Genomic DNA, 60,948 nt, shown 5'->3' on the forward strand with positions numbered 1-60,948 from the left:
AACCAACACCTTGAAACGCACCTGAAAAACCACAGGCAGCCAGTGCAGCTCGCGCAGGAGTGGTGTTATATGGGAGTATCTTGTCCCTCCCATGATGGCCCGCGCGGCCGCATTCTGAACTAGCTGTAGTCTTCGGGTGCATCTCAAGGGGAGCCCCATGTAGAGAGCATTGCAGTAGTCCAGGCGAGACGTCACCAGCGCATGAGTGACCGTGCGTAAGGCGTCCCGATCCAATAGGGGGCGCAATTGGCGCACCAGGCGAACCTGGTGGAATGCCCCCCTTGCCACGGCTGCCACATGGTCATCCATCAACAGCCGGGCATCAAGGAGGACGCCCAAATTGCACGCCCGTTCCACGGGGGGCAGTTGTTCGCCCCCTATGGCCAGCGATGGGGTCCACTGGTTGAACCGGGGCGCCGGTAGCCACAGCCACTCAGTCTTGGAGGGGTTGAGTCTGAGTCTGTTGTCCCCCATCCAGACCCGAACGGCTTCCAAGCACCGGGACATCATTTTGACGGCCTCGTTGGGGTGGTTTGGGGTGGAAATGTACAGCTGTGTGTCATCAGCGTACAGATTGTATCCAACCCCAAAACCACGGATGATCTCACCCAGCGGCTTCATGTATGTGTTGAACAGGAGGGGCGAGAGGACCGACCCCTGCGGCACCCCACAAGTGAGTGGCCTCAGGGTCGACCTCTGCTCCCCTGCCAACACACATTGCGTCCGGCCGGAGAGGTAGGAGCAGAACCACCGCAAAACGGTGCCCCCTACTCCCATCCCCTCCAGCCGGCACAATAGGATACCATGGTCGATGGTATCGAAGGCCGCTGATAGGTCTAATAGGACCAGGATAGAGGAACAACCCCTATCTCTGGCCCTCCAGAGATCATCCACCAACGCGACCAAGGCCGTCTCTGTGCTGTGACCGGGCCGGAAGCCGGATTGGCGGGTCTAGATAGTCGATTTCCTCCAGGTGACGTGGGAACTGTTGTGCCACTACACTCTCTACAACCTTCGCTAAAAAGGGAAGGTTGGAGACGGGACGATAATTAGCTAGCTCCACCGGGTCCAGGGAAGGCCTCTTGAGTAGAGGCCTCACCACCGCCTCTTTCAAGGCGACCGGCAAGGACCCCTCCTCCAATGAAGCGTTCACAAGACCCAGGAGCCAGCCTCGTGTAACCTCCCAGGATGCCAGTACAAGCCAGGAGGGACACGGGTCCAATAAACATGTAGTGGCTCGCAGTCGCCCACGTAACCTGTCCAAATCCTCAGGGGCAACAGAGTCAAACTCCTCCCAGCGTGGTGCCTCAAGACTTGCTTCCGACGCCTCCCCTGGGCCACTGAAGGGGGCCCATCCACTCCGGATCTGAGCGATTTTGTCCTGCAGATATTCCCCAAACTCCTCTGCTCTACCCTGCAAAGGGGCTTCCCGCGGCCTCTGTGATAAGAGGGAGCGGGTCACCCGAAACAGGGCGGCAGGGCGGTTATCTGCGGACGCAATAAGAGTGGCACAGTGTCTACGTTTGGCCGCTCTCAGTGCCACAAGGTAGGTCCGTAAATAGGATCTTACCTGTGTTCGGTCAGATTCGGAGCGTGAGGACCTCCACCTGCTTTCTAGGCGTCTCTTGTGGCGTTTCATCACCCTCAGCTCCTCGGAAAACCAAGGAGCCAGGGTGGTTCGTTGCCGCAGGAGAGGCCGCAAAGGCACTACCCGGTCCAAGGCCCCAGCAGCCGCCCTATTCCAAGCGGCCACTAGGTCCTCCGTCCGGGAGTGGGTCAGGGCTACAGGAAGTGGCCCAAGCTCCGTCTGGAACCTGTCCGGTTCCATCAGTCGCCTGGGGCGGAACCATCTGGGACAGTCAGGTTCCGCCTCCCCGCGGTGGGGGGTAGCGCCGGGGAAGTCGAGCCGGAGAAATGAGTGATCTGACCATGACAGGGGTGTAATAACCAAATCCCCTATTCCCAGATCACTCGTCCACTGTCCAGAGACAAAAACAAGGTCCAGTGTGTGCCCACCTTCGTGTGTGGGGCCCTGAATTAATTGGGTCAGGTCCATGGCTGTCATGGAAGCCATGAACTCCCTAGCCACCTCGGATGCTTCACCCGTCGACGGCAGGTTGAAATCCCCCATAACCACAAGTTTGGGGGTATCAACCGCTGTCTCCGCGATCAGCTCGAGGAGCTCAGGCAGGGCCGCTGATGCATAGCGAGGAGCCAAGTATACAATCAGCAAGCCCAACTGCCTCCCAGGGCCCCATTTCACACCAAGGGACTCACAACCGGATATCTGCGGCACAGTGAACTCCCTCGATTCCAGACTCTCCCGTATAATTACCGCCACCCCACCACCCTTACCCAGGGCCCGCGGCTGATGGAATGCACGGTAGCCTGGTGGGCACATCTCCATGAGAGGTAAGCCACCCTCGTGGCCCAACCAGGTCTCCGTTATCCCTGCAAGGTCCGGCTCCCCCTCTGAGATCAACTCATTAATGAGGGGGGCCTTGTTAACAACGGACCTTGCATTGCAGAGCATCAGCCTCAGGCCCTGGCTCTGTAGGCCCTGGCCACCTAGGCTGCGGGGGTTGGTACGAGCGACCGGGCATGTCTAGCAGCCACGGTCTCCCAACCGACTGTGAGATTTTCTTCCGTCCTCGCGCCCACCCCTCCCCACGACCGTTGGAATAAAACAACCCTCTATAGGAATGTCATTTTCCCTTCCCCCCCACTCCGCTCACTTCCCCCTTGACCTCACCTGTTCGCCTGGCAAAAGTTCCCCTTCTGGCCTGATTATCCCTCCCACCCACCCTGGTGCCCCCTAAAATGGATAAAAAACATCTGGTTAAAAACCCCCTAAGTCTTCGCTTCCTCCACCTCTCGGGGTTAACAAACCCGTCATTAAGGTGGGCCCTTGACAGGGCAAAGGGCCATGTCTGCGAGAGGGGGGACTCATTACAATAAGTATAATTCAGAGTTAATGATATTTACTAGAAAAGTGATCTCCAACTTTGTAGTAGTAGATTATTTGAAAATTTAAAAACATAGTTTCAACATTCTTAGGAATGCCTAAGTGTAAGAACAAATGGGGTTTGTGGGTGAATAACAACATGGTATATGAATGTGGAGGGACGCAGAGTCTGGCCCATTTGTTGGTCTACAGTAGAATACACTAAAAGGGATAAGTTTCTGGCCAATGTTAAAGCCAAAAAGGTTGGTTCATTTTGGTAGTTGGAACTTTGATCTGGACACAAAATAAATAAATTAAAGCATTCTTATGCATTGACAAAGATTCTGGAGAGAAAACCCATTACACGTACAAAGTACCAGTTTTCTAAAATGTTAATTAGCCCTTCCAAACCCCTACATTGGTGCTCGTGGGCACCAGGCTGAAGGCCATGGCACTTAATATTGAATAGCACTCTAGTATCGCAATTTAATTTGTTAAATCACATGAAGTTTTGAAATGAATTATAGACAAGGAAACACTATGAAAAAAAACATGAGGTTACTATCTGCATGTCCCGGATGTTGAAATTGTTAATGGAGTTATCTTCATTCATGAATGGATTTAGCTCAGTGATCATCTAGTTATCAATCAGGGACATGGCTTTCCCACTCAGCTTCATACCACACCCTCCCTCTCTTCATTAGTGCTCTGGCTATGTTTTAATAGCTGGTATTTGTGATGGGGGCATCTGATCCAATGCTTGAGTTAAATATAGCCCTGTCTAGTGTAAGGAGAAGATTTAATGGGAAATGGTTAGCATTCTTTCTCCCTAAAGAACAGAGGGAGAGGGAGAGAGAGACGAGAGAGACATGCACACATAAACATCTCGAATCAGTGAGAGGCTGAAGGAGGAAAGGCAAGCAGAAAAGACAGTGGTCAAGAAATCATACAGCTCGCAGCCAGAATGGTTATCCTCAGCTGGATTGCTCTGGGATTTTATCTTCAGCTCTTTTTCTGTTGGGCTTTGTCTCAAACCTCTTTTGTCGACAGTGTCTTCTCCATTTCAGCAGGTAAATGACAACCTTGCTTTGCTTCTTGGTGAGTTACGTATCTTCTCTTAGGTGATTTTTTTGAAAGATGTTTTTGTTTCTAATCTCTCTAATCACGAAGGCTTTGAGAAACTTGATTGCAAATGTAAATTAAGCTGTAGCTCCCCTAAATATATCTATCTTCTTTCAGGATCTAAGAGTGAACATCTCTTTAACAGTAAACCAATCATATTCCCAGGAAATATGCTATCTCCTCCTATATAGGTCTAGTGATTTATTTTGACAGTTGATGTTCCCTTGAAGATGTTATTTAACTTGGACATCAGGGAAGAGGAATTAATTATATTGTATTATCCATTTTGCTAATATATCCCTGACTTCATCCTGCATTGTTGGACATAATCAGGATAAACATCTTATGAAAAATAATACTCAAACTATCAAAAACTCAGATAACTTTGATAGCTGTAAAAAAACACTGCATGGAAAAAAACTGACCATCACCCAGTGTGTATTGTCTGAGTGGAGGGAGTCTTATTTACCACTCTAATCCTAGGCTTTCCTTCAGCTGTATGCAGTGGAAAGAAGATAGGGAATAGGGAATATCTTCTTTTCAATTTCATTCTCAGGGGGAAAAGGTTTCTTTATCAGTAGGAATAATAGAAGTCCCAACCACTGGGATGGGAAGCAACAATTTAAAAATGTAAGTTTACTTTTGAATTCATGCTAACTAAAACCATCACTTGTCTGAATATTAGTTATTACAATGTGTCATTTTAAACTTCACAGCTTTCTCCAAAGGGATGTTAACTTCCTAAAATTATTAAAGGCTTTGGAAGGATGCAATCTGAAGAAATTATTTTAAGAATTAGGCTGGATATAACTATTCTGTAATATTTCTTTAAAATATTGACTTCAGATGTAGGTTTTTGGTAACTGATGAAACTTTAGTATAACTTCATGGCTCAACTACACATTTATGCCAATGCTTCACTATATAAGAGTTATGAAATAGTTATTAAAAATAAAAAAATGATGGAAGACATTTTAAATTTTCAGGAATTATATTTAAATAAAAATATTGTTTAAAACCATGCCATCCTTCCCTTACCTTTGTTCATTCATAATGTTTATTTAAACAAACAAACAAACAAACAAACAATATTGTACTCATAAATAGAACTAGCACTAATATAGTGTCTAGAACAGTGCTTGCTGAGATACTCTTTTAAAGTTCACAAATTCATTTTGTGCAGGGATCAAATGCCAATTTGCAGAGGTCAAAGGAAGGACTAGAAGGGCAATAAAATCTTATTCTTGTTATTTTACATGTCTGCTTTTTCTTTTCTCTCTTAAGTCTTTTTAAAAATACATTAAAACAAACATAAAAAGGACCTACAGTTTGGATAACCATCATCTGCTGACTTCTTGCAAAAGTTTATTCACCTTTTTTGTGTACTTGATGCTTCAAAGCATCTATGCTGAATACACATAGCAAATGTCTAATAGAGATGTTGCACAGCAGCAGGGGGAATCCCACTCTCTTATCTCTATTTAGTACAAGTAAAGGTGTCCTTTCAGGAGATGCTAATTTAAAATGTACAAATGAACAAACAAACTAGCTGAAGTATCTAAACAGGATTACTAAGCAGAGTAGCAAACAAATGAAGCAAAATAATTGACTATCACCATGAGATCACGATTGAGATAAATAGACAACGTGGTTTTACCATGGGTTCATTTCCCCCAACCCAACATCTCCAAGATTAGGCGCCATCTTGTTTCCAGAAATAGTGGTTGATCCTCTTGGCTCTGTCTAGCCGGATTTCTTGATGCTGAAACATCACTTCTAAAGGAAATGCCTCAAGGTTTTAGGTTACATGAGGTAACATGTGGCCATGTGTCTTCATTTCCATCTGGCTCTGCTATAGCAGTTGAGTTACTAACAAACAACAAATCTGCAGGGGTGAAAATGTTTATGGATGGGTTTTTTTTAAAATGCATTTTCTTCAGTGCATTTTATTAGTTCTGGCAATTGAGCTGATTTCTTATTGGCTTTGCTGCAGTTTTAATGGAAACCCGCCAAATCTGCTTTTTCATAGAGCTTGGAGACATTAGTGGGAACTTTTACATAATTTTGCTCTTAGCACCTCATTTGTCTTCCCATTCTACAATGGTTATATCTCCATAGTTTCTCCTGTGGTTTTTCTGTTCCTTTAAGGAGGAAGGGAGCTCAGCATTGTGAAGGCTTGTCAGCTCTGCAGTCCCTTCTTTCAATGACAAAGTTCAGATATGTGAAATGTCAAAACAGAGACTGGATGTGGCGGTTCTGTTCTCCTAGTGAGATGGAGAGGGCTTTGATTGTATGAAGTCATCTTCTCTACCCTTTGAAATTGATGGTGGTATGGATAGTTGCCTTGAAACCTGAGAAGTGTTTCTGAGAATGGGGGAGGCAATTGGGAGTGGAAGAAACCTGTACTTTATTTTAGTCTTTCATAACACACCTACATTGGGCTGCAACAGCTTGCCTGCTATGCAGATTATTGAGTCTCAGATCTTGCAAGAACACCATGAATTCCCTGTTGCTGAGGAATATTCATAGAGTGCAATGCTCTTTCCATCAGTATTTCTGGGCCCAGCATTCTTTGTAAGCAGAATGATTTGTTGGCTTGTTTTTTGAAATCAGCTGAGTCATTTCTACAGTAAGACAGAATGAGACAAACATATCTGGGAATAAATTCTGGATGCCAGGGAAGGATAACACAATATTACTTAATTTTGTTGTTTTGAAATTAGATGTCATGAAAGATTTTTATGACATTTTTGGTCTCAAAATAATTTGCTAGGCATTAATACTAAACAGAGTTCAAGACACTGCAATACTCATTATATTTCTCTACCTCTGCTCCTTGAACCCTGGAACATTTCACATATAAAGATTGCAGCAGCAATTTCATGTTTCAGAGTTTCCAATATAATGTGCATTACTTTTACAGTTTAGCAAATTAAATCAGTTTAGTTGACTCTGCAGTTAAGGTCAGCTTTTTTACTTGCTGCTTTAAGCAAATAGCCACAATAAATCTCTGATTGTTTAGCAGATACTGAATTTAAGAGCTTTTCTTTTATTGAACCAGTAGGAAAAAACTCAAAGAAAATTTAAAAAATGCACATTTGCAAGCAGGCTAGGTGGGGTTGTACTTGAAGAGTACCTAATCCAGCATTATAGCAATGTGAACAACAATGAGCATGTTTTAGTGTGCCCATTAAACCTTGCTGCTTCATGGGCTGTGCCAATTACTGGTTTGCTTCCAAATATGATTCAAGATGTTGGTTGTTTTCTGTAATGCTCTGAATGGCATAGGGACTACTAGTTTCCCATAGTGGCTTCGGTTGATTTCATTTCATCACGATAGCTGGTAATTATTTTTATCAAACTTTTAAATCAGAAAGCAGATACTTTGAAGATTATGTAAGCAGTACAAATGTCAACCCATATTGTAAGCCACAGCAGTAAAAAAACCAAACATGTCAGGGCTATTTGTATGTTGTATAAATGTGTACATTCATAGTAGAATTAGTAATTTAGGATTCTAGGTTATTATGTTATATTCTGTCAATATCAGAAAAAGATTCAATCCACAATTATTGCTTATTGGTGATTCTATGATGATTTAATTATTTTATTTATTATTTATGTCTTTGGGTTTTTTTTAAAATTTGTGTAGGTGCCCATCTCAAACTGGGTGACACTGGGTGACAAACATTCATAAAAACAAATAAAACACAATACAAAAAGAAATTTAATACAAATATTAGCCAATAGATATTCCGATCTGTTAGTGTCAATGCAACAGAAAATGGAGCCCTCTTGGGACCTCAATACTAATAACCAGATCTTCTTAGCCTTCCAAAAATCCTCAGGGTCAGAGATATCCCAATCTCAGGAGAGACAATGTTCCAGAGGACAGGTGGTGCAGCAGAAAGGGCACATTTGCTGGGGCACATCACCTGCCCCAATCTCTCTTCTTTAAATTATAAAATTTATTACAGTATTTCAAAACCTGGTAAGTCAACCTTTTTGTATCTCAAGTCTTGCTTCTCTAGATCCTGTCCTGAGAGCACTGTGAGAATGGGTGACAATTTCAAAATTGTGATGACAGTCTTGTTCAAGAACTGTTTACTTCAAGGTCAGTTTTAAAATAAGGGATAGTGCAAAAGGAAAGCAATGAAACTAGTGATTAAAGGGCTACTTAGCCACAGAGTTCACAAGGTATTTTGGAGTCTTTCTCCTCTGCCTCTCATTTTCTCTACTTTTGTTATTCTCTTCGGCACAATTTTCTTCTCTACTATTGCATTTCTATTTTAATTTTCCCTCCCCTCCCTCCCTCCCTCCCTCCCTCCCATCCTTCCTTCCTGCAATGTTCAGAATTCAAAATATTTTTGAAAACAATAGACTAGGGTGATATAAAAAACAACAATGAATTATATAATAGAATAAATTCAGTTTGGTCTTGCTACCATTGGCTCTCAATTTTTCCCCATCCAATTAAATTTTATATGAGAGCCAGTTTCATGTAATGGTTAAGGCACCAGGATAAAAACCAGTAGAGTGTGAATTTTAGTCCTGAAAGATTGATAGGTGGATGGATGAGTGGATGAATGAATGATGCATGGATGCATGCATGGATAATAAAGATATTAAATAGACAGGTCAGTGATGGCTAACTGTTTTGTCCTCGTGTGCCAAAAGCATGCACACCACAGCACACACATACATTCCCACACCCATAATGCAATATGCATGCAACACCCTCCCCATGTGCATGCACATGCAACCCTCTCAAGCCCTGTTTTGGGCCTAACAGGTCTCCCTGCAGCCTCATGGGACCAAAAATGGGGCATGGTGTGTGTGTGCTGCATCCCTGTACTTCCCCTGATCCCCACGCATGCATGCATGACTCTCCACACATGCACATATGACACTGCCCCCTGACGCATTTGCGCAAGGACCCAAAAAAATCAGCTGGCCAGTGGGAGGCATAGGTGCATGCGCAGTGGACCTGAGCTGGAGAGAGGGCTCATGTGCCCCAGAGACGGCTCTGCGCGCCATAGGTTTGCCATCACGGAGATAGGTGATAGATAACAGTTGTAAAATCAAACTCTTCCCACAAACTTAACTCCTGAGGGGTTTTCCTGGTGACAATACAGATGTGATTTGAATCCTTTTGTTAGATTCGTAGTGAGGAGACTGAGGCAGCGGTCAGTTCAACGTAGGTTTATTAAGGAACAGGCTAACTGACAACGGACAAAACGCGAGCCGGCTGACAGCTATTTATACTTACAGCTGTCAGCCGGTAGAACCAATAGGAAACCTTGAATTCTCCCGCCGGCTGGAGCGCGCGCCTTGGCCAATCAGAGGGCTTCCTCCGAACGCCCTCTGCTGGCCAGGCTCCTCAGTACTCAACACCCCTTTCCCCCGGATTGCGCATGCGTAATCTTCCAAATATCTTGGTCGTCTGCGCACGCGCTGGGAACGCCTTGGCATAGTTGGTGTGGCGTTCGAGGAGGAAGGAGTGTCGGCCCCGCCCGTGTGACGAGGCTCCGGAGGAGTGGCCGCGACAGGCCCAACCCTAGGAGATGGATGCGTCAGAACAGGTAAGGAACCAAACGCACCGGGGGCAACCTGTGACTGCTCGGAGCTAGAGTTTTTTGTACGGTTGGGCCGGCAGGCGGCGTTGTTAGGGCCTGGCTGTTTCTGTCCGCTGGCTGCAATTCCGGGAACTTCTGCCGGTCGTCGCCGCAACAGGTCTACATGGCGCCTCCAAGATCTCCCATCGTTGAGGAGGACCCTGTAAGAGCAGGGCCCTGTTACATCTGAGATCTTTCCAGGCACCCATTTGGGTTCCCCCGCATAATTCCGTGCGAAAACTTCCTCCCCCACTAGAAAGGATCTCGGGGAGGTGGAAGGGTGAAAGGGGGGGGAAGAACAGAGAGGATGCAGGCGGTCTAAAGTAGACCTGAGGCGACGACCCATGAGTAGCTCGGAGGGGGCTTTGCCCGTGGAGGAACAAGGGGTGGTGTGTTGGGTACGGAGGTACGTGTGAATGCGGTCAGGCCAGGGCAGTGCTGCCATACGGGCAAAGGCATCTTTTGCAGAACGGACCGCACGTTCCGCCAGGCCATTGCTGGCCGGGTGATATGGTGAAATTGGGGCATGGCGGATGCCCAGGGAGGTGAGAAAGGATAAGAATTCGGAGGAGGCGAATTGGGGCCCGTTATCGGAAACGATAACATCGGGCAGCCCATGGGTTGTAAAAAGTGAATTGAGAACGCGGATAGTGGCCGCGGAGGTGGTGGAGGTCATGGGGAATAGCTCAACCCATTTTGACCATGCATCTACCACGACTAGGAAGGAATGGCCATCAAGGGGACCCATGAAGTCGACGTGCAGTCGACTCCATGGGCCGAAAGGTTGTTCCCACTCGCGGGGAGGTGCGGTGGGGGGGGCAGCCTGCACTCGCTGGCAGGCAGAACAACCTTGAACGTAGGAAGAGATGTCCGCATCCATAGACGGCCACCAGACATATCCGCGGCCAAGGGCCTTCATTCGGACAATGCCTGGGTGGCCGTCATGGAGGCGAGACAGCACAGAGGCGCGCAAGGAAGAGGGAATAACGACGCGGGAGCCCCAGAGGAGGCAATCCTGCATCACTGAAAGCTCACAGCGGCGGCGGAAAAAAGGCAAGAGGAGGGGGTCCGTAGAGTAAGCCGCCCATCCTCGAGTTACGGCGGCCATAACTCGGATAATGACAGGATCGGTTGCAGACGCCGCAGCTATGTCCGAGACGGACATAGGAAGGGACAAGTCACCGATTAGGGAGACCTGAACCGTAGGAGCCGGGTCACTAATGGGCAGTGGCAAGGGGCAGCGGCTTAAAGCGTCCGCGTGGGCTATATGACCGCCAGGGCGATAGGCAAGATTATAGGAATAGGCAGAGAGGAATTCAAGCCACCGTAACATGCGCGGGGAGAGGATGGGAGGAGTGGGTCGATCCCCGGCAATGATACCCAGAAGGGGCTTGTGATCAGTAATGAGGGAGAAGTGACGACCGTATAGGTAGTGATGGAAGCGCTTTACTCCCGCAACGGCAGCCAGCGCCTCCTTATCAAGCTGGCTGTAATTGCGCTCAGGTCTTGATAAGGTGCGGGAGTAAAACGCTATGGGCTGCTCCGAGCCATCAGGAAAGGAATGGCTAAGAACAGCGCCCACCCCAAAAGGAGAGGCGTCACAAACTAAAGTCAGTGGAAGGGACTCGTCATACTGGGCGAGGACTGGAGGAGTAGTAAGGGATTGCTTGACAGCCGCGAGCGCTTGCGCTTCGCGGCTGCTCCAGCTCCAAGGGACTTTGGTGTCCAGGAGGCGGTGAAGGGGCTCGGCCAGGGAAGCTTTGTGGGGAATGAAAGAAGCATAAAAATTAAGAAGCCCCAGGAAAGCTTGTAGCTCAGCTTTAGATTGGGGTGGGGGGGCAGCTAGGATGGCGTTAAGTTTTTGTGGATCGGGGTGGATGCCCGCGGCATCGATGCGGTAACCTAGGAAGGTTACAGCAGAGACCCCCAGTTGGCATTTTTCGGGCTTTAAGTGGAGTCCCGCAGCGCGGAAACGCTGTAGGACAGTGCGCAGCGTCTGCACGAGGCTCGCAGTGTCGGAAGCTGCAATTAAGACATCATCGAAGTATGGGGTGACCCCGGGAATGGCATGGAGTAGGCGCTCCATTAATCCTTGGAAAATTCCTGGGGCCACGCTGACTCCGAATTGCAGCCTCCGACATTTGAAAGCCCCGCGGTGGGTTACTATGGTTTGCGCAAGCGCGGTGGGTTCGTCAACGGGCAGCTGCTGATACGCCTGCGCGAGGTCTAATTTAGCGAAAATGCGCCCGTTGCCTAGTGTGTGCAGAACATGCTGCACCACGGGCACAGGATAGGGGTGCGCTTGCAGGGCTTTATTTAATGTAGATTTAAAGTCCGCGCAGATCCTCACGGATCCGTCGGACTTAAGGGGAACTACTATTGGAGTTTCCCATGGAGAAAAATCCACGGGTTCCAATATGCCTTGGCGGATAAGTTTATCTAGTTCCGCGTCTACCTTGGCTTTAAGAGCCAGCGGCAGACGGCGAGCCTTCAAGCGTATGGGGGCTATAGTAGGGTCGAGGTTCAGGGAAATGGGGGAACCTGTATAGCAACCCAGGGAGGGGCTGAAAACGTCAGCGAATTCAGTTAGGAGAGCGGAGAGAGAATTAGAAGAGGGAAGATGAGAGGGAAGTAAGGAATGCACCCCCGCTATAGAGAGCCCTAGTGCCCTAAACCAATCTAGGCCTAGCAAAGAGGATAGAGGGTTTTTTACTATGAGGAGCGGAAGCCTGGCGTGGCGGGAACCATAGTTAACATTAAATCTGCCCCAACCCATCAATTCAATGGGGTTTCCCTGATAGTCTCGTAGTCGACAGTCTGGGGAAAATAGGCTTGAGCGCCGGATTTTAGGTAGTAAATTGTGAAGTGTGTCCCAAGACATGATAGATTTAGCTGAGCCCGTGTCCACCTCCATGGAAGTGGTTACCCCCTCTAAGGTTATTGGGAGGTACAGCTTACCTCGGCCCTCCGCAGAGGAAGAGGCCGAGTCCACCAGCCATTCAGGAAAAGCAGTGGCCGGGTCGCCAACGGTGAGGGAATTTTGGCGACGGCCAGGTAAATTGGCTGGAGAACGGGAATTTTCAGGAGGTTGGTGCGGAAACCGTCTGTCAGGAGGCACGGAGCGGCAGACGGCGGCCAGGTGGCCTTTTCGGCCGCAGTTGTGGCAAAGCGACTGACGGAACCGACATTGAGATCGTTGGTGGCGGCCGCCACAACTCAGGCACTGACGTCCGTCTCTTGTGGCGAGTGACTGTAGGCGGTCGACGGCCTGATCGACCTCATTCTGGAAGGTAGATGCTGAGGATTGCGCGTAGGAGGCGGTGGAAGCCGAGTACGGAGAAGGCGGTACACCAACAGCATGAGGGTGCTGGCTGAGGTGGCTGAAATCCGGGGTGGATTGGTCAGCCATCTCATAGGCTCTGGCATCATCGACCGCGATTTTTAGTGTTAGTTCCGGTCGTGCGAGGATGCGGCGATGTAATTTTACGTCGCGGAGGCCATAGATAAACTGCTCCAACAGCGCTTCTTCTAAATCGCTGAACTCGCACAGACTCGCCTCAGCCCGCAGAGCAGCAACGTACTGGGCAATGGTTTGGCCGTCTTTTTGTATGCACCGTCGAAAGTACTGTCGCCGGGCGAAACGAGATGGTGCGGGCTCGTAGTGATGTTTGAGGCGAGCCATCAGGTCTTCCCACGGCAGCGAGTTTGCTGGTTCTGGGGCAGCGAGAGCCCTAGCAGTGGCGAACATCTCCGCGCCACAATAATTTAGGAAGATGCCGCGTTTTCTTTCCTGAGAGAGATTAATGAGGTCATGGGCTATGAGGAAGCAGTCAAACCTCTCTAGAAACGCTTCCCAAGCCTCAGCCTCTGGCCTGAAAGGCGAAAAAGCGGCGGAGGTAGCCATTGGTGGCACGATGAAGGGGTCCGTGTCGCCCGTCCTCGTCGCCAGTGTTAGATTCGTAGTGAGGAGACTGAGGCAGCGGTCAGTTCAACGTAGGTTTATTAAGGAACAGGCTAACTGACAACGGACAAAACGCGAGCCGGCTGACAGCTATTTATACTTACAGCTGTCAGCCGGTAGAACCAATAGGAAACCTTGAATTCTCCCGCCGGCTGGAGCGCGCGCCTTGGCCAATCAGAGGGCTTCCTCCGAACGCCCTCTGCTGGCCAGGCTCCTCAGTACTCAACACCTTTCTTTTTAGAAGAAGGCAACTGTAGAAAATGAACAGAAGAACAGAAAAAGCCTTCTTCCTATCTAATGCCAAATGAAATCTTAGCTTATCTGTCTAGCTTCAGAAGTAGAAACTGTTCATTCAAACTGTCCATTTTGTCAAAGACAAAATATTGAAGACAGAAAAGTTGCAATAGAGATTATGACTGCGGTATAATAGCTGGTAAAACAATGCTGGGGATGTTCCAAGGGAGAGACTACTTTGAATCAGGGAACTTCGGGTTTGATTCTGAGCCATAATAAAGCTAGGAAACACATAGATGGTGCCAAAAGAATGAGTATGCCCCACAGAATGAATCACGGACCTATTATTCAATGGCCTTTTAATAGAAACCCTCTTGTTTGTCTTGTGACCCACTGAAGTACAATGTGCTCACTCACTTACATTCTCCTGTGAGAATCCAGAATCTCCTAAGCTGCGTCACTTATTGCATGAGTCTTTCAGATAGAATGACTGCGTAGGATTTTTCATGGCTATATTATTTATCATGCATAATCCTTATAGGAAAGGAGACATCAGAAGTTAATTTCTGAAAACGGAAAGAAGGATAGACAGATTGCAAGACTATATGGCAACAGTGCAACTTTTCCCAGTGTGGATGCCCTGTAGACATATGGTCATTACCCCCCAAATCCCAAGTCAGTCTAGCATGGTAATTATGAGATTCTCACACTGGAAACATCCAGATTGGAGAAAACAACTCTATGTTTATATGAGCATGGCATATCTACATTTATTGATAAATGTTAAGTGTGGAGGAGGTGCACTACCATGTTCCCCCCAAAATAAGACAGGATCTTATTTTTTGACCCCCCCCCAAAAAAATAAGCACTTAGCCTTATTTTGGGGGAGGTCTTATTATTTTTAAAGTACAGGAGGCGGTGAGCATGGTCACCTCATGGCTGCTGCTGTGTTGCAATATTTTTGGGGAGGTCTTATTTTGGGGGGAGGTCTTATTTTAGCACATGCACTCAAGTCTGATGGGGCTTATTATTCGGGGAGATTTTATTTTTGGGGAAACAGGGTAAATACATTCATTCCAAGGGCCACAAATTACAACTCTAGAAGGGCAGACTATTTTCAGAATTATAATAAATCTCCACCATAATATTAAAAGTAATGGTTACAAATGGCTACAGCTGGGCTTAAATCAAAAGAATATGTTAATGGAAGTGGAGCAGATAATTGTTTTAAAGCTATTGGCAATGTTTACTATGAAAGGAAATTGAATTAATGGGACTCCTTTGGAAGGCACAAAAATATAGCGAAGTATGTGTGGCTTAACTTGTATTTTACTTTTCAAAATAAAATAACCATTAGTTCTAAATTAGCAAAAGGACCAGTATCATAGGTTTTTGCTAAATGTCTATAGATACATTACCTTATTTTACTGTTTTTCCCTAATTATAATAATACACTATACCTAGAATAGCTAGGACATCTCTCCCAGGATGGGCTTTGTTATACTGAGGTGCTGACAATATCATGGAAGGTGCTTCCAAACAGGGTTTCAACATCACTTCCAGATCAACAGATTCCAGGTCGACCACACCCTTGTGGAGCAGTGGAACTGACTAATTTTGATGTCAGATGTGCCTCAGAAGCAATAACTAAAAACCAGTTTTGAAACTGAAGTGTTGTCTCTGAAAACTTATTTCACTAATAAGTTTTAGAATTATAGTGGAAAAAACGATAGGTTTACAAGAAATATATGACTGGGACAAGTAAGGACAATTACATTTTAAATGCAACAGCATGTATCCCATGTGTGTGTGTGTGCCTCAAAAGACAGGCAGAAGAAAGTTACCTCAGATTAGTCTAAATCTCTTAGACAAAGAGCAAACCAAAGGAATTCAGAGTAAATCTTCAACACTCTGTCTACATACTTCTGCTTCTTGGATCAGTAAGTCATGAGGTGCTAAAAAGTCAGGGCCGTTAGATTGGGATAATCAGCATTTTAACATGATAAAATAGCGTTAATGGTTGTTTCTTTCTGGCTATTTCTCTCCTCATAGCTGACTAGCTGCTATTTGCTTACTAATCTTGTTAAACAGAGTAAGGGTAGACATTGTCAGTCATTCTCACAATAATTGGCCTTTATTTTTTGAAATCAGTGATGGAAAGGAATCAAACAAATAAGACAGAGAATTGAGGGGAGGTGGAGCAAAATAGCAAAAAGGTGGCTACTTGTGGTGGTTTTTGCCCTCCCATATTAATCTGCTGCTGATTGGGTCATCCAGAACAACTCTGCATCTTGTGGGTAGTTCTGATGAAAACAGCTGTTCTGTTTTTGATTGATCCCAATGCTTTGAATACCAAAATTGGTAACCGAGCAGAAGTGTCCAGACAGACAAAAAAATGAGAGATTTAAATGGTGCAGCAAAAATATTTTAAGTAGAGATCTTGGTGGGTGAGGGGAATGACAAACTGGCTTCTACTTAAAGCCACAAAGACATTGGGACCATTATTGCCTCATTCCTATATCTCATTATCTCTGTCATATCTATCTCTATATAATTTCAACACAGCTTTAATTATTTTAATAATGTGCACAAGTGTGCGCAAATACAATAAATTATATTACATTTGTGTTTCATGATACAGTTTTGTGAGAGTATAAATGGAGCTTATCAAAGACCACAATTAATCTCTCCAACAGCCCTCCCTTGTCTGGACCAGAAGAAACGGATCAATACTAACCGAGGATGCTCTTTGATCGCTCTTGCACTTCCTCCTCCGCCCCCTCCTCCTCCACCACCACCACCATTATTTCCTCCACCACACTTCACACACGGGTGGGATTCTGTAAGTATAGATTTAAGCATATATATTTTCTTACATTTTGTTAGAAACCAGCCGATCATCTAGCATAGGGTACTATGCAATTCTAATTAAAGTAGATTAAGATCATAATCTGGTAGGTACTGTACTTATCTGAGAGACGATTGATGGAATTTAACTAGATTTTCTTCTAAGCAAGCAGGCAATAAGATTGCATTATGATTCTTTTTCAAAAGCATTATATATCTTAAGTACAGTTTAGAGCAATAATATAATACAATTGAAATTAATAATTTTGATATTAGAAGATTTAATTGTAGAACTGTGAATAAAATACATACAGATTTTAAAATTAAGTGATGACTTGGCAAAAGTTTCTTGTAATTGATAAAGTTATATCAGCTGTCCAATATAAGTATTTGCAAGAGTTGCAATTATCTTTGCATCGTGTGCTCTGGTTCTGGTCCTATACGAAATTCATGCCATCCTGGCCTATGTTTCCCCTTGATTTTATTTGTATTTGGAGATTAATCAATATGGCTTCAGCCTCTGCATCTTGGGATTTCAAGCCAACAGAATATTTATTTTTGCAACCGACCTACTTATCCATTGCCACATATTTAGAATAACCTGCATGTCTTATGAAGTAATGGAAAGCAATATATTGCTTCCACACATTAAAGAGCACGAGAAGACAAACATTCACAATGAGAGGCATTATGTTGTTTCCCTTAATTTTCAAAGTGTCTGGACAATTGTTATCAATCAACTGTTTTCATCTAATTGTAAGCCAAATTGTTTGTGCAACAAATTTTCATCTGGCTTCAAGTCCTATAAGCCAGGGGTCCCTAACCTGTAGGCTCTGACTGCAGCTGGGTTGTGCAAATGGGCCACCATTCACAAGGAACCATCCCCCCTCTCCCCCTCACCATGTCATGTTGCCAAGCTGGAAAGACTGGTCACTGCTTGCTGCTATAAATTCCAAGTAGAAGAATTTGATTCTGTGCTTAAAATTCTTCCAAACAGCTTATTGTAAATAAGGAATAAAAACAGTGGAATGGAGCATGGTGGGGGAAAAGGCAGAAAATAATCTGCAATCCTGTGGCCATTGACAAGTCAATCCTGCCAATTTCAGTATTTTTACATGCAAAGCAGGAGATGTAAGTTAAAACACTCTTCTAAATGATGTCCATTAGAAGAGCTGGTATCTTCCATTTCCTCATCTCTTTTAATACCATTGTTTTTAGTATATGTGCTGCTGAAGTGAATAATCAATCTCATCATTTTTGACATAGAATTATGCTCCATTTAATTTGGCAAACAATTATAGCACACCTGCAGTATTGTGTGAGACCTGCTTGGAAGCATTTTAAACATCAGGATGTGTGACACAGAATCAAATTCTTCAAGTTACCTATACAATTTGTATTTTCCATGCAAGTTTTATTTATTTTTTATTTATTAAATTAAATGCCACTTATCTTACTGTTGAGGGAGATATTGATACAGCATGGGTCAATATAGAACATGTACTGAAAAAAGAAAAAGGGTACACTTTGACCATTCTTTAGGGCAAACTCAGTTACATGAAAATTATCTCAATTTCATTGGATAATGAAATACTTCTCTGTGTTTTAGTATTCTTTTGACAATGGGCTTTTCCTTTGAATGTTGCACCAGGTGTGTACATTGGATGGAGGTGGGGAGTAAAAAGTAGTCAAGATAGTGGACACAATCATGTCATCAAAGCCCCACCACTGATAGGCATTTATTCCGTTATTGACTTACCTCCTTGCAGCAAACAGCCTGATTAGCACAAGAAAAAAAATCTGCCTCTGCCTCCCAGCAATTTGCCTGGTGGAGCAAACAGCAAGTTTCACTTTCAATTTCTCCCAATCATCAGCTGTTTGAGGCTGCGGGAATACTATAGCCTATTGCAGCCTTGCAAGCCCCCGTTTGCTGCAATGAGGTAAATTGGTGGGAGGCAGAGGCCAAAGGGTTGGGGCTGGTGGGTGGGCTATATTCAGTGTATAAGACACACCCAAAATTTCACCCTTTTTTAGGGGGGAAATGGTGCATCTTATATGCCAAAATATAGGGTATATATGAGAAATAGTGGTTGGTATAGAAATAGTATAGATTAATGAAATGAATTTCTAAATAGGATAGCTTAATTTGGAAAAGAATATTTGTAGGTCAGGGTTAAACTGAGTTAGTAATTAATCTCTCTGACAGCTCTCCCTTGACTGGGATCCTTGTTGCTATCTGAGCTTGGATATTTTCTTGCAGACCTTTTATTACCAAACTAGGTAACATCATCAGGGCTGCAAGAAAGTAACCATGCTCAGAGAGCAGCTAAGAACCTCACAAAATTTTTACAGGCATTTCATATATATTAACTCAATATAAATGTTTTTATCCTCTTGTTTTGTACTACAGTATAACTTGTGGAAGATAAATATATATGCATACCCCACTGAAATTTATACATACAAAGTACCAATGACTCACATAGAAACATTTATTATAGAGGAAACTTGAATGGTTTTATTTAGTTGAATTGGCAAGCTTTGATTGACAGATAGAGAAGCTGGGGTTTGTATAAAGTTTTTTGTCTATGTATATATGTACCAGTATCTACGTCTATGTCTATGTCTGTCTGTCTGTCTGTGTCTGTCTGTCTGTCTCTCCTATCTCTTTATCCATCCATCCATCCATCCATCCATCCTTCCATCCATCCATCCATCCATCCATCCATCCATCCATCCATCCATCCATCCATCTATCTATCTATCTATCTATCTATCTATCTATCTCATTTTACATCTTATTTTGGGGAAGATGATGTAATCTTAAAGACAGGGACATCTTCATTTAGATAGATTAGATTCAATTTGCCATTCATAAAAATATAATTTAATATCTGTATCTCAACAATGCATAGGCAACGGGATTCTAGATGTAAAAATAAATAAATAAATTACAAATCAGAAGCAAATAAGGATCCCATGAAACTGAATTAGAGTATGTATCTTTATTGGAATATCAAGATGTTATTTTTGGGACAAAATGTCCTACAGTCCTATCTAGTTTCTAATAGTTGCATAAATCCATTATGTCATGTCACAATTATTGGAAGACTTCCCAACCTTTATATGATATTAGTTTTAATGTTTCTTCACCACCACATACTTTCTAATTGACTGCCATTATTTCATTGCATATGAAGGAACTTGATTGAGACTTAAACAGATTTAATCTACCCTCTTCCTTGAATTCCTCCCATGAGGAATTCCATGAGCTACATCCCACGAGCTGCCCTAGAACTGTGGGTGAACAAACAGAACATGCAATAGTATAAGAAGAATTCTAGCAACAAAACTAAGAATAAGATGGATTGCCATAAAAATCAGCATAAGGAGATCAATAATTCCAGTAAGGCTGCACCAAAAGAACTTTATGCTAAGAATATATGATGAAACAGACAAAACGTTAAAAAGTTATCAGATGTATGTAGTTAATTACAAATACATCTAAATTATATTAAAGTAACCAAAACATCTTTATAATCCCCAAGGCATGTCACAACATTTGAGCACCCCTGATGTTTAGAATTTGAAAGTTGAAAAATTTGACTCACCCTAAGATATATTTTCCTGCAACTGAGTTTGCACTGAAGAATGGTCATAGTGTACCCTTTTTCTTTTCTTCAGTACATGTTCTATATTGACCCATGATGTTTCAGTATCTCCCTCAACAGTAAGATGAGTGTCATTTAATTTAATAAATAAAAAATAAATAAAACTTACATGGAAAATGCAAACTGTACAGGTAACGTTTGGCCTGTGATCCCCATTGGCCTCTGGATGTTCTCCACACAGCAATAGTATTTAGACTTATATGCCACCCCATAGTGCTTTGCAGCACTCTCTGGGAGGGTTGCAATGTAGAAGCATTATTTGCATATTGTCCCCAACAATCTGGATCCTCCTTTTACTGACCTCAGAAGGATGGAGGGTTGAGTCAACTTTGAACCCTGTCAGGATTGAACTGGACTTGCACAGAATTTGTCTACAATACTGCACTTTGAGCACTGCACCACCATGGCTCCTATTATCATCCATTCTTCTCTGAAAGATTCGTATATCTATCTGTTTTAAAATGTTGAATCTTTCCCTGCAGTTTCCACTGTTTCAGAAGGAAAAGAATAAGCTCATTTCCAGCCAGAATCGGAAATTTAAAAACCATTCCACAGCCTCTAAAAATCTTCAAAATACTTTATATAGATGAATACTGTATATGCAAAGTCTTCTGCTGAACTCAGAGCAGAGAGTAATGACCTTAAATAACATTATTGTAATATGTGAGAGAAAATGTATACAATTAAGCTATAGTAACTAATATAATTTTATGCTTTCTTTTTATTTTTCAATCACATTTTTATGTTTATATACTTTATACAAATCACTGAGTGAATGATGTGATAACTGGGTAACATACATTTCAGTGCACATAAACATAGTCTTATTATTCCTAAATATTACCTTTCATTTCCATTGTTTCATATTATTTATGCATGTCTTTTATTATCACCCTTCCTTTCTGAACCATCTTTCTGTCCTTTTGTATATCTTAATATCTTAATATATAATTATTATTTCCCCCCATCATTTTCTATCCCTATTTTAACTCCCCCCATTTCATATTGCTATAATATTCAAAGACATGTTTTCCACCTATTTTGTTGTTCATATTTCCTTACTTAAATCAAAGTTTAATTTCCATCCTTCTCTCTTCCATTTTTCAATGCCTCCTTATACAGTTTTAGTATCAATCATGATCATTTATACATTAGGTATTTCTATTCATCTTTGTCTCTTAGGTCTTTTATTCCCTCTATTTGTCTATGCAATCTAACTTTTCCTCCCAACTCTGCCCTTTCCCACTGTCTAATTCCATAACTATCCATTCCACCACCTATCTCTTTACCCGAGATCTTTTCCTGTTTCTCCCATTCCCTTTTTAAATCTTTTACATTATTTCCTTCCTTCTTTAGTTCCTTAATCACCATTCATTTTGCCAACATCTCTTCCTTGTTATCTTCTTCTTGCTGATTTCTCTCTACTTTCCTCTCTGTTTCTTCTGGTAGCTCCATTCTTCCTTATCCTTATCATTGTCCATTATTCTTTGTATTAAATTTTCCAAGTTTTGGTCTATATACAAACAAATATTTTCTCAATGCTTTCAAAAAATTCCATTCTGTTTAGGTTCTCCTCACTTCTGTCTTATGTTGCGTCTGTGTTTAGTCAATCTCTTTTTAGTCCACTGCCCAGAGTTCATTAATTCAAAAAACCAAACTTTCAAATCACAATTTAAATGTCTCATCAATAGTCAGTCCAAACAATTTGAATTCACCAGGAGGTATCCACGCCTTTTCAAATTACCTTATATGTTCAATAATATTCAATTATGTTCAGGGGCTCTTAAATGAAGTCCTTAGTTAATAATCAAATCTCTAGTGATCTTAGAGCAGGTTGTATTTAAAGATATTTCCAGTCTTTTTGAATAGTTATTTCCAAGCTTGCATATTTCCCTTTTCATCAGCAGATGGCACTCTCACTTCTGTCTGCTTAAATCTCTCTGCGATATTGTTAAGTGTTATGATTTCAATTATTTTTTCAATTATTCAAATAATTTTTAAATTATAAATCCAATAATTGAGCAATGTTTGTAAGGAGAAATTTAGGGCTTTAATTCCAGCATTTTAAAATTCTCTCAATACCATGCCTTTTAGCTTTGAGGAACCAAGTTTCTATTTATTATTTTAAAAGCAATTTTTTTCCTTCTTTAATTCTTCGGTATTTTTCCTCTGTGCCCATTTGCAGCTTCAACAAACAGCTTTAAATATGCTTCCCACTTGTATTTCTGGGGTCAACTTCCAATAAAAAGTATTTCCTCACCCAGCTCACACTCCATTCACTTTCTCCTCTCCAGCACAGTATTGGGTATTTAGGCTGTCCCCGGCTTCATGGCAGCCATTTTGGCTGCCACTGCTCCTTGTCTTCACATTAGGGGGCTTTCCCAGTCAGGGAGGAGAGTTGTAGCTCTCCTCGATCTGCCAGGTGGTCCCACCTTACTTCATCACCCCTTCAGGGTGGCTGTAGTCCAAAATTGAACCCTCCGGCAGGGAGAGGTTGGAGATGACTGTAGAGCTTGCAGATCAGGCTTCCAAGGGCACCAGAAATACAACCGGGAGTCCTAATTTTATTGTAATATGAAAAACGGTCAGGAGGGAAAGACTTTTTATTGTTTCCTGTTCTGTCCTTCTTATATTATATAACTTCAGTTTTAATAGGTAAGAGAATATGATGTATGTCCTCTGACTGTTACTTCATTTTTTAAAATGAATACTTTGCAAGAAGCAGAACGGGTCACATGGTCGCATTTCAGGTGCTCAGCAACTGGCCCAAATTTACAGCAGTTTGCAGCATACCACAGTATGTGACTATGATTTATGACTCTTTTTTCAGGAAACACCTGTGGTGGACAATAGATTATTCAGTTAACGACTATGGTAATTCACTTAACAAGTGCCACAAAAGTGCTTGTAAAATCAAGGGTTGTCATGTGGCGACTTGCTTAGTGTTCAGCAAAATTTATGACTCTAATCCCAGGCTCAATTATAGTCGTAAATAGAAAAATACCTGTATTCGCGTCATATTGTGACTGCTTTATTGGGAGATGATATTTCTGGGAGCATCTGCTACTTGCAATTTGTGCTATAAGTAGGAAGGTCTATTTTGGTTGAGGAAGTTGTGTTGTAGAAAGAAGGTGAGAAGAGTCAGATCGAAATCCAGTGTAGCCTAGTATTCTATTTCCACAGAGGCCTAACAGGCATTCCCATATGTGAGCTTAGTAGCAGCTCATGTGCCCCAGAAACATCTATTTTATTAGTAACAAAAATGGCTTATAACCACTGGTAGCCTTATTTCCCACAAAGAATAAACCTTGCTATGGCTTTGTATGTTGACCTTTGTGGCATGTAAACCATGATGTAGAATTTAGTATCATAGATGAATCCAGCTATTTCTAGATTATGCATCAAACCATTGCTTAGTGTGAAGGGAACCCAGTTATTGAGCTAGAACTCTTTCTATCCAAAAACATTGGATAGAACCTGGGAAATCAGAAATTGGAAAATATCTAGATGACCCATGAATGGATGAAAGAGGCATGTGGATGCTAAATATACAAATATTTATTCAGATGTTCTGACATTGGACTACTGCTCATGTATATTGGGCATTTATATTGGGAAGCTAAACAGGATTGGGTTAGTTTTTGGATGTAAGATCTCCAGGAAACTATGGAAAGAATCAGGAAGCTGAAAAGTCATTCCAGCAGCAGACCATACAAACGATTTTGTAATAGTGCTAAGAAATAAATACATGGATATATCATGAAGCTCAATTCTAGTGGGACTTTATTCAACACATAATTGTACTTTATCAACCTTATTGGCTCTGAGAAGTTAAATAAAGTAAGGCATTGTTGATACTTGGATGGGAAGCCAAAATAGAATTATCAAAGCTTTAGCTAAGCATCTAGAAAAAGACAATGGCAAATCCCTTCCATGCTCTTACTAAGAAAATTGCATGGATATATCCATAAAGTTATCAATAGTTAAACTCAACTCAAAACAGATTTTATCTTTTATGTCCTTTTGTGCCTCCCCTCCTCCTTCTAATTTCTTAGATGTTGTTTACTCTGGATCTGAAAAACTTGTGTCAAGAGCTTCAGATAACACAATCTCCCTGTGCAGAATCTGTATGTCCCCCAGGACCTCCTGGCCCCCAGGTTAGTACTTTATTTTGGAAGGACAAAATGTAGTCACCGGGGACAGGATTTCTGATAAGTTACTTTGTCAGATGGCATGGAAGAATAGAAGACGCACAATGAGAGGAAGATGGGAATGATGCAAAAAAGCAGCCTCCTTACTTTAATTATACTTATAGGGCCTTCATTTAGTTAATATACTTGCTGAGCCATCAAGGCAAAAGGTGCTTTTAGTGCTTTTTAAATAGATTGGTTTAAATATGTAAGCAATTAAATATTATATAAATTAGTAAGGAATCCAATGTTTCTATAGGTCCATGAAAATTCTATGATTCTGAAATCTTAGCTCTTGTTTGATGGATGCAGATCATCTTAAACAAGGGGAAAACATTAAAAGTTTCAGAAATATTCACTTTAAACTATAGTTATTTGCTAATCTTTGAACATACCACCTTTATTTAATTTTGAGACTTAGGCAAACTTTAATGTTCTACCATTTTGAAAATGGCCTAGTTGACACAGTGGCACACTTAGAGCTGAACCGGTGCCTATCTGTCCCCATCTGTCCCCTCTCAGCACATCCAAGCGTCTGGAAATCTAACATGGCTGTTGTTGCCACATTCTTTCTTTTTAAGTTTCCCCATTGTTGTAGCATAAGGTTCAGGCAGATGTGCTTGCTAGCTTCATTTTCATCTGGCCAGTTCTGGGAGCCTAATCTAACTATAACCAAAATGGGTTTTCTACTTTTTTCATTGCTAAATAGAATCACTCCCTCCCCAAAATTCCAGCTGTTATGCTTCCATCCAATCTCTCCAATATATTTTACACAGCGTTTCCATATGAAAGACTCCAAATTCTACCAAATGAAAGCACAGTCTAACTGTTCCTTAAATAATATTTCTAGAAACAAATATGTAGGCAGATGTGAAGGCAAAGGACAGAGTTACAGTGGTAAAAAAATGTCATTCTAAGTCGCTAACAAAATTCCAGAGTTTATCAGGAGGTTGCACAATAAAAGCCTTTTTGGAAGCATCTTTCATCTATCATTAGGTGTAAAAATTCCTAAAATCTGAACATTAAATGAGGCCAAAATAGCAGAAGCTGCTCTAAACAGACATGAACCATGTTGTGTGTGAAGTTTTCTGTCCAAATTAAAGACAAATTGAAGTGTCTAAACTTGGTATAGATTCTTTCAATTAGAAATAAGAAAAGCTCTGTTGAGTCACAAGTTATCACTGGCAAGTCAGTGAACAAATTGCATGATGAAGATATTTAAACACCGTACTTCTATTTTTAGGGTCCACAAGGTATTCCTGGTGTGAAAGGACCAAAGGGAGTAAAAGTAAGCTCCACAGTTGTTTTGTTAATGTAAAAAAAAAGAAAAACTTGGGGGAATTTGTTCATACAAGTATGCAAATATGAAATGAAAGCTGATTACGTTGATTGTTGTAGAAATGCAGATCACCTGTAGGGAAGGTTCTCATAACTCATCTTTTAAACCCAAATGGCAGCAAAGAGGGTTTTTAAATTTTATTTCTTTGTTACCAACTAAGTCTGGATTTTTATAGCAGAAATGCCTACTTTAAACAAAGCATGTCAGAGTACGAGATCATATCTTAAGGTTGGCAGATCTGGGCTTCAAAAATTCATATTCATGGCAGCAAAGAGATTCAGAAATTAAATATTTGCTGCCATCTATATTTTTGTAATCCAGATTTGATTCAGAGGTGGGTTGCTGCTAATTCAGCCGGGTTTGGCCGAACCAGTAGTGGAACTCAGGCCTTGATTGCAGAACCAGCAGCGACACAGGCCTGCCATGCCCCTGAACAGGTTCCCTCGCCACTGCTGGACCGCCACCATTTTGGATTTCAGTGACTGTGCTTGCACAGTTCACTGTAAATTGTTCTGCGCATGTGTTCAGAACAATTTACATTGAACAGCTCGGACACTTGTGTGAACACAAAGTGCGGGTTGCGAACCGGTAGTAAAACCGGCAGCAATCCACCCCTGATTTCGTTGTCTTCATATCTCAATAGTAGGAATTTGGAATGGACCTTCTGGTTCTGGCCTTTTCTTTCGACTATTGTAGGTTGAATTGGAAAGATTGAAGAGGAGCTTCAATATTGATTTACTGAAGATCCTTTCTGTCCTCTGGATGGTCAGAATCTTGATTGTGTAAGATTCCTGCTCAGACAAAGAACAATCTAATCATGTCATCTAAACACATTTTCAGATTTTTCCCAGCCAAGTTAGGGAAGTCATCTGGTCTCCCGCCAAACTTGTCTCCCCAAAAACCTGGAAGAGCCTTAATGTTTGGGGTCATCACTGTCATTGCCCCCTCCCCAGTATTCATTTTATGAGTTTCTATCTTGGTCCCAAGAAGTGTGATGTGTCTGATTAATAGAAGTCCTGAATATAAAAAAAAGAATATAGGAATCTGTCACATGCTGCTTTCCTCTCTTCTTGATAATCAACCAAATTAAAAATGTCCAGCTACATTCAAATTGTTTGTGACTCCTACTGATGTATTATTTTCTCTGACAGGGTGAGATTGGAAGACCAGGAAGAAAGGTATAAGAAAAAAACGCATAAGATCTCTTACATTATAAGGCTTGCGGCAGCCATCTTCAATCTGGCACCCTCATGGTGTGTTGGACTGCAACCCCTGACTTCCACTCAACAAGATCATGCTAGATGTGGATGATGGGAGTTGTAGTCCAACACATTTGGGAAAGCTGATTTCTAGAAGTTTTTCCCAACTTAATTTAATTCCAGGTATGGATTTCAGTGGCCAGGGTCCTCCAACCAATATTGGCATTGCTGAGAATACTGAAAATTGAAGTCCATACATCTAAAATGGGTTCAGGTTGGGGAAGGCTGCTTTTGTGCATATGCTAAGGCATGTAGATATGTTATAAAAGTTCTACATGACATTAGACACTGATCAACATGCATTAATCTGAGATATATAGATATCACGTATCTATTATCTATAGTTGAAATAGAAGTTCTTCCTGTCCCAAGAAATCTATTAGGCTCCCCTTCTCTCACTTCTGGGCCAAGAACTTCCTATTCCAGCAGCCATTTTCTTGGCAGATCTAATTCTCCCTTTCCTGAAATCTGGTGGAATGGCTGCAATGAAGTGACAGATGAGGAAGGGATGAACACATTGGATTTCTGGGTGCTTCATGGTCATGGAGAATTTCCAATGGTGTATGTAAAGTAGGTGACTAATTACTAGTTGAAGTTACAACATTACAATCATTTTGAATGTTGAAACTATGTGAACACTCATGCTATTATATCTGATTAATTAAATTAAATTAATTTCATTTCATTTACTCCATTGTCTGTTTTTTTGAAGGGCAGTCGAGGTCCTCCAGGTGTCCCTGGAATGCCAGGATCGATTGGATGGCCTGGTCCAATGGGACTAAAGGTAAGATTAAGCTACTGATGAGTGATTTGTCAATCAGCCTACTTGTAATGTAAATTATAATCTTATTGAAACCCAAGGTATTTCCTATAAAGGAAGGTTGCTAATAAATGATGAGTTTGAAAAATCTGTTGTGTGCTTTGGGCAGATGATGTCTAAACACCAGATTTCATGTAACAACGAAGTTTGACTGAAATCAATTATTCATATAGAATTAATAGGTATATATTTCTGGAATTGTTTGGAATTGATAGCATTCCCACACATACAACACAAAATATGAACCAGGTATTCAGACAACACCTTTATCATAATAAAAAAGGACCAATTAGCAAACCATCAGCAATATCTTAAAAGGAATCTAATTCACAAGAGAAGAAGAAAATAACATGCTAACTGTCATGGATATTCTTATTAGCAGAGAGTACAATGACAAACTAAAACACAGGTGTACTGAAAACCATCCATACCAACTAAGTGCTCCACTATCAAAGTAATAATCCAACCTCCCACAAGAGAAGCTGTGCAAGAACTATTTAGATGAGCACAAACACATTGAAGCAATCCTGAACAGCAAAAAAAAAGAAACAGGTCATCCATATAACATCTAACAAAATGGATATATGTGCAACTTCATCAAAAAAGTGCTTGACTGCTGAACCCAATATAGCACAACCCACTGAAGCTGTAAAAAGGCTAACACTGTCATCCCTCAAAAACATCTTAGAAACCATCAACAGACTGTTGCAACTACATGACCTCAGCATAGCACACAAAACAACTAAACCTTTCCAAAATATTCTAAGACTTAGAATCTTAGAATCTAAGTAAACCAAAATACCCAGCAGTCCCAGAAGAAAAATAAGAATAATCTGCAACATACAGTCTAAAGACTGTAACAGTCATTATGTAGGACAAACAGATAGAAGGCTAGCTGAATTTATCCATGAACACTAACCAGTAGTCAGAAGACATGATGAAAACTCTTTAATTTCACAACATATTGACAAACCTAACCATAGTTTCAACTGAAAAACCCTCACCATCCTTGACCAAGTAAAATCCATAAATGCTAGAGAATTTCTGGAATATTGGCACTTAGAAAAATCGATGATCAACAAGCATGTAGAGATAAACAGAGAAACTATTCAAAAGAGACAATCAATAAGCCAAAAAGGGAGACCAAAACATCTTCCCACCAGCATTCAACACCCAGATGAGCAGAATTTAACATCAAGATTAACATTAGACCAACAATTAAGATGTGAACAACACTCCAATCAAAGAACTGCCAAAGAAACCACAGTAAACAGCCCAAACAAAAACAACAACAAACCACCAAAACCATTCCCACCAACACCAACTGGGCAAGCCACTAAAATACAAATTGAAAGCAAACCTCACTCCTTACTAGCATTGATGATGTTACTTAGTTTGGGTACTGAAACATCTGCAAAAAAACAAACAAGCTCAGAGAGCACCAAGGACCTCTCATTTCAACCCTGAGCTATAAACATTATCCTTTACATAAATTCCTATCTATAGTTGTCTTTATAAAAGTAGTGAAATTATGGGTTGACATTATTATATCAATCAGAACATGTTTTCTTCTTAAGAGCATCTGTGAGAAGGCAGTGGGAGTGTTGGTTAGTAGGAAGGTAATCACATAATCAATGTGTCTGGTTAATACTTGAATGGGAGATTACCAGGTAACACTAGGACTATAAACTTAACTAATTCACTGAAAAATATCTTAGAAGAAATCACTGACAATCTGTTCGTTGAAAGTACAAGAAAAGGCCCTCTTTGTTGCAATCTCTTCCACCCATCAGGAAATTTGGCAATGTGATTGCTGACAACTGGTGGGATAGTTTCCTAATGTCAGAAATACAGAAATTTTGGAGCATAAACCTACATTAGCTCAACGCCCTTTAAAAATGGGATAAAAAAATCTTCCTAAATGTTTCATGGCCACTGAATCCTATTGCCTCCCCTTTCAAAACTAAATGGCCATCAGAACCTGTCCTGCCTTACGCTGTGATACAAATAATCAAATTGGCTCAGTGCTATCCAGGTTAATTATATACAATGGTAATAAAAGCAAGGGAGCAATCTGAGCAATCTATGCTCATTTGCTTACTGTTCTGTGCAAAGAATTTGTGTTGCACTCATTTTATGTATTGTAATTTCCCATGAAATGGATACATTAAGAAATATAGAAATGGCACAAATTTCTCTTCAGCTGTCAACTACTGCAACCATTGCAATAAAACCTGCCCATTGTGATAATTTTCTTCATTGTTTCTTTTAGGGTGAAAAGGGAGATTTAGGTTTGATGGGATTGCCAGGTATAAGAGGACCAATGGGTTTCAAGGTTTGTTACTCCAAGCACTATGTTCTCTTTCTTAGGGTCTAGCGTGGATTAGAAGCTAATTGGTGTATATTGTAGACAGATAGCATTTATGATTTGGGGAGTAAAGAATAATAATGAAAAAAATACAGACTTTTTTCATATATACAATGAAAGTATTGTAATAAGAGTGTGGAAATAGTTGTTTTTCCTCTCTTCTTTATCAAATTTCTTATAGTAATGTAATAGTGTACGAGGGTTGAACAGAACCATCTGCAAGGGAAAAAGGGGTGGGCTCCAAAAATTAAATATGATGGTTGCAATCACATGTTTAAAGCACATGGAAAAGGTGTGAGGCTTTGATAAATGTGATCATGTTTGTCATCTTGACTTTTTTACATTCACTCCTGCAGATACTCCTAAGGCTGAGCTACACAATATATTAAATATATCTTTAGTACAAAAATGGGTGAATGAATGAAGTGTTATGGCTATGACCACATTTCTTCATTCATTTGTACATTCATTCGTTCAATGTATTTAACATGCAATTGTTGTTGTTGTTTTTGAATTTATATTAGAACAAATGACTGAGTTTGATTTTGAACCTGGTCACTAGGCACTGTGATTAGGAGTCTTAAATCTTTCTGTTCTCAGCTACGTCCTTTACACAAAACACAGATGCACTTTTTAATTACATTTTAAAAGTCCCTCTAAAGCAGGGGTGCCAAATTGACATTGTCATGGCGGCATCACATGACATATCATGATTTCCCCCCTCCCTTTGCTAAACTGGGCATGTATGTGGCCAGCCCATGACACATCCGCCCACAGATTGCGAGTTTGACACTCTTGCTCTATGGCCACTGTTGATTTTTTTAAAAACCCTACATGTAGAATGGGAAAGTATTTTATACAAAGCAAGGAGTTAGATCTCTTACATCTGTGATGTAAGGACATTGTGTCCAGAAAAATAGGGCAGTGTAAAGGAGAGTTGCATGCTACATATTCACCTCCAAACAGCTAGACTAAATGTTATTTAGCGCTTAAATACTCAGAATTATATCCTTTACAGTTTTTAAGAAGTTTTCCCTAACCTGATGGTTTGTTGGAGTTTGTTGTTGGTTGTTTTTTAGCATTGTTAGGCATACTGTTTATCATTTCCTGACTCAATGGGTTATTTACTTACTTATATATTTATTTAACATCTGCTAGACTAACATGTTTCGATACACAATTGACTTGACTGCTTTTAAGTCTATTTATATACAGATAACCTGGAAATACATTGACTTGTAGATATCCTGACCTACTTTTCTAATGATATATAGAGAAACAAGAATAGAAAGTAGGATGCCACATTCATATGTGAGAGATAATTATTTTATAATTTCTTAATTTTAGAAATAATCTTAATGGACTATAGATCAAAAGATTGTGTGTGCATTTTAAAAGCAATAATTCTGAAAAACAGACATATTTATTATAGATAGATTTCTGTAACTATGATTATATTAGCTCTGGAACTGATTATTGCTTTTATTAAACATTCAAAGCAATATCAAATCTACTATACATGATTTCTTGTGTTGGCTTCTAGGTTGAGATATGATGCTGTCACTTCTTATGTTTTCCTTTTGTCTTTCAAAATTTTGTTCTAGGGTAATACAGGTGGTCCCGGACAAAAGGTGAGTGATTAAATTTCTAATAAGCACTTGGTACTAGTCTGTATAAATAAGTATGTTGCATCCAGTTGATATTAAAAATGGCTTTTACTTGATTCAGGAGTAAAGTAGGTTGAAGAGATTAAAAAGAGGGATATATATATATATATATATAGGTTCAAATCCCAGTAAGGGTATGGCTAGCTGATGACAGCTAAATAGCTTGAAATAGATCTATACTACCCTCCCTTTATTTATTTATCAGCACAAATACAACATGTGTGTGTGTGTGTGTGTGTGTGTGTGTGTGTGTGTGTGTGCCTAAATATGGGAGGAAGGTCACTACTCCCTCTTTCTGTCCTTCGGTTTATCACAGAAGACCATGCAGGCAGAAAACCATATTTTTATTTTTAATGTTGCCTTTTTATATTTGTGTTGTATTTGTACTGATAAATAAATAAAGGGAGACTAGTCTCCCTTTATTTATTTATCAGTACAAATACAACATATATATATATATATATATATATATATATATATATATATATATATATATATATATATATATATATATATATATATAATCTCCCCATGGTTTGGCTTCTGGATGGTGGTTGCATTTCATCTATGGGATGGGTTTGGGTTTGAGTCTGGTGAGGGTGATTGGTGATGGCATCCTGTGTTGTTCTGGGTCTGGTGTTGGTTTTCGTGGCTGGGACTCATTTGTTGACCAGGGCTAGTTTCCATATGCCTGGTAGGCGGGAGGTATCGTCACGTTTATTCATGTTGTGGGGGTGTTTCTCTATTTTGATGGCTTCCATAATTATTCTCTTGTTGAAGTGTTCAGTTTTGGAGATTAATTTGGTTCCTTCAAAATCAATTTCATGTCCTGTTGCTTTAAGGTGCTGGAAAAGGGAGGAAGTTTTTTCTTCTTTTCTGACTGCGTTCTTGTGTTCTGCGTGCATGCATTTATTCTCCTATTAGTTTGTCCAATGTATATGGCCAGGCAGATTTTGCATGGTATTTTCTAGACTCCTTGGTTTTTTAGCTGGATCTTGTCTTTGAGGTTTCTTAACATGTTGGCTATCTTTTGGTCAGTGCCGAAGGCTGTCTTGATATTGTGTTTGTGGAGAATTTTGCTGATTTTATCTGTGGTGCTTTGATGTAAGGGAAGTGGGCGATGCTGTTGTCCTGTTCTGTGTCTCAGTTCTTGCGGGGTGTCTCCTTTTGGATTAGGTTGGTAATTGTGTTTCTTTGGAATCCGTTGGAAATTAATACGTTTGTGAGAATGTGTAATTCAGTTGTCAGGTGGTCTTTGTCGGCTAGGCATTTGGTTCTGGAGATGAGGGTCTTGGCTACGGAGTTGATCTGTGTAGGGTGGTGATGGGATTGTGCGTTTAAGTAGCGGTTGGTGTGTGGTTTTTTCTGGTAGATGGTGTGTCCTAGGGAGCCATTGGTTTTTTTTTTTTTTTTTTGTAGATTAGGACGTCCAAAAAGGGAAGTTGGTTGTTAGCTTCTATTTCCATAGTAATTGTATTTTGGGGTGTAGGCTGTTGAGATGTTTGAGGAAGTTGTCCAGTTTTTCCTTCCTGTGTGGCCAAATTACGAAAGTGTCATCTAAATATCTAAGCCAGAGTTTGTGTTTGTGTTCAGATTTATCTAAGGAAAAGACCCGAATATGCCAAGACCTGCATATACCTGTACCCGTAAAAATCTACGAAAACACACACACACACACACGTTATATGTGTGTGTGTGTGTGTGTGTGTGTGTGTATGCATGATTGAACTGCCCTTTCTCATATGACTTCCTTATACAATGCATATAAAAAGGGGACATGGCTTTGATCACATGGTGACAGTGTTTATTTCTTTTTATTCACCCATTGAATGGCCTTGAACAGAATCAAGTAATGAAGAAATGGCAAAGCAAATTAAAATAGGATTTAAATGTTGTGCAGGTTATTACTGGCATTCTCTGAAGCTGAACATCCTAAACAGAATTTTCTTTGCTCCAGCAAGAAATTGGGGAACAGTCTATGCAGAACAGTTAACAAGGTTTATATTCTGGATGGTTGTTCTTATTACATAAGCATAAGCATCTAAGGAAAAATAACTCTGGGCTATAATTTCTTAGATAGATCTTGCCAAATAATTCCAAGATCTAATTCTCCAGATAAAAGATTTGACACTGTTACCTTTATCTAAATAGGAAAAATATAACAATATTGTAACAATATAACACAGCAGAGAACAAACAGGTCCATTGTCTCGGGCTGATAGAAACTACTCCTATTCCGCATCTTTATATACTTAGTGCTGAAATAAAAGCAAGATTGAAATAGTGAGTTGTTCCTGAGTTTCCCCTTCATCTTTGCTTTCCACAAGTATTCATTCCTTACAACTTATTGTCTAACAATAACTTTTTTCTTTTCTAATAAAGTGAAAACACATGGCACAAGTGTTTCTATAATATTGAATGATATCTACTATGAAAGTATTAAATTCAGGAAGAAAACATTTTCTCGATTTGAATCATTTCTTTTTTTTTATTGTAAAATTTTATTGGTTTTTTACAAATGTTTTAGGGGAAAAGGTAAATAGGTGTAGAAAAATTTTGACAGCTACATCATGCCGGAGGTAGAAATCCCCCCCGAATCTCACAACTTTAACCAAAAAGAAAAAAAAACATCAAAATTAGAATAAACATTGGCAGCTTTTTGTTTTTACATTCAATCATCAATATATTCAATCATCTTTTGTATCACTTCCGAGAGTTACATTATAACAACAATTGCAAAAATGTTTCAACTCATTTTTGTGATCTGAGTCTTCTAAGTGTTGCGTCCTCCCCCCTGTCTGTTGGCAGAGCCGCGGCCCCTCCCTCCTTCACATCTTGTGTACTATCCCCTGTTTGATCTAGGAGGGCACTATTTTTTTTAATAAAGGCCTCCGCCTCCGCAACTGTGTTAATTCTAATTCTACTGCCCTCCCAGAAAATTAGCATTCCTTCTGGCAACAACCATTTAAACCAGATTCCATTGTTATATAATTTCTTTGCTAAAGAGGAGTATTTCTTCCTCTTATCTCTTACTTTCTTTGGAATCTGTTTAAGAATGGTTATTTCTTTGTCTTTATATTTTAGTGGTCCCACCCTTTGAGCTCCTAAAACCTCATCTCTTGTGGTCTTTCTAAGAAATTTAACATGTACTTCCCTTGGCACGTTGTATGTTCTAGCGTATGCTGAATTAATCCTATAGATCAAATCAATATCCCACCATGGCTGTTTGTCTCTTTTAATATATTCTGTAAAATTGTGGTCATAATCTCCTTGAGATCTTCATTCTCTGTTTCTGGCAAGTTTTGGAATCTAAGAAAAAAATACATTCTCTCAAATTCCGCTTTTATCATATGGTTTTCAAATTCTACATTCCCCTTCTGGATTACCTTAACCTCTTCCCTCAGCCCAGTTGCACCCTCCTCCAGCACCCCTATTCTCTGTTTATTTTGTGTTGTTTGTTATTGCGTTTCTCTGAGCTGATCATTTAAGTCTGCCAGTTGTTTTTTCAATTCGTCCTGTCCCTTTAAGAGAGTTTGAAACATTTGCTCAACTGATAGTTCCTTTGAGCTTTCTTCAGTCGCTTTAGGTTGTAAAAATGAAGCCAATGGTGTCTTTTGGGTTATCGGGCTGGACATAGATGATGTTGGGGCTGAAGACGGCTTACCAGGCGGTAATTTTTTAGGACCCATATTAGGTTCAGAGATAGCTATAAGTCTGCACAAAGAAATGGCGTCTGTGGAAAGACACAACTGGGAGAAGTCACAAGACAAGCAAGTCCAGAGGAGAGCGTAGGTCTCTATGCAGCTCCAAGCCAGGTGATATAAATCAATGTTCCAAATCCAAGGGAGATACGTGTGAGAAGAGGCTCCTGGAGATCTCTAGGGTGTGATATAGTACAAAGCCAGGAAATTCTTTCAAAAGGGAAATTCATTCATAAGTGCAAGAAGGAGGAAGTTGGCCATCTTGGCTCCGTCTTCACAGGAGATCAGAAAGCAACATCCAAAGTTTCCATAAAGTAGTTTAAAAGAATCAACTCAGCAATCCTCCTTTGCAATTGTAGCAAGAAGTCATCCTCCCATTGCTTAAAGGAAGAAAAAGTAACTTTTAACTCTCTCTCTCTCTTCCGAGAGAGAGGGATTTTCCAATTGCCACTTTTCCGAGGGGGGTGGAAAATCCCCCCCTCCAATCTTAACATTTCAAAGGATTGAATCCACAATTTAGTAAGGCTGCTCCTCCTCAATTAGATTTAAAAGGAGATTGAGGGAAGCTTCCCACCTCACCGCATTTCAGCTGTAACATCCGATTAGTTGTTTCCTTCCAGGCTCCGCTGTTGCGCACGCCCCACGCTCCCCGGCTCCGGGGTGAAGCTGGCAACCCCCCTGCGGCCGCTGCCGATTCAGGGGGTCCCAACAAGCTGCCCTACAGCAGGGGCCCCTCCAAGGCTCCCTGTGCTCCCCCTAAACTTAAGGGGAGCCCACCGAGAAGACGAACAGCGGACGCGAACGTCCGTCGCCTTCGGGGACCGGAAGTCTCGATTTGAATCATTTCAATGACAGTCCACCACTGCTGTGATCTAGTAGAAAGGGACGTTTGTGCAGGGACTCCATACAGATGAAAGGTTTTTTTGGGGGGAGGGGGTAGAGTAGAGAGGTTTGCTTTAAAGAGGAGCACCGCTTGGATTCAGAATTTCATTTAAAAAAGAATTCTTCATATTGCTGAGTCCTGCTTCTCCTGAGACATTCCACAGCCCAGTGACCAACCAGATGCCCAGAGGAAATCAGCAAGGAAGGAATGATTACATCAGACTGCTCATGCTTACGGAACCCTAACCCCTGTGTGGACCCAATTCTACCACATCTCTACTATTCATTAAAGCATTTTTCAGGTTTCTGAGTGAACCGTCAGAAAAGTAGAATTGCTTTAGGACTCAGCTTGTTAAAGCTAATGAGAGTCTTAAAACAGTTATACTTTTTATCAAGTGAAAGCCTGAAAAATAGATGTGTGTTAATTGGTAGCAGAGAGATTATGGTTTTGGGCTTGCTCAAACCTTAGCTCAAATCATTTCCAAAGCAGGAAGAGCAGAAACCTAAAACAGCATATCTCACCATTGGCAAATTGAAAACATGTGAACTTCAACTCCCAGAATTCCCCAGCCCTAATAAATAGCTACTGCCATTGTATGGAAGTTCAAAAATCTACCTAACATATCTTCATGACTGTGGAAATTTTGTATTTAATTTAACATTGGATATTGGGAGGAAACAGAATCGTACTTTTAACTGCTGTGTTATATAGCTCTGATATGGTTTTCCACAGGGAGCTCAAGGACAGAAAGGAGTCAAAGGCAGCAAAGGTGATAAGGTAATATTTTCTTACTATAATATCAAACAATCTTATATAGACCAGGGGTAATTTTTTTCTTATTTAGATTTTCAGACCAGTTTTGCATCTAGCATCAGGTTACAAACTAGGAGACTGTGAGTTCTAGTCCCAGTTTAAGAATGAAAGCCAGTTGGATAACTTTGGACCAGTCACTTTCTCTCAGCCCTTCATCTCACAGGACTGTTGTGGAGAAAATAGGAGAGAGAATTAGATATTTTTGCTGCCTTTAATTATTTATAAAAAATAATAAAGGTGAGGTTAAAAAATAAAGAATGGTGAGCGAAGTGAACGTTTTACTTTTATATACTATTTATAGAAGAGTTTTGTTTCTTAGGATGTTAGAAACTTCTGTACGAGGAATTTTATAAAGTCCTAGATTTGTAAGAATGGTTCCTAGCTGCAAGTTGCTTCCCTTCATTTCAAGACTTTAAAGAAGAGTGGTTTAGCTTTCTCAATACCAGTTTTTTTCAAACTTGACAACTTGAAGATCTGTGCACTTCAACTGTCATTAATTCCCTAGCCTGCATTTGCAAAGTTTGAAAAATACTGATTTACAACATCGCTGATCAGGCTACATCTGAAAAATATCTTCTGGCTCTAGATGACTAACTCTTAAAAACCCAGGATTTCTTTTCAAGAATGGAAATCATAACTATATAGGCCCAATGTCTAAGGTCAACACAGCAGAGTGTCAAATTTTCCACCAAGGATTGGCAGATATGATATAGCCAACTGAAGAAATACATTATTATAGATATTCATTTTATGATGTCAGCATTGAAAACTGCACTAGCTTTTTCTATGACAGAATTACGATTATTCTCAAGTACATGTGCATAGCAACATATGTTAAACAGTACAAGGAATCCAAATCTTTTTTGTTCTCCTTTCATGATGGAGGTTTATGTGAGCTTAAAATGCGAAACCACATATTCACAGTGTATATATTAAGATCACTATCGTCAAAATAGTTTTTGCTCCAGTGTATTAAAGATGTAATTCTGAGATGTCATTCTAGGACAAAGCCAGGGATTAAGCTAAGAATAGGGAACATAAATAGATAATTGAACAAATGCACATTTAAAGAGATATCTCAGAGTGTAAAATTATATAATCTCGGGAGTGTTTTCAAAATGGATGGTCATAAAGGCAAAATCAGGGAGAAAGAAAATTAGCATAATAGGTGAAAAATGGCAAGGTTATAAAATAAAAATACAATGAATTAAGATGTGTCTATGTTTAAAAGCCACATTCATCCTTATTTATTGTCAAAACAGCACAACTGATATGATTTAAATCCATGCAAATTATAATTGCTTCACCTAGGACTGGCTAAATATAACTATAATTATCTCTGTCCTTATATCATTCAAATAGATCATATGGCATAAGTATTGTACATTAACAATAGAAAACTCTTCTACAATATTAGAAAAACAACCTGCTTTACACTAAATCAAATATTGATTCATTCATTTGTATTTTATTGCCATTTTATTGCTTTAATATATATATTCTTTTTGTGTAGTGCCCAAAGTCACATGGTCTCAGTTGGGCAACCAGTAAATGATCTATAAAGAAATAAACAAACCCAAGATCAATGTCTATGGAGATTCTCAGTCATCTAAGTCATGGTTTTCCAAAAATGCTTTTTCAAAAGATAACTGGATTTTTTTGTATTTCCCTGAAGGCATTTCACTTCTCACTCAAGAAGCTTCAGTCAGAACTTGAAGAAGCTTTTTGAATGAGAAGCACATTGCCTTTTGAAGAAGTACTTTTGAGACTTAAGACTTTGAGCTTTTAATTAAAGGATAGTTCATTTTTTTATTCAACTTTTTCTTTGCAGGGATACATGGGTTTCCCTGGAATGTTGGGGCAAAAGGTAAGATACATCAGGGATACTCAGTCTGTGCACAAGATGGACATGTGTTGGAGTTAATATTACAAAGGGATTTTGAGAGACAATTTATTTCTAAAATTCATTGTCTTTAGTGGGACTTAATATTAAATAAATACAGATTCGATTGTACTGTTCATTCCCAACTCCAATCTGTCTTGCCACTATGAAAAGTCAGACAAGAGCATAGATTCCCTTCACTCCCCACTCCCCACAAACAAGGTAAGTAAACTGTAGTCACTGTAGGATACCTATTGGATTCCTCTTTGTACCTATTTTAAGTATGTTAACCAAGTTTAAGCAAGTTTCCGAAGCAAAATCTAAATCTGTGGGATATATTAGGCTGCTTCTGATTAGGTCATTGCAGCTTTACTGAACCTCAGTAATTTTAAGATGTCTGGACTTCCTGAATTCCCCAGTCATTTTGGAGGTTGTATCCACACATCTTAAAGTTACTGAGAAACATTGTGTTAATTATTCAAAAGAATAGGATCAGTACAGGTCTCAGCTATTCAGTTCCAGGTAAAAAAGTGAAGTTGGAATGATTGTTTATAAAGTTGAGAATACAAAATTTACAACTTGAGTAATTACAATAAATAACATGAATTGTCATGCAGCTTTTCTTAATTTCATTTGGATTTAGGATTTTTGCCATGACTAGTATGTATGAGTTTTTAGGCTGTTTATATATCATGTTAAAATAACCATCTGATCATAACTGTAAGGATCAAATCCATTAATATTCTTAAGGGTGGTTTCACACTAATTAATCATTTGAGGGAGAAAAGGCAGATTCATTTGAATGGTTGTAGAAAAATGAAGGTACTTGGTTCTGCTGATGTTATTGCTCACTATTTCCTTTCTAATTTTGATGTTCAAGTGATGCTCAGGGAAAATTGCTTTCTCTGAGAAAGATTGTAACTCCCCTTGGAGTCCATATGCTACTAGTAGGCAGGGCTGAATTGGAGAATGGGACACTAGGAGCTTTCATGCATTTCATGTGTCTTCTCATTGTCCTTTCCCATGTTCATCCATTTGACCTTGGGTTTAAAGCCACCTGAAAGAAGGACAGGCTTTCTGTGAATTAAGAATTTTAGCTTGTCTGTTTCTGCTTAGTTACTAGAACCCTTTTCAAAACAGAGTAGAGGGAACAGTTTGAGTTCACATTTATTTGGGCTGATGGTTAATACCCTGATCTGATTAGTTTTCTATTTCTGAAAGTGAGTGCCGTAAGAAAAGTATATATGGTTTCAGAATAAGATGCAAGCACTGGATTGTGACTTCATTGACCAAGGAGAAAAGAAAGTGACTGAAGATTTTTATTATTTAGTGAACTTATGGTATCCTTATTAAGCCCCCCCACCCCGAGTGAATGGAGCTACTGTATAGTCTAGTATTTGTATCATGCTAAACTTGCTATCTGAAGCTCGCAGGGTTCATTAGCAAAACTGATTCAAAAGAGGAGCCTGCAAAGCAGGTAGACTTGACAATCAGTCTCAACCTACGTATGTGATGATCATTATTTAATTCTTGAGGGTTCTCTAACTCTCTCCCCATCATTTTAAGATGCAGCTTACTAATTTGTCTTTCAAGGAAATATTCTTTGAGGAAAATGTACTTTACTTAATATTATTTACACAGGCAACTTAGAATGATCCCTTTTTGTCATGTGTGTGGAATATCTGCTGAGTTTTGAGAAAGACAGTTTCATAACCAAATCTTTGCACTGAAGATTTGGGTTTTATCTTTTCCACCCCATCAAGGGAGAAATGGGTCCAAAGGGAGAAGCTGGTGCATCAGGACACAGAGGACCGACTGGACGGCCAGGGAAACGAGGCAAACAAGTAGGAATCCTGTACTATATTTTGTTTTGTTTATTTTTTTAAAACCCTAACTTCCTTACTATATACTTAATTTTCTTATATAAATCTAGATACAATATTTTTGTTTCTATAAAGGCCTTGTTTATGACACCCTAAGTCTCATTCGATTGATTGATTTTCTGCCCTCATACTCCTAGTTCTGATCACAATGCTGGCTTTTTTTGGTGGGGGGGCAGGGCGGAATATGGCTTCTAGCATGTTACTTAAATATTTTCCTTAAAGATTTTGTTAAATTGATGTGTTCTCCACTCACTGTTGTCCTCAAAAAGCTATGCCGGCATTAAATTTGTTGTCTCCAAAAGTGACCATTGGTCTACACCACAATCTCTCCAAAGTAATGGGCGACAAAGCCTAATGAAATGTAGATACCTCAAGTCTATTACTATGGCTACTGATCTTATTTATGTTATCTTATGTTCATAATCATCATGGATTTAACCCTTCTTTAGGTTAAATATTGTTTTGAAACATCCCTGGAAAGAAGCTGAGATGTGTACTTGAAAAACTATTTGTTAAATAAGAAAGACACTTCTCACCCACTGAGCCATTTCCTGCCTCCAAAGCCAGCTGACGTCCTCATATTAAATGCCTGTGGTGGCAGCTAAATTAAGAAGGTGTTACTTCCACTTCCATTCTGAGATGCATCTTGCTCATCTCATTGACTCCTTTAAGTTCATGCTTGGAGTCTTCTCAGGTTAGATGCACTAAGACAGGCTATATTTAGGCCAACCTCATCACAAGCATGACACACACTCTGTTCCAGTTGCCACAGTTTTAGGAATTCTATTATTGCTATTGGAAAATGTCTTGATAATGTATAATATTTGCAGGAAAATGCCCCTGTTTTCAGACCTATAGCCATCAACCTTTTTCTCCTTCTGTCTCTCCGCTTTTCCAATTGCTTCTCTCCCTCAATATCTGTTTATTAATTGCTTTTGAATCTTGCTAATCTCTGTTTGTAGTGGCCTTAAGCCTCCTTGATGAAAGATAACAAACAATTCACTATAAACGTGTTTATTAGTTCCTTTGTAAACTCCTACATGGTTGTTTTGTATTACTGGCACTTTCCTTTTCCTTAAAAAAAGATCAAAGCAAATATATTGGCAAGTAAAACCAATGCACAGGTATAGAAAAGGTGATACCTGGCTCAACAATATCAAGTGTGAGAGGGATCTAGGTGTCCTAATAGATCAGTATTTAAGCATGAGCCAGCAGTGGGCTTGAGCTGCCAGAAAAGCTAATGCAGTCCTAGGTTGCATTAACAGAGGGATAGTTTCAAGATCACATAAAGTAATAGAATTGCTTTATACTGCACTGGTCAGCCCACACTTGGAATATTGCATCCAGTTTTGGTCACCAGGATACCAAAAAGATGTGATACCCTATAAAGAGTGCAGAGAAAAGCAACAAAGATGATTAGGGGACTGGAGGCTAAACTGTATAATGAACAATTGAGGAAACTAGGAATGTCTAATCTAATGAAGAGAATGAATAGGGGTTATATGGTAGTAGTCTTCTAGTACTTGAGCAGCTGCCACAGAAATGAAGGTGTCTATCTATTATCCAAAGCACCTGACGGCAAGACAGTAACAGGTGGAAGATCATTAAAGTGAGATCCAACCTAAAGAATTTCCTGACAATGAGAACAATCAATATAACAGCATCTTGTGGAAGTTGTAGATGCATTATTATTGGAGGTTTTCAAGAAGAGACTGGACAGCTATTTGTCCAAAGTGATATAAAATCTTTTGCTTGAGCAGAACATTCGATTAGAAGGTCTCCAAGGACCCTTTCAATTTTATTATTCTATATTCTATATATTCATGGTACACTCTATGTTACCAACCTACAAATCAGCTTTATATACCAATAGTTTATGGGACTTAATATGGTTGTCCATAATGCACCAGGTTAAAGGCACCAGGCTAGGAACCAGGAGAGTGTGAGTTCTAGTCCCGCTTTAAGCACAATCAGCTGGGTAAACATTGGGCCAGTCACTCTCTCTCAGCCTTAGGAAGAAGATAATGCAAATCACTCCTGAAAAACATTCCTGAGAAAATTGCAAGAACTAGTCTAGGTTATTGACAGAAGTCAAACTGGAGTCAAAAGCACACACACAAATCAAAACACAATTAGTAAAAACAAGTGCTTATCTTAATGCTGTACAGTGCCATTGCTGTGGAAGTATATGAAATAAAGCAAGAAATGCCAAGCACTATAACTCTTAGCCACTGGTTGGAACTAATGGCATTAAACAGTGTATTCCCTCCACAGCAATAAATTATTACAAGTAAAAGGTAAACACTTCTTTGAGTCAAATCTGACTCCTGATGTCTTCGTGGTTTTTATTGTCTCCTACCTGGTTTTTTGTCCTCCCGGTCTTACTCATATTTCTGGGAGTTTCAGATAGCAAGTACCGGTAATAGCTCAATTTGCCCCAGTTTAGCTTCTTAGAACCAGCCAAACTCAGCTTGGCAGCAATAAAATATGTCTTCATAATTAATTTTTTCCTGGGAATGACAAGGTTTGACAAAATGATTCTCCTATACCTAAGCAAACATTATTTTTGTCTTGGAGAAATTGCCTATTTAGGGAAAATACAGAATAGGAAAATAAAAATGATCCTTTTAACACTAAATAAATGCATATTTTGTTCAGATAAGTACATATACACATATAAGAGACATGAGGAGCTGATTGATTTCATTGACTTTATTTTAAATAAATTCTTACTTTGAATTACCAAATTGAAGAGTTTGATTGGATTAACAGGCATGTTAGATTTATGGCTTAAGACATTGTTTTTTAAGCTTGACAACTGTAGATGTGTGGGGCATGCTGTCTGGGGAATTCTAGGAGTTCGAGTTAATCTTCAAGTTGCCAGGTTTGAAAAATATTGACCTAAGACTTTGTAATTTCCTTTATGTTACAGCTTATAGTATATATGTAAGGAAATAGCTATAAGGTTCTTTTTTTAGGGACAAAAAGGAGACATAGGACCCCCTGGAAGTATAGGCCCACCAGGACAGTTAATAGCAGGTAAGACTGGGCTTTCTTAATAGCTAATTTTAATAATATAATTATGCTAAACAGAATATACCTTTCATGCTTGTTTAATCACTAGCTGAAGGAATTTCATATTTTTAAGATAGCATTTTTAAGGTCAGTAGGCTTTGGGGAAGGTATAGGTAGAATTTGGCAAGCAAACTGCCATGGCTAAAATCACATGGCATATCTCCCCCTTGATAATTGTATTATATGCTGGAGGGTGTTCAGTGGCAGGAAAAACAGAATGGTATTATCTTCTGTCTCCTTGAATCTATGATGTGTGAAATTGATAGTTGATGTGATATATCATATGAGAGATAAATGAAACAAGGAGCAGATTATTTCCCCCTCTATCCGAACAAGATAAAAGAGATATACAGAGCTTTCAGTTATTGTGCAATCTTTCTTCTTAAATTCAAAATTATTGATACATTCATCCATTTTCTGGTAGCTAACATTAATATAAATGCAGCATTGTGTAGAATTCTAAGGCTTATTATTATTAACATCTAAATATAGATGATCCCAGCATTTTAGCATGGTCATGCGTCCTTTTGAAATTTGGGAAACCATGTTTTTCTTTGAGCTAAAACCATTTTTTTAATGTGTCAAAACTATGCTTTTAAGGGACAGTAATGAGAACAAGCTACAAATGTTAAGAGACAAACAAACAGACTAGTCAAGGAGATGCAACATATTTTTATCTAAAGATGTCTATATTTTGTCATGTCCAATGAAAACAAAGCTTTATAACACATAAATCACATTATTGTTTCATATGTTGCTTTCGGATATACTTATCATATAATAAAAGTATGTACTGTACTGTATGTAAAAATTTGACCATTCTCAGTAAACTTTTTTTTTTTTTGCTTTGCCTGAAGTACTTGTGTTAGTATCAGGAAGTGAAAAAATCACTTTGCAAAGATATTAGGTGTTTTTCTCTCAAATTCAGGAACTCCATGCCAATTCAGGTGCCCAGGTTTTGGGGCAACACCTGCAGCCCATGAAAAATTTGGATGAATGAAACCATGAGTAAAAACAGTTCAGCTACAACTTAGAACTGGAAGATGGGCAATATATGTAAAAGAGCAATGTTTGTTTATTTATTCAATTTATATAGCTCTCCATCTCATGTTTTCATGACTCTAGGTGGCTTACAATAAAATACACAAAATACACAATATAACAAAATAAAAATAAAACACATAGCAGTCAGGCATTATATACCAATTATTCATAGTCAGGAGACAGGTCTGTCCCACACCCAGGGCCCAGGTTTAGTCACAAAGTCAAGTTTTCAAGGCCTTATGAGATGCCAATTTGGATGAGACCAATCTAACTTCAAGGGGAATGATGTTCCAAATAGTGAATGCCACAGAAAAAAAATACAATATTCTCTCGATGACAGTATCTTTCTGCCAAATCAGGTAAGGAAAGATAGTCCAATATGTATCCCCATCTTGAAGGACTTTAAAGATGACAATCAGAACCTTACATTGTACTTAAAAACAATGCACTTCAGGGACGTGCGGTCAGGGGAGGCAGGGCACCTCTCATCATGAAATAATAATATATAATAATAATATCCACAAGGGAGTTTCATATATATAAGAGGAAGAGGAGGGAGGAGGAGGAGCGCGCGCGGGGCGGTACCAGCTGGGTAACCGGCAGAGGCAGGAGGGTTCTCGGAAGCGCCAATAACCTTCCTGCCTCCACTGTACTTTGCGCACTCCTCGCAACTGCAATAGACGTCCAGAAGTGGCAGGGGCTTGATGACGTTGCCGCAGCTGCCATGCGCGGACGGACGGAAGTAGCCAGAGTGGCGCCGAGGCAGTCTGGCGGACGAGCGACCGAGGATCAGGCTGCCTGATCCTCCATTGCTCGCTCGCTCGCTCGCTCGCTCTTTCGTCCGCCCGGACCCCTTGGTGCCACTCTGGTTACCTCCGGCCAGCCGCGCCCTGCAGCGACGTCGGCGACGTCATCAAGACGAAGTGGCTTGGAGGCGAAGTGCTTTTTAGTGCTTTTCTGTGTGTCTGGTGTTTAGGTAGATAGCTGGATGTCCTAAACGCCAGACGCACAGAAAAGCACTGAAAAGCAGCTGCTGTTGGGGATCGCGGAGCGCGAGCCGGCGGAGCGCGCTCAGGAAGGCGGGGAATGGGATCACATGTGCTGGAGGCTGAGGCAGCCTCAGCCTCCAGCACACATGATCCCATTCCCCGCCTTCCTGATGACGTCACCAGCCTCACCAGCCATAAACCTCACCGCATGTTACTGATGCACTTAATAGGGTAGATGTATCATCTCTGTTGAGTAACTACACTAATAACTTCCCATGCTCTTGCATTCTGCATCCAAATACTCTTAAAGTATAGCTCAGTGTAAAATAGGGGTGTCAAACTGAAGGCCTGGGAGCTGGAGCTGGCCTGCAAGATACTTAGGTCTGGCATGTAGGGCTGCCCTGGAAACAGCAAAGGACTGGCCCACGGTGCCCCTGCCAATGAAAACGGAGCTTGGGAGGGCCATCTGCGGTTTTCCCAGGCTTCATTTTCAGTTGCAACGGCCTCCTGCCGCCCTCTGCCAGTGAAACCGGAGCTCCATTTTCACTGGCGGAGGGTGGCAGGAGGCCTTTGTAGCTGAAAATGGAGCTCTGGCGCCTGTTTTCACTGGCAGAATGCTTGGGCCACCACAGATGCCCCTGACATAAGTAACATCAAGCTGGCCAAGCCCACCCAGATCATGCCCACCCTGGCCCCCAAGGTCAAACACAACCCTGATGCTGCCCTCAATGAAATTGAGTTTGACACTCCTGATGTAAAACATTTTGCAATATTCCAGTCTGAAGATCCCAAGGGCCTGAGTGACTATGAGCATGGCTCTGCAATTCAGGAATAGGCATATATGATACATAACCCAAAGTTGCACAAAGACCCTCCTAGCTATGGGTACCACCTGTTCTTCAGGTGGGAGCTGCAAGTCCAATAAGATCCCCTTCCTGGGCACCAGTAGTGACATCCCTATCAAGAACCAAATATGGAAGTTTATACATGTATTCTCAGTTTATTAGAGTTAACAGGAAAATATATATTTATAGCAGTTTGTTTTTTTGTCATATGTCTGTTGTATTTCAGAATCATTAATTGGCAATCTGCTATTTTCTAGGGCAACTAATGGGGCCAAAGGGAGAAAGAGGACTTCCAGGACTTCCGGGGAATTGTCTCTGCAACTCTCAGCCAGATGTGAATGGTCCACCGTACGAGGAACCACTGTTTGGAGACGCCTATTCCAAAGTACCTGCAGTAAGTGAGTTTGACAAGAATTAAGATGGCATATTATGTAATTGAAGCATAACTGGATTGCTTTGTTGATAAACTGGAATAATTATAATAACTAAGCTAAATACTTTTAAAGTGTAACTCTTGAGACATGCAGATAATCTTCATTTACTGATTGCTTCGTTTAGCAATTATTTAAAGCTATGACAGTGTAAAAAAACAGCTTTTCAACCAATCCTTGAATGTACAACTATTGCAACTTTATGCAGTCATGTGTTCCCTATTTGTGTGCTTCCCAGCTGTCTTGCAATAAGCAGGGATAGGATAGGATAAGATAAGATAGATAGGATAGGATAACAGAGTTGGAATGGACCTTGGAAGTCTTCTAGTCCAACCCCTTGTTTAGGCAGGAAAGCTTACATGGCAACAGACAAATGGTTATCCAACATCTTCTTTAAAACTTCCAATGTTGGAGCATTCACAACATCTGGTTAATGAAGAACACAGAAGAAAAATAATAAGTTGCATTTCCATGATGCTTCACTTAACAGTTGTGGTGACTTGCTTATTGACTGAATGGGAAAAGAAGTTCTGAGTTCATTGTGATTTTCTGCTTAGCAACTACGCTGCTTAGTGATGGAGTTCTAGTACCAATTGTGATTGCTAAGCAGGGACTACCAATACTTTGTTCTAGCAATTATTGGGTTAACAATGTCATGTTTTGCTTCTGAATGAAAATACATTTAATAATATAATTTAATGATTGCAATGGTACAGTTCAAGTACATTTTCTCTAAATTCCTTGTATCTTTGTCTATGATTGAGTAGCACACGAGGAGTCATTTTTACAAATATTTTTTCCTTATAAGGAGTAAGCAAATATACATTTGCACATTTACATATTCTTTATATTTCTCTTCCAATTCATTTTTCTTATAAAAATATTAGATGCATAATAAGTTTACTTTTTCTACCTTTAATTAGGAAAGAGGCAAGCATTTATTGTTGAATGATTCGACCACAGAATGTTTTCAAATTCATAATATTTTTCTGAATTGGAGGGTCAGCTGGAAAGATACAAAAGTATTGATCTCAAGCTATTCAGATTTGGAATCATCTCACATATTTGTACTGCAATTTATTGTCTTACATAAATATTATGGCGATCTAGTCTTCGTCCTTTTTCTATTTGTAACTTTCAGATTTTTGTAGTGAATAATCAGGAAGACCTGGAAAGATTAAACACAGAAAATGCTCTAGCATTTCGAAGAGATCAACGATCTTTATACTTTAAAGATACTTCTGGATGGTTTCCAATCCAGGTAAAAAGAGGAACAAATAGTGTAATTTTGAAAGCGTTTGATTTCTTGATCAGTAAAAAAAAAAGGCTTACTTTTATGTTGTTTTTGTACCTGATGTTTTCTTGAATTTTTTTTAAAAGAAGTGATAAGATGCCACTAAAATACATTTTAGTAAATTTTGGGGTGGAGCTCTCTCTAGGGGTAAATATGACTGGTCCCTATTCTGTCTTCTATAAGGGTCACAATTTGAAAGATCACCATCAAATTGTCTTTTACATTATTTCTTTTTAAAATTATCCTTGTATTTGTATTTGTTATTTTGGGTCACTTTCCATTAGTTTGCTTATTTATTTGTTTGTTTATTTTTATTGTTTCGTAAATGATATTGGACTATCCCAATATAAGATTAGCATAGTGATAATGTATGTATGTATGTATGTATGTATGTATGTATGTATGTATGTATGTATGTATGTATGAATGTATGTATGTATGTAATGTCAATATCTAGGGCATACTGGAATTTAGACTGTAGTCTTATTTGTGAATAAAGACCATTGCATTTGGTTCTGATTTTATTCCTATCTACAAAAAAAAGTACATATCTGTTCTCTTGAGGTAACCAGTGCAATGCAAAAAACAGAACAGAATAAGAAATAATAAGCAAAAGATATTGTAGGGGCAATGAAAAAAAGAGATGGGGGGAGGAAGAAAAGAAATAAACAATAGCCACATCTAATTTATTGCTACTGCATTCACTATACCTTCCTATACTTGTGTATCCTTACAAATAATCTTGCTTCCACTATATTGTTGCCTATTTTCACACATTGCCTTTTGTTCTTAGAAAGGAATTGATGGACTTTACTTATTCATAACTAAAACATTGAATGGAATTCAGTTGGTCTGATTGATTGATTGATTGATTGGATTGATTAAGCCTGGATTCAGCAACATAATATTGCATGACAAGCATCTATATTTTGTATATATGAAAGTTTTTTTAGTCTTGCTATATGTTGTCCAGAGTCACTTGTTTGTGAAATGGACAGCTATATAAATTTGAATGTCCAGCATGTAACTAATAATGTCATGTCTGTATTTGCTCTTAGATGTCATGTAATTGAATTCATGAAAAAAAAAGCTTTGACAATATACTCCTTTATATGTACAGTATGGCTTGCATTCTACTTTGGATATACATTTTTATCACAGTTCCCTCCCCCCACAAATAAGTGATACAGGATTCCCAAGAATACACTGTTGAATACTTCTAAAATATTGGTTAAAAAAAGAATTTGATAAAAAGTAATACAATTATCTGCTGTGTAGCCGCAATACGTCACAATATCTATTTTTTCAAGTCAGTAAGGATGGTATTGGTTGCATTTTATAAAAAGCACTTTGCAAGCGAACACATTAAAAGGTGTCTGTTTTATGAGCTACAATCTCATGAAAACAAATACCAAACTCTTCCTTATTTTTGCCTACCATAGGCTAAAGCAGTCCTCTTCCTACAATGAGGTCCATTTATATAATCTTCTTCTGTGTCAGCAGCTAAAACCTTCCTATCCACTAGATCATCTGCTAGGAGATAGTAATGTCTGTGGAGATGGCATCATCCAAGATGGAGAAGAATGTGATGATGGCAACACCATTGTGACTGATGATTGTATAAGTATGTTTACTCCATTCTTATTATAGCTATATACAAACTATGGTAAAGCACAGCATAATTCATACATGCAGTTGCATTTGGACACTAGTGTGATACAGTTTTTTTAAATATGATGTTTGCTAACCAATATATACAAACTATGGTAAAACGCAGCATAATTCATACATGCAGTTGCATTTGGACACTAGTGTGATACAGTTTTTTAAATATGATGTTTGCTAACCAATGACAGGATTTGTCTTAAAGCAATTGCTGGTGAAAACACGGGGTTTATGTGGGATAGGCAAGGCCAGTCATTGGAATTATTAGTTTAAAAGCTTCCTATTAAATCTGAGGAAACTGTTTTCTTTGACTGCATTTCAGACTAATTCCAATTTCTGATTAGCAGCATCAGTATTTGTAAAGTGAACAAATACTTTTGATATTATGTACTGAAAACAGAACATAATATCAACAATCCTTTATGTAGCTATGACACTCCTTGGATTATATTAGGCCAGTTTTTATTCCTGCTTTTCATCTTTTTTCTTTTTTAGTAAATAGTGTAGAAAAGGACAATTTGAGGTCTTCCAGATTTGTTAGACTATAATTTTTACAATTGGATGGAACTTTTGTTAAAAATGTACCCCAAAAGAGTGATCATGGATTGAGGATTGTAAACTAAGATATTTTGTTGGTTCAGAAGTCTGTGTTGAGATTATGCAAAATAACTTTTCAGTCAATTGTAGATTGGTTTATTTATTTTATATTATCAAATATTATTTTAATGTATTACTTTACACTGTTTTTGTATGTGCTTTAAAAAAAGGTGAATATGACATATGTGTTTTTATATGATTTCTGAATTATTATTTTGAATTTATCTTGGGATATATTTGAAGAAATAGCAAGCTGGAAGGCTTTTTTGAAACAAATATATATAATTCTAATACAAAATAATTTTTATATAAATATTATATTTTAGTATAGAAAGTTTGGAAATAGATCTTATAGATTTGCAGGTTATTTTAAAACAAAGACTTCTCTCCCCCCCCCCCCCCACAGTTTTAATTGCTTAAAAGAAGATTGAAAGCAGATTATTTGGAATAATTAGCTGATATTTGTGTGGTCCAAAATAATAAAGAGAACTAATCTTTATTTCTCTTTCACCAGATTTTAAGAAATTGATATTGAACTTCTGAATAAATTTAGTTGTGTGAAAGCCAGCCAATGCTAGATGGATTATTTATGGCAGAGATGCAAATACATGCTTCTTATTTTTAACTGAACCACAACTAATTCAAGCCAATTTTCTGGTACTAGACAACACACAGAACAACAGATTAAAGGCTCTGTTGAATTCATAAATCGGCTATAGAGGATAACGTGATTAGTTAGTTTGTGATCATCTGCTGATTGCTGCATGCCTTCATGCAAAACATTCAATCTGGTTACTCATTAATTTGTTTTCTGATTTCATACAACATCCTAACCTATAACTATTCATCCTAGGTGTAGGCTGGGTTCACACAATATGGGAAGTTACACAAAAACACATTTAAAACTAGCCACACAGTTTGTTTGCAAGGATAAGATCTTCGATTAGCATCATTAAGTATCTTGTTTAAATATAGAGAGTAAATAAGATTGAGAGAAAAAAATCCATGATTTCTTTTAACTTGCAAATAGCGAAGCAGAGCAATTCAACCCTTTTATGAACTTTTCAACCTTCTTTTCTGACTAGTGCCCAAACAGCTTTTTCTAGAGATAACCAACCATTTTTGTATCACCGTAACAGTATCAAGGTCAGGCTTTTTTAATCTCAAAATGGCTGAGCTACACTAACAGGAAATAATATTAAATCTCTGCTGACTTTTGCTGCTACACAGCAAATTTAAAGACGAAGGAATATTGCTCTTGAGTGAGAGAAGCAATATGCCACTGAAAATTTAACCATTTGAAAGGCAGACTTCAAAGATTTATGTATGTTTGGGTCAGAGTTCATTTCTTTTCTGGGTAGTGATGCCATATAACATAATACACATAATCACTTCAAAGCCCGTATCGATAAGCCATATTGATGTAATGATAATTTGAATGGATAAATTAATTATCAATTGATAACTTAAATTGATATAAAGATAACCATTATAATCTTAGCTATATTAATATAAAAATAACTATGTCTCCACAAAATAACATATATTTTTGTTTTCTATTTTGTAATCAATAGGATGCCACCATGCTTATTGTGGAGATGGCTATCGGCATGAAGGTGGAGAAGAATGTGATGGGAATGACTTTGGATACTTAACGTGCAAAACATATCTCCCTGGGTATGATCATTTTAAAACTAAATTACAGAAGACGTGTTTTGATTAAACAGATGTGAACTCAAAGGAAGAAGGAAGAGGGAGGCAGTATAATTATTTTCAGGGCAGGGGAGGGGTAATTAATAAAAAAGAGATAGTTAATTTAGAGAAAAGCTTTCTGAAGCCTAAATAATAAATCTTCTGTATTTGCTTAGAAGTGATAAGGAAGATTCATTTCATCCTAAATCAATAATTATAGAGAGATAGTGAAGTGAGTCTGCAAAATTATTCATTTGCCTCTGATTACTTGGAAAATAAAGATAAATTAAATTCTGAAGTGAAAAGATTGTAAGAGTAATTGTGTTCTAGAGATAGTTGCATATCATCAGGAATATTTAATCTTGTTATATAGACACACACAAAGATGTATGCATAGACACAGATCACTTTTTGTTTTCTTAGTTCTCAGACAACTGAAGGACAAAAAATTGTGGAGAAGGGTGGCAGTCTCCTCAAATTTGTCACACTCTGGAATTGGAGAAAACTAATCAGAAAAAAAGTGATCTTAGGTTTAAATTTGCTTTTGTTTGAACTGAAATTATATTGGCTTGTTCAGCAAGCCTCCAACCCTTTTAGCCTTTAAATGCTTTTAACCCAAGCATTGGAAGAAAATTAGATGCACATTAGAACTAAATGGTGCCAGATTTTTGTTGTTTCTTTAGTTGAATTTTATAGTTTTAAGTGATTTTGTATGTGCGTCTTTAAATTTTTGATTGTGTGGGAAGAAATATCTGGTTTAGTTCAAAGCTGGGAAAAAGATACTGGAAACATGGAGGCTGATTGGAAAGATGGTTTAACGATGAAGTAGAACCACATGTGATTCTGGGCAGCTGACAAAATGGAGTTGAGAGCGGGTGGGTTTTTATACCTTCTTTTGGCTTTGTATTTGAGCTTCCTGTTCCTCTGCTAGAACATGTCCTTTAATATTCTATTGGCTGTTGTCAGATTCCTATGGGGTCATGGAGTGATTATGTAGGAGTCAAAGCTGGCTCTATAGGCAAAAGAGAAAATGCAATCCTAGGTGTTTGTCTGAACTAATCTGGTCAACCTCTGGCTTATTGTTTTTCTGAGCTCCCAGGTTGCTTTGGGAATTATGCAATGAAGGGGCTTGTATGGGCAATTCCTATTATGGCTAATGGCTTTCGTGTTGGAACTTGGGTGAGGGGCTGCTTTCTAATCCTACCATTCTGCTAAGGAGTTTCAAAATATCCTGTCATGAATGGATTTCTGTCTGCAATATTTGCTTTGCTTATGAATATAGCCATCTTGATAGTTAGCTTCTTTCAGTAAGCTCTTTATCTCAAGTGCTGGCTTCTGCTGTGGGCTATTAAGAAAAGGTGGGGGCTGCTTTCTATCTTTAAGAGCATGTGTTTCCATTTCTCCTTTAGGGAAATATAATATTCTTCCTTTTTAATATTTCCAAAAATATTTCATACTTCTAAGGGGGGGGGGGGTTCCACAATTGATTGCTGCAGAAAGTTAAAAGATGGGCAGCTACATAATTTTTTATAATAACAAAAAAATATTTTAAAAGACTGAAGGCGAAACAGTGAGTGATATTCAAAATATGGAGGAGTCCACATCCAAAATTAAAAGGGACATTTGATTATATTTATTTAGTTAATTAAATCCAGTTTAAACTAAACATTAAATATATAGTTAATTAAATCCAATTGATGATTTCAGTAAGTGCATTTCAGTTCTTTTATTGTTTGGTAGCATTTGAGTGGGCTCCAGGAAATGGACTACAGTTTTGGAGTGGAGAAGGCATGGTGTTACAGATTTACTATTGTATGGCTTCCTAAACATGAATAGATAAAAAGGCAGTGAGGATTTTTGTAAACCATCTTCTCGTTCCCTAACTACTTTTGAATGTTGTTCCATGCTGCTTGAACATTTCAACAAGCAAAAATAACTACATACAGTGCTGAACAAGTTTTACTTGTGCCTGTTGCAGCACCTCCACCATCACATGATTGTGATTTGGGCACCTGGCAACTGACTCAGATTTATAATGGGTGTAGCATCCTAGGATCACATGATTGCCATTTAGGGCCTTCTCTGCCAGCAAGCAAAGTCAATGGGGAAACAGCAGGAAACAGCAGGAAAGCTAGCAAGTTGCTTCTGTTCCCCTTCTTTTTCTCCTGAGGAACCCAGCTATGGAGCATGAGATCCCTGCCTGCACTTGCATAGTCACATCCTACCTCCAGCTGTGTTTGCCCCAGGCCACAGTATCTGTCCCCTGTGTATTCACTCCATAGCACTTATCCACCACCATCCTACTTGCAAATTGCCTAAGATGATTGTGACTTGCAACTTCCTGCTGGTTTCCCCATTAACATTGCTTTTTGGAAGGCAACAGGAAATATTAAGACATGGTCATGTGACATCCTCACTTAACTACCTATGATCCTCACTTAATGATGGCAGAGAAGACTGCTAGGATCATATGACATCCCACTTTATGACTGCATCTTGTCCCAATTATTGACACTGTGAAATCTATTACCCTTTGAGTGGGGAACATAATTTGCCCTCTTTTTGTCTCGAAATAGAGATGTTTACTATTGAGAAATCCTCGGTTCACTTCATCTGGGCACCCCGACAACATCTACATGCAAAGATCCATGTTACTACTAAAATACTAACATTTGTTTTGGAGGCTTTTTCACAGTCGTCAGCAAGTTGTCAAGACAGACCAAACATGAACACAAAGTCACGAATTACTAAAATTTAATAAAAACAACGTTTGTTATAGGTTTCAGTACCAGAATCTGCTAGTTTGAATGTAGCTCCCTTCCTGCTCTTTATTTTCAAGAAAATTAGGGAGGATAAAATCTGAATAAAATTCTCCTCTTCCACAAGGTTATTTTTATTTCTGCAGTTCCTCATTATTCACATACTGGAACTTTCTCCAAAAATATTGCTGTGGTTCTTCCCAGCAAGATACTTGGATCTTTGCTTGCTTGCAATCTGACTTGTATGCATTGGAAAGACCAGTTTTCTTTGGTCAGCAAACTTTTTACCTGCAGCAGCTGTTGTTCTGTGTGCTGTCAGATGCTCTTGCTATTTTACGGGAAACATTTAATTTGTAAATGAAATTATCTGCAGAGCCCTCGTGGGACATTTTAATTGGCAGGAATAAGAAAGATAGTTCTGCCAAAACTCAGCTGAGTCGATGGCCTGTATCTAATTATAACTTGCCATAGCACCATGTCCTGCGGTATATCTGTTTTGAAAGGCAAATGATTGTATGTACATTAATTGATGCAAAAACCCTGGAAAAGATGATATACTGATAGTAAAAATTAAAAACAGGGCTTCAATTCCAGGAGACTCTTTTGGGCAGTTTCCAGATGATTTTTTTCATCTGCAGGCTTCCCAGTTTATTACAAGAGCTCACAGAACATCTAGATGATTTTGTAATCCTTCAATCTATATTTTGTAATCCTTAGCAATTTACATTTTATCAGCCATTGTTTGTTCCTTGCTTCCTTCTATGGAATCCACTTTGGCAGAAAAACCTAGAAGAGAAGTGGAATATAAAAGGCCTAACACCTACATTTCACTCCCCTGTACTTTATTTCTTTTATTTTATTTTTTTAAATCCCACCTTTATTACTTTATAAGTAAGTCTTCTTAAGTGTCCTATGAGTAGAAAAATAGGTACAAATGGAAATAACTAATACACACAATACATCAATTAAAAAAGGCAGCTTTACTTGGAGCAGCCTACATCTAATGACAATTTTCGTTAACACCATCAGACAAGAACTTCTTCCTATTCCAGGTCTTTGGGAAGGATTCAATAAGTGGATAAAAATGGCAAGTCTACTCTAAATACGTGGCTGACAGTGCAGTGAACTGTAATAAATAATAGCATTTAAATTATAATAAATAATTTATATGTCATGTCTGCCTTATCTTTTCTCTTAGGTCTTATGGAAAATTACGCTGCACTTCTTACTGTTACATTGACTCTACAGATTGTCGCTATTTTACATGAAAAGTGAGTGGTGAGAAAGGAGTGACGTATATATGACATGCATGCATCCGGTGCTACATCATCAAACCAAGACTGGACGATAGAGAAACAATCAATGCTGCAACAACCATTGTCATGCTGCCATGATGATTGGAGATAAGTGTTAATTGCCTGATCACATTGGAAGAAAATCGGACCATCCTTTCCTGTCTTAATAGAAAACATCCAGTGACAGTAAGACTCAAGATTTGCCTTTTTCATGATTGGCTGAAGGAATATTCCTGTGTATCAAGAACAAAAACAAACCAAAGGAACACTATATTTAACTTCATACTTTAGGTTATTAAAATACAATAATACCTCAATTTAGCACTGTTAGTTCTTCAAATAAGCTCTTCAGGTTTTCTTAAGACTTTTCCAGGATAAAAGCAGATCTGTTGCCAGTGTTTATAAGGAGTCTTTTGTTTTTGTTTTTTAATTATTATTATTATTATTATTACAATGTGAAATTTCTCCATGCTTTAACTGCATGAATTATGTGAATTACATGCAAATACTTTATGTTTGTTGATTTGGGCAATTTAAGCTGCAGCCCAATGCCCTCTAATGTTGTATTAAATGTCACTGAACTTATTCTGACTTGACTTCTGTGCAGATGTGCCCAAATAAGAGCTAACGAGAAATAGACTATTTAGTTTTAATTTAAAAAAAAATAAACCCTGCATTAAAAAAAGTGAGATGCAATGAGATTAAATCATACTTGCTGACAGTTTAAATGGGACAATTAGGAAGGAACCACATTTGCTGGCTAATAACACCACTGAAATAGATAGACACTGTTCAGAATCCTAGGAATAGGATCAGCTTCTGATGCTGAAAGAAATAATGCCTTGAGCTCATATTCCAGTCAGCTAGAGCCAACATGGCCAATAGATGAGTAATGATGGAAAGTACAGTTCAGCGACTTCTGGAAGACTGCAGCACATTGTATTTAAAAACTAAGGACTCCTATGAAAGTTTATACAGATGCCTGTTTCATGTCCAGTGGGTCTAAACATTTAGGAAACTGGTCAGGGTTGTAGTCAGATTTTCTGCAACTCCAGATCAGTAGCTCATATGGAGCAAGCTAGTGAATATAATCTTCCATGCATTGTATTCATGAAAATATTTGGAAATAATAAGATCCTGAATTCATCTAAAATATACACTTACATTTACCACTGCATGGAAAACTGCGTTTAAAAAGCTGAGTTGTATTAATGATAATTGTTGAGAAACTTTCAATCAAACTTTAATTCTGGTTTATTTGCCAGGAAATGTTAACTAGTTGCTCACTTTTATTGATTTCCAGTCTGATAATTGCTTTCCAGTCTCAGCTTTGTATAACATTATATATGATTGTGTATATATTCCTATTTGTACAGCTTAGTCTAAATGCTGTATAGATTTTATATGTATATAAATGGCTTTTCTTTTCCTATTTTCTAGAAATAAATTATCAGCATTCAGAATATTTACTTTATAGCAGACATTAAAAAGGAAATTTTACATTGGAAATATGATAAGATACAAATTGAAACTTTAAATGCAGGTAGATTAATTTTTCATTTGGTGAAATACTAGTTCAAATTAAAAGAATTAAGACAGGCCACTCTTTTCCTGCTATTATTGATCCAAAATATATGTTTGAAATGCATGAAACTTGTAAAACATTGGTTAATGTTATATTCTGCTTTTTCTGTAGATATTAAATACAGAGGACAGCACACAATTATAATAAAATTAATCTAATAATTATTCATCCTTTTTACCATAGATATGTAGATTATTTTAAGTCTGCATGTGTATAGTATTGTGAAAATATTTTTTTAAATAAAAACCATTCCATTATTCAGATTGGTGCTCTTTTATCTGAATTTCTTGTACTGATTTCCTGCAATCTGCGATTTTATCAGACGTAGTCAATTACAGCTTCAGTTATGCAGAATCACCTTCTGGCTATACACACTGTACTTCAACACCTCTGGAGGATTCTACGTGGCAGAAGACTTGTTTATATTATAGTGTAACTTCTGGGCACAATCCCATGAATGTAAGGTGTGCCAAGGTCACAAGTTCTGTGATACAACTTTTCAGATGCTTTTCAATTGTGTGCTCAAGTTGCATTCAAGCAGGATTCAGGGTGCCAAATCTACCGTGAATTTGCCCAACAGTTGTAATATTCCATGGTTGTTCCCAGTGACTGTCATATTCTCAGGGGTGTGTGTACGTGCTCAGAAGGCTATTTTTGTACTATAACTTCTCCTTTCTTCACGGTTTAATCACATGTCCATGACTGTATTTTAAGTCCATTCTCTGAACCTGTTCCAATTTGTCTGAATCCTTTTAAAGAATTGGGCTATTCACTATTCAAGAAGAGGTCTGATTAGTGCAGAATACAAAGAAATTCTTTCTTCTTCTGATTTGGAAATTATCACTGGAAACAATCTCCATTTGAGTAAGACTGGTTTATCTTCAGTTCCAATTCAAGGCCTTGTATTCTTGTTGAGATGATGTAAATTTGAGGGAAAGCATAATTAATCACTGGCAAGAATATGTTGAAAATGTTCAAGCTGACTTGAAAACTCTTGCTGCAATGTAAAGACATTCCAGGAAGGCATTTCATTTAGAAAAGAAGTCTATAAAACTCATTTTATGATGCTACTGACCAGAAGATGAAATGGAAAAAGTAACTTTCAGTGTAAAATCTCTGCAGTGTCATCAGTTTTGAATTGTGGATATGTATCTAAAATCTACTAAGAAATCCCATTATTTATTTGGCATAGGAAAAAAGTCACTCTGGAAAGAAGGTTACAGATTTAAAAATATAATTCTCCCCCTCCCATTCCAGCCTTTTCATTTCAAAGTTTCATTTATTATTGCATTTATCTACGTATTATCATTAGTGAACTCCAGCAGTCTTCTCTTCCCCCATTTCTTATTTCTCTGTTGCTGTTTGGCAAAACTTCAAGTTCTAAGAGGCTGCAGCAAAAAGTCTTGTGGTATGTTTTGATTGCATTTGTGATCTCTGAGCCAGTTAAGACTGATGTCAATTAGTTCAGTAAACAAGATGCTATCTATGATAGGGTCAGTAACTGGGATTGTATTAAGGGAATGCGTTCCTACTGGAAATTACTCATGGATTTTTAAAATTAGAGAACCAAGATTTTTTTTTAAAGGATGCTATGTATGCACAAACACCCTACTCTTCTGCTGATATTTTTATGTTTTTAAGTGTTTGGCCCCATGGGTATGTTCATTTTGGCTTGATTTTCAAGAGGTATAAGCAGAATAGGAATTAATGAAGTGCATATTACCATCAATGCTTTCTACTGTATTTCCAGACACATAATAGTATTTTGGGCATTGACAACTAGATCTGCTTACAATCCATTGCAGTATTTTGCAGTCATGTGACTGCAATTTTTGATATCTTAGCTGGTTGAGACTTTCCGCAGGCAAAGCATGTGATTTAAGTTTGCTCTTTATTACTTGAAAAAACTTAAGAAATATGTATTTACAACTCTAATGCCCTTGAAAAGAAGCAAATCAAGAACAATAAATGCAACAAAAACCATGGTGAACTTTCTAGGTCCTGTAAGAATATCTGACAGTGTATGTATGCTTTTTCTACGGAGTCCCAAAACTACAGAACATACAAAAAAGCACTAACACCCAAACACCTATTCACCCACATTGCTCTCATGCTATTTTTTAGTATAATGCTACAGTTTTGAAGGAATGGCGCGATGCTTTTCTGCACTTCAGATTCCACTCACTGTGAGTGTTTTTAGATGACTACTTAAATTGATCTGGGAATCTGTTCCCATGCTACTTGCTCTATTAAGAGATATGGTCTTTTCTTTTTGGAATCCTCAAAGTTATCAGTTATCTGTTTGATCCCTGGACAGTTTACTACAACTTATCAGTTCAAGAAAGCAGTCTGTTTTCTATGGACATCAACTGTGGCACAAGGGAAATTGTTATTTTTATTTATTACTTTCATTTAAATAATTAATATGGCCGCTCACAGTGACACACAGTGATTTTGGACTGCTTGAATAGATTGGCA

General features: G+C 39.0%; 1 protein-coding gene across 5 annotated transcripts; it reads left to right on the forward strand.

Annotated features, from left to right (window-relative positions):
* The first annotated feature begins 3,554 nt into the window (after positions 1 to 3,554).
* Positions 3,555 to 58,720, forward strand: COLQ (collagen like tail subunit of asymmetric acetylcholinesterase). Of its 5 annotated transcripts, none has more exons than XM_081932619.1 (17): positions 3,555 to 4,014; positions 16,573 to 16,718; positions 24,450 to 24,551; positions 25,828 to 25,872; positions 27,075 to 27,101; positions 27,895 to 27,966; positions 30,275 to 30,337; positions 31,975 to 32,001; positions 37,354 to 37,398; positions 39,266 to 39,301; positions 41,080 to 41,160; positions 44,178 to 44,238; positions 47,410 to 47,546; positions 48,725 to 48,844; positions 50,378 to 50,501; positions 52,714 to 52,816; positions 56,789 to 58,720. In XM_081932619.1, exons 1-17 carry the CDS (start codon positions 3,909 to 3,911, stop codon positions 56,856 to 56,858), a joined length of 1,365 nt encoding a protein of 454 aa, XP_081788745.1. In that variant the 5' UTR covers positions 3,555 to 3,908; the 3' UTR covers positions 56,859 to 58,720. The 5 variants fall into 5 exon arrangements, with proteins under 5 accessions (XP_081788745.1, XP_081788746.1, XP_081788748.1 ...); XM_081932620.1 differs by having other exon boundaries at positions 50,381 to 50,501; XM_081932622.1 differs by lacking the exon at positions 37,354 to 37,398.
* Positions 58,721 to 60,948: the final 2,228 nt, after the last annotated feature.

The sequence above is a fragment of the Natrix helvetica genome, assembly GCF_964273705.1.
Source record: "Natrix helvetica genome assembly, chromosome: Z".
Lineage (NCBI taxonomy): Eukaryota > Metazoa > Chordata > Lepidosauria > Squamata > Natricidae > Natrix > Natrix helvetica.

What these genes read in the sequence shown, in the direction of transcription:
- COLQ (XM_081932619.1), top strand. Translation starts at nt 3,909, where the DNA reads ATGGTTATCCTCAGCTGGATTGCTCTGGGATTTTATCTTCAGCTCTTT. An exon ending in ACCAGGACAGTTAATAGCAG is followed by an intron (nt 44,239 to 47,409) that starts GTAAGACTGGGC and finishes GCTATTTTCTAG; the next exon opens with GGCAACTAATGGGGCCAAAG. An exon ending in TGTGACTGATGATTGTATAA is followed by an intron (nt 50,502 to 52,713) that starts GTATGTTTACTC and finishes TGTAATCAATAG; the next exon opens with GATGCCACCATGCTTATTGT.